The sequence below is a fragment of the Phyllobates terribilis genome, unplaced genomic scaffold, assembly GCF_046119375.1.
Source record: "Phyllobates terribilis strain yellow unplaced genomic scaffold, ASM4611937v1 Scaffold_3__8_contigs__length_932513732, whole genome shotgun sequence".
NCBI lineage: Eukaryota > Metazoa > Chordata > Amphibia > Anura > Dendrobatidae > Phyllobates > Phyllobates terribilis.
This window is the reverse complement of record NW_027362763.1, coordinates 615041848-615111976: the sequence shown is the minus strand read 5'-3', so window position 1 is coordinate 615111976 and position 70129 is coordinate 615041848.

Here is a 70129-nt window from a genome sequence, read left to right as displayed (position 1 = left end):
ACAAGACGGTTTTAATGCCCCTTGGAAAAGTGATGGAGGTCACAGAAGCTTAACAAGATGGTTTTAATTCCCCGTGGAAAAATGGTGGAGGTCGCGGTAGCTTAAAAAGACGGTTTAATGCCCCTTGGAAAAGTGGTGGAGGTCGCAGTGGCTTAACAAGACGGTTTTAATGCAAATTGGAAAAGTGTTGAAGGTCGCAGTAGCTTAACAAGATGGTTTTAATGCCCCTTGGAGAAGTGGTGGAGGTCTCAGTAGCTTAACAAGACAGTTTAATGCCCCTTGGAAGAGATGTGGAGGTCGCAGTGGAATAAAAAGACAATATCAATGTCACTTGAAATTTTTGTGGAGGTCGCAGTAGCTTAACAAGACGGTTTTAATGCCCCTTGGAAAAGTGGTGGAGGTTACAGTAGCTTAACAAAACGGTTTTAATGCCCCTGGGAAAAGTGTTGGAGGACACAGTATCTTAACAAGACGGTTTTAATGCCCCTTGGAAGAGCGGTGAAGGTCGCAGTAGCTTAAAAAAACGGTTTAAATGCCCCTTGGAAAAGTGGTGGAGGTCGCAGTAGCTTAACAAGATGGTTTTAATGCCCCTTGGAAGAGCATTGGAGGTCGAAGTAGCATATAAAGACAGTTTTAATGCCCCTTGGAGAAGTGGTGTAGGTTGCAGTAGCTTAACAAGACGGTTTTAAAGCCCTTTAGAAGAAACGTGGAGGTCGCAGTGGAATAAAAAGACAATACCAATGCCCATTGAAAATGTGGTGAAGGTCACAGTAGCTTAACAAGACAGTTTTAATGCCGCTTTGAAAAGTGGTGGAGGTCGCAGTAGCTTAACAAGATGATTTTAATGCCCCTTGGAGTGGTGGTGGAGGTTGCAGTAGCTTAACAAGACGTTTTTAATGCCCCTTGGAAGAGTGGTGGAGGTCACCGTAGCTTAAAAAGACAGTTTAAATGCCCATTGGAAAAGTGGTGGAGGTCTCAGTAGCTTAACAAGATGGTTTTAATAACCTTGGAGAAGTGGTGGACGTCGCAGTAGCTTAACAAGATGGTGTTTAAGCCACATGGAGAAGTGGTGGATGTCGCAGTTGCTTAACGAGACGTCTTTAATGCTCCTTGGAAAAATGGTGGAGGTTGCAGTAGCTTAACAACACGGTTTTAATGCCCCTTGGAAGAGCGGTGGAGGTCGCAGTAGCTTAAAAAGACGGTTTTAATGCCCGTTGGAGAAGTTGCGGAGGTCGCAGTAGCTTAACAAGATGGTGTTTATACCCCATGGAGAAGTGGTGGAGGTCGCAGTAGCTTAACAAAATGGTTTTAATGCCCCTGGGTTTAGTGGTGGAGGACAAAATAGCTTAACGAGATGGTTTTAATGCCCCTTGGAAGAGTGGTGGAAGTAGCAGTGGAAAAAAAAGACAATATCAATGCCCCTTGAAAATGTGGTGGAGGTCGCTGTAGCTTAACAAGACGGTTTTAATGCCCGTGGAAAAAGTTGTGGAGGTCGCAGTAGCTTAACAAGATGGTTTTAATGCACCTTCGAAGAATGGTGAAGGTCGCAGTAGCTTAACAAGACAGTTTTATTTCCCCTTGGAAGCGCGGTGGAGGTCGCAGTAGCTTAACAAGACGGTTTTAATGCCCCTTTGAGAAAAGGTGGAGGTCGCAGTAGCTTAACAAGTCGGTTTTAATGCCCCTTGGAAGAGACGTGGAGGTCGCAGTGGAATAAAAAGACAATATCAATGCCCCTTGAAAATTTGGTGGAGGTTGCTGTAGCTTAACAAGACGGTTTTAATTCCCCTTGGAAAAGTGGTGGAGGTCGCAGTAGCTTAACAAGACAGTTTTAATGCCCCTTTGAAAAGTGGTGGAGGTCGCAGTAGCTTAACAAGATGATTTTAATGCCCCTTGGAGTGGTGGTGGAGGTTGCAGTAGCTTAACAAGACGTTTTTAATGCCCCTTGGAAGAGTGGTGGAGGTCACCGTAGCTTAAAAAGACAGTTTAAATGCCCATTGGAAAAGTGGTGGAGGTCTCAGTAGCTTAACAAGATGGTTTTAATAACCTTGGAGAAGTGGTGGACGTCGCAGTAGCTTAACAAGATGGTGTTTATACCCCATGGAGAAGTGGTGGAGGTCGCAGTAGCTTAACAAAATGGTTTTAATGCCCCTGGGTTTAGTGGTGGAGGACAAAATAGCTTAACGAGATGGTTTTAATGCCCCTTGGAAGAGTGGTGGAAGTAGCAGTGGAAAAAAAAGACAATATCAATGCCCCTTGAAAATGTGGTGGAGGTCGCTGTAGCTTAACAAGACGGTTTTAATGCCCGTGGAAAAAGTTGTGGAGGTCGCAGTAGCTTAACAAGATGGTTTTAATGCACCTTCGAAGAATGGTGAAGGTCGCAGTAGCTTAACAAGACAGTTTTATTGCCCCTTGGAAGCGCGGTGGAGGTCGCAGTAGCTTAACAAGACGGTTTTAATGCCCCTTTGAGAAAAGGTGGAGGTCGCAGTAGCTTAACAAGTCGGTTTTAATGCCCCTTGGAAGAGACGTGGAGGTCGCAGTGGAATAAAAAGACAATATCAATGCCCCTTGAAAATTTGGTGGAGGTTGCTGTAGCTTAACAAGACGGTTTTAATTCCCCTTGGAAAAGTGGTGGAGGTCGCAGTAGCTTAACAAGACAGTTTTAATGCCCCTTTGAAAAGTGGTGGAGGTCGCAGTAGCTTAACAAGATGATTTTAATGCCCCTTGGAGTGGTGGTGGAGGTTGCAGTAGCTTAACAAGACGTTTTTAATGCCCCTTGGAAGAGTGGTGGAGGTCACCGTAGCTTAAAAAGACAGTTTAAATGCCCATTGGAAAAGTGGTGGAGGTCTCAGTAGCTTAACAAGATGGTTTTAATAACCTTGGAGAAGTGGTGGACGTCGCAGTAGCTTAACAAGATGTTGTTTATACCCCATGGAGAAGTGGTGGAGGTCGGAGTAGCTTAACAAAATGGTTTTAATGCCCCTGGGTTTAGTGGTGGAGGACGAAATAGCTTAACGAGATGGTTTTAATGCCCCTTGGAAGAGTGGTGGAAGTAGCAGTGGAAAAAAAAGACAATATCAATGCCCCTTGAAAATGTGGTGGAGGTCGCTGTAGCTTAACAAGACGGTTTTAATGCCCGTGGAAAAAGTTGTGGAGCTCGCAGTAGCTTAACAAGATGGTTTTAATGCACCTTCGAAGAATGGTGAAGGTCGCAGTAGCTTAACAAGACAGTTTTATTGCCCCTTGGAAGCGCGGTGGAGGTCGCAGTATCTTAACAAGACGGTTTTAATGCCCCTTTGAGAAAAGGTGGAGGTCGCAGTAGCTTAACAAGTCGGTTTTAATGCCCCTTGGAAGAGACTTGGAGGTCGCAGTGGAATAAAAAGACAATATCAATGCCTCTTGAAAATATGGTGGAGGTCGCTGTAGCTTAACAAAACGTTTTTAATGCCCCTTGGAGAAGTGGTGGAGGTCACAGTAGCTTAACAAGTCCATATTATTGCCCTTTGGAGAAGTGGTGGAGGACGCAGTAGATTAACAAGACAGTATTAATGTCCCTTGGAAAAGTGGTGGAGGTCGCAGTAGCTTAACAAGACGGTTTTAATGCCCCTTGGAAATGTGATGGAGGTCGCAATAGCTTAACAAGACGGTTTTACTGCCCCTTGTAGAAGTGGTGGAGGTCGCAGTAGCATAACAAAATAGTTTTAATGCTGCTTGGAGTAGTGGTGGAGGTCGCAGTAGCTTAAGAAGATGGTTTTAATGCCCCTTGGAAGAGCGGTGGAGGTCGCCGTAGCATAACAAGACGGTTTTAATGCTCCTTGAAAGAGTGGTGGAGGTCACAGTAGCTTAAAAAGACGGTTTTAATGCCTCTTGGAGAAGTGGTGGAGGTCGCAGTAGCTTAACAAGACGGTTTTAATGCCCCTGGGAAAAGTGATGGAGGTCGCAGTAGCTTAACAAGACGGTTTTAATGCCCCTTGGAAAAATGTTGGAGGTCGCAGTTGCTTAACAAGACAGTTTTAACGCCCCTTGGAAAAGAAGTGGAGGTCGCAGTAGCTTAACAAGACGGTTTTAGTGCCCCTGGAAAGGTGTTGGATGTCGTAGTAGCTTAACAAGACGGTTTTAATGCCCCTTGGAAAAGTGGTGGAGGTGGCAGTAACTCAACAAGACAGTTTTAATGCCCCTTGGAAGAGACGTGGAGGTCGCAGTGGAATAAAAAGACAATATCAATGTCACTTGAAAATGTGGTGGAGATCGCAGTAGCTTAACAAGATCGCTTTAATGACTCTTGGAAAAGTGGTGAAGGTCGCAGTAGCTTAACAAGACGGTTTTAATGCCGCTTGGAGAAGTGGTGGAGATCGCAGTAGCTTAACAAGACGGCTTTAATGCTCCTTGGAAAAGTGGTGGAGGTTGCAGTAGCTTAACAAAACGGTTTTAATGCCCCTGGGAAAGGTGGTGGAGGTCGCATTAGCTTAACAACACGGTTTTAATGCCCCGTGGAAGAGCGGTGGAGGTCGCAGTAGCTTAAAAAGACGGTTTTAATGCCCGTTGGAGAAGTTGCGGAGGTCGCAGTGGCTTAACAATACGGTTTTAATGCGACTTGGAAGAGACGTGGAGGTCGCAGTGGAATAAAAAGACAATATCAATTACCCTTGAAAATGTGGTGAAGGTCGCAGTAGCTTAACAAGACAGTTCTAATGCACCTCGGAGAAGAGGTGGAGGTCACAGTAGCCTAACAAGACGGTTTTAATGCCCCTTAGAGAAGTGGTGGACGTCCCAGTAGTTTAACTAGACAGTTTAAATGCCCCTGGAAAAAGTGGTGGAGGTCGCAGTTGCTTAACAAGACCGTTTTAATGCCCCTTGGAAAAGATGTGGAGGTCGCAGTGGAATAAAAAGTCCATATCAATGCCGCTTGAAAATGTGGTGGAGGTCGCAGTAGCTTAACAAGACGGCTTTAATGGCCCTGGGAAAAGTGGTGGAGGTCGCATTAGTTTAACAAAATGGTTTTAATGCCATTTGGTAGAGCAGTGAAGGTCGCAGTAGCTTAAAAAGACAGTTTTAATGCCGCTTGAAGAAGTGGTGGAGGTTGCAGTAGCTTAACACGACGGTTTTAATGCCCCCAGCAAGAGAATGGGAGGTCGCAGTGTAATAAAAAGACAATTTTAATGCCCCTTGAAAATGTGGTGGAGGTCGCAGTAGCTTAACAAGATGGATTTAATGCCCCTTGGAAGAGTGGTGGAGGTCGCAATAGCTTAACAAGACAGTTTTAATGCCCCTTGGAGAGGTGGTGGAAGTAGCAGTAGCTTAACAAGATGGTTTTAATGCCCCTTGGAAGAGACGTGGAGGTCGCAGTGGAATAAAAAGACAATATCAATGCCCCTTGAAAATGTGGTGAAGGTCGCAGTAGCTTAACAAGACGGTTCTAATGCACCTCGGAGAAGAGGTGGAGGTCGCAGTAGCTTAACAAGATTGTTTTAATGCCCCTTAGAGAAGTGGTGGAGGTCGCAGTAGCGTAACTAGACAGTTGTAATGCCCCTGGAAAAAGTGGTGGAGGTCGCAGTAGCTTAACAAGACGGTTTTAATGCCCCTTGGAAAAGATGTGGAGGTCGCAGTGGAATAAAAAGTCCATATCAATGCCGCTTGAAAATGTGGTGGAGGTCGCAGTAGCGTAACAAGACGGTTTTAATGCCCCTGGGAAAAGTGGTGGAGGTCGCAGTAGCTTAACAAAATGGTTTTAATGCATTTGGTAGAGCGGTGAAGGTCGCAGTAGCTTAAAAAGACAGTTTTAATGCCCCTTGGATAAGTGGTGGAGGTCGCAGTATCTTAACACGACGGTTTTAATGCCCCCTGGAAGAGAATGGGAGGTCGCAGTGTAATAAAAAGACAATTTTAATGCCCCTTGAAAATGTGGTGGAGGTCGCAGTAGCTTAACAAGACGGATTTAATGCCCCTTGGCATAGTGGTGGAGGTCGCAATAGCTTAACAAGACAGTTTTAATGCCCCTTGGAGAGGTGATGGAAGTCGCAGTAGCTTAAGAAGACGGTTTTAAGCCCCTTGGAAGAGACATGGAGGTCGTAGTGGACTAAAAAGACAATATCATTGCCCATTGAAAATGTGGTGGAGGTCTCAGTAGCTTAACAAGAAAGTTTTAATGCCCCTGGTAAAAGTGGTGGAGGTCGCAGTAGCTTAACAAGACGGTTTTAATGCCCCTTGGAAGTATGGTGGAGGTCGCAGTAGCTTAACTAGACTGTTTTAATGCCCTTTGCAAGAGTGGTGGAGGTTGCAGTAGCTTAACTGGATGGTTTTAAAGCCCCTTGGAGTAGTGGTGGAGGTCGCAGTACCTTAACAAGATGGTTTTAATGCCCCTTGGAAAAGTGATGGAGGTCACAGAAGCTTAACAAGATGGTTTTAATTCCCCGTGGAAAAATGGTGGAGGTCGCGGTAGCTTAAAAAGACGGTTTAATGCCCCTTGGAAAAGTGGTGGAGGTCGCAGTGGCTTAACAAGACGGTTTTAATGCAAATTGGAAAAGTGTTGAAGGTCGCAGTAGCTTAACAAGATGGTTTTAATGCCCCTTGGAGAAGTGGTGGAGGTCTCAGTAGCTTAACAAGACAGTTTAATGCCCCTTGGAAGAGATGTGGAGGTCGCAGTGGAATAAAAAGACAATATCAATGTCACTTGAAATTTTTGTGGAGGTCGCAGTAGCTTAACAAGACGGTTTTAATGCCCCTTGGAAAAGTGGTGGAGGTTACAGTAGCTTAACAAAACGGTTTTAATGCCCCTGGGAAAAGTGTTGGAGGACACAGTATCTTAACAAGACGGTTTTAATGCCCCTTGGAAGAGCGGTGAAGGTCGCAGTAGCTTAAAAAAACGGTTTAAATGCCCCTTGGAAAAGTGGTGGAGGTCGCAGTAGCTTAACAAGATGGTTTTAATGCCCCTTGGAAGAGCATTGGAGGTCGAAGTAGCATATAAAGACAGTTTTAATGCCCCTTGGAGAAGTGGTGTAGGTTGCAGTAGCCTAACAAGACGGTTTTAAAGCCCTTTAGAAGAAACGTGGAGGTCGCAGTGGAATAAAAAGACAATACCAATGCCCATTGAAAATGTGGTGAAGGTCACAGTAGCTTAACAAGACAGTTTTAATGCCGCTTTGAAAAGTGGTGGAGGTCGCAGTAGCTTAACAAGATGATTTTAATGCCCCTTGGAGTGGTGGTGGAGGTTGCAGTAGCTTAACAAGACGTTTTTAATGCCCCTTGGAAGAGTGGTGGAGGTCACCGTAGCTTAAAAAGACAGTTTAAATGCCCATTGGAAAAGTGGTGGAGGTCTCAGTAGCTTAACAAGATGGTTTTAATAACCTTGGAGAAGTGGTGGACGTCGCAGTAGCTTAACAAGATGGTGTTTAAGCCACATGGAGAAGTGGTGGATGTCGCAGTTGCTTAACAAGACGTCTTTAATGCTCCTTGGAAAAATGGTGGAGGTTGCAGTAGCTTAACAACACGGTTTTAATGCCCCTTGGAAGAGCGGTGGAGGTCGCAGTAGCTTAAAAAGACGGTTTTAATGCCCGTTGGAGAAGTTGCGGAGGTCGCAGTGGCTTAACAATACGGTTTTAATGCGACTTGGAAGAGACGTGGAGGTCGCAGTGGAATAAAAAGACAATATCAATTACCCTTGAAAATGTGGTGAAGGTCGCAGTAGCTTAACAAGACGGTTCTAATGCACCTCGGAGAAGAGGTGGAGGTCGCAGTAGCTTAACAAGACGGTTTTAATGCCCCTTAGAGAAGTGGTGGAGGTCCCAGTAGCTTAACTAGACAGTTTAAATGCCCCTGGAAAAAGTGGTGGAGGTCGCAGTTGCTTAACAAGACCGTTTTAATGCCCCTTGGAAAAGATGTGGAGGTTGCAGTGGAATAAAAAGTCCATATCAATGCCGCTTGAAAATGTGGTGGAGGTCCCAGTAGCTTAACAAGACGGTTTTAATGCCCCTGGGAAAAGTGGTGGAGGTTGCAGTAGTTTAACAAAATGGTTTTAATGCCATTTGGTAAAGCAGTGAAGGTCGCATTAGCTTAAAAAGACAGTTTTAATGCCCCTTGAAGAAGTGGTGGAGGTTGCAGTAGCTTAACACGACGGTTTTAATGCCCCCAGCAAGAGAATGGGAGGTCGCAGTGTAATAAAAAGACAATATTAATGCCCCTTGAAAATGTGGTGGAGGTCACAGTAGCTTAACAAGATGGATTTAACGCCCCTTGGAAGAGTGGTGGAGGTCGCAATAGCTTAACAAGACAGTTTTAATGCCCCTTGGAGAGGTGGTGGAAGTCGCAGTAGCTTAACAAGACGGTTTTAATGCCCCTTGGAAGAGACGCGGAGGTCGCAGTGGAATAAAAAGACAATATCAATGCCCCTTGAAAATGTGGTGAAGGTCGCAGTAGCTTAACAAGATGGTTCTAATGCACATCGGAGAAGAGGTGGAGGTCGCAGTAGCTTAACAAGACGGTTTTAATGCCCCTTGGAAAAGATGTGGAGGTCGCAGTGGAATAAAAAGTCCATATCAATGCCGCTTGAAAATGTGGTGGAGGTCGCAGTAGCTTAACAAGACAGTTTTAATGCCCCTGGGAAAAGTGGTGGAGGTCGCAGTAGCTTAACAAAACGGTTTTAATGCATTTGGTAGAGCGGTGAAGGTCGCAGTAGCTTAAAAAGACAGTTTTAATGCCCCTTGGATAAGTGGTGGAGGTCGCAGTATCTTAACACGACGGTTTTAATGCCCCCTGGAAGAGAATGGGAGGTCGCAGTGTAATAAAAAGGCAATTTTAATGCCCCTTGAAAATGTGGTGGAGGTCGCAGTAGCTTAACAAGACGGATTTAATGCCCCTTGGAATAGTGGTGGAGGTCGCAATAGCTTAACAAGACAGTTTTAATGCCCCTTGGAGAGGTGATGGAAGTCGCAGTAGCTTAAGAAGAGGGTTTTAATGCCCCTTGGAAGAGACGTGGAGGTCGTAGTGGACTAAAAAGACAATATCATTGCCCATTGAAAATGTGGTGGAGGTCTCAACAGCTTAACAAGAAAGTTTTAATGCCCCTGGTAAAAGTGGTGGAGGTCGCAGTAGCTTAACAAGACGGTTTTAATGCCCCTTGGAAGTATGGTGGAGGTCGCAGTAGCTTAACTAGACTGTTTTAATGCCCTTTGCAAGAGCGGTGGAGGTTGCAGTAGCTTAACTGGATGGTTTTAATGCCCCTTGGAGTAGTGGTGGAGGTCGCAGTACCTTAACAAGACGGTTTTAATGCCCCTTGGAAAAGTGCTGGAGGTCACAGAAGCTTAACAAGATGGTTTTAATGCCCCGTGGAAAAATGGTGGAGGTCGCAGTAGCTTAACAAGACGGTTTAATGCCCCTTGGAAAAGTGGTGGAGGTCGCAGTGGCTTAACAAGACGGTTTTAATGCAAATTGGAAAAGTGTTGAAGGTCGCAGTAGCTTAACAAGATGGTTTTAATGCCCCGTGGAAAAATGGTGGAGGTCGCAGTAGCTTAACAAGACGGTTTTAATGCCCCTTGGAAAAGTGATGGAGGTCACAGAAGCTTAACAAGATGGTTTTAATTCCCCGTGGAAAAATGGTGGAGGTCGCGGTAGCTTAAAAAGACGGTTTAATGCCCCTTGGAAAAGTGGTGGAGGTCGCAGTGGCTTAACAAGACGGTTTTAATGCAAATTGGAAAAGTGTTGAAGGTCGCAGTAGCTTAACAAGATGGTTTTAATGCCCCTTGGAGAAGTGGTGGAGGTCTCAGTAGCTTAACAAGACAGTTTAATGCCCCTTGGAAGAGATGTGGAGGTCGCAGTGGAATAAAAAGACAATATCAATGTCACTTGAAATTTTTGTGGAGGTCGCAGTAGCTTAACAAGACGGTTTTAATGCCCCTTGGAAAAGTGGTGGAGGTTACAGTAGCTTAACAAAACGGTTTTAATGCCCCTGGGAAAAGTGTTGGAGGACACAGTATCTTAACAAGACGGTTTTAATGCCCCTTGGAAGAGCGGTGAAGGTCGCAGTAGCTTAAAAAAACGGTTTAAATACCCCTTGGAAAAGTGGTGGAGGTCGCAGTAGCTTAACAAGATGGTTTTAATGCCCCTTGGAAGAGCATTGGAGGTCGAAGTAGCATATAAAGACAGTTTTAATGCCCCTTGGAGAAGTGGTGTAGGTTGCAGTAGCTTAACAAGACGGTTTTAAAGCCCTTTAGAAGAAACGTGGAGGTCGCAGTGGAATAAAAAGACAATACCAATGCCCATTGAAAATGTGGTGAAGGTCACAGTAGCTTAACAAGACAGTTTTAATGCCGCTTTGAAAAGTGGTGGAGGTCGCAGTAGCTTAACAAGATGATTTTAATGCCCCTTGGAGTGGTGGTGGAGGTTGCAGTAGCTTAACAAGACGTTTTTAATGCCCCTTGGAAGAGTGGTGGAGGTCACCGTAGCTTAAAAAGACAGTTTAAATGCCCATTGGAAAAGTGGTGGAGGTCTCAGTAGCTTAACAAGATGGTTTTAATAACCTTGGAGAAGTGGTGGACGTCGCAGTAGCTTAACAAGATGGTGTTTAAGCCACATGGAGAAGTGGTGGATGTCGCAGTTGCTTAACAAGACGTCTTTAATGCTCCTTGGAAAAATGGTGGAGGTTGCAGTAGCTTAACAACACGGTTTTAATGCCCCTTGGAAGAGCGGTGGAGGTCGCAGTAGCTTAAAAAGACGGTTTTAATGCCCGTTGGAGAAGTTGCGGAGGTCGCAGTGGCTTAACAATACGGTTTTAATGCGACTTGGAAGAGACGTGGAGGTCGCAGTGGAATAAAAAGACAATATCAATTACCCTTGAAAATGTGGTGAAGGTCGCAGTAGCTTAACAAGACGGTTCTAATGCACCTCGGAGAAGAGGTGGAGGTCGCAGTAGCTTAACAAGACGGTTTTAATTCCCCTTAGAGAAGTGGTGGAGGTCCCAGTAGCTTAACTAGACAGTTTAAATGCCCCTGGAAAAAGTGGTGGAGGTCGCAGTTGCTTAACAAGACCGTTTTAATGCCCCTTGGAAAAGATGTGGAGGTTGCAGTGGAATAAAACGTCCATATCAATGCCGCTTGAAAATGTGGTGGAGGTCCCAGTAGCTTAACAAGACGGTTTTAATGCCCCTGGGAAAAGTGGTGGAGGTTGCAGTAGTTTAACAAAATGGTTTTAATGCCATTTGGTAAAGCAGTGAAGGTCGCATTAGCTTAAAAAGACAGTTTTAATGCCCCTTGAAGAAGTGGTGGTGGTTGCAGTAGCTTAACACGACGGTTTTAATGCCCCCAGCAAGAGAATGGGAGGTCGCAGTGTAATAAAAAGACAATATTAATGCCCCTTGAAAATGTGGTGGAGGTCACAGTAGCTTAACAAGATGGATTTAACGCCCCTTGGAAGAGTGGTGGAGGTCGCAATAGCTTAACAAGACAGTTTTAATGCCCCTTGGAGAGGTGGTGGAAGTCGCAGTAGCTTAACAAGACGGTTTTAATGCCCCTTGGAAGAGACGCGGAGGTCGCAGTGGAATAAAAAGACAATATCAATGCCCCTTGAAAATGTGGTGAAGGTCGCAGTAGCTTAACAAGATGGTTCTAATGCACATCGGAGAAGAGGTGGAGGTCGCAGTAGCTTAACAAGACGGTTTTAATGCCCCTTGGAAAAGATGTGGAGGTCGCAGTGGAATAAAAAGTCCATATCAATGCCGCTTGAAAATGTGGTGGAGGTCGCAGTAGCTTAACAAGACAGTTTTAATGCCCCTGGGAAAAGTGGTGGAGGTCGCAGTAGCTTAACAAAACGGTTTTAATGCATTTGGTAGAGCGGTGAAGGTCGCAGTAGCTTAAAAAGACAGTTTTAATGCCCCTTGGATAAGTGGTGGAGGTCGCAGTATCTTAACACGACGGTTTTAATGCCCCCTGGAAGAGAATGGGAGGTCGCAGTGTAATAAAAAGCAATTTTAATGCCCCTTGAAAATGTGGTGGAGGTCGCAGTAGCTTAACAAGACGGATTTAATGCCCCTTGGAATAGTGGTGGAGGTCGCAATAGCTTAACAAGACAGTTTTAATGCCCCTTGGAGAGGTGATGGAAGTCGCAGTAGCTTAAGAAGAGGGTTTTAATGCCCCTTGGAAGAGACGTGGAGGTCGTAGTGGACTAAAAAGACAATATCATTGCCCATTGAAAATGTGGTGGAGGTCTCAATAGCTTAACAAGAAAGTTTTAATGCCCCTGGTAAAAGTGGTGGAGGTCGCAGTAGCTTAACAAGACGGTTTTAATGCCCCTTGGAAGTATGGTGGAGGTCGCAGTAGCTTAACTAGACTGTTTTAATGCCCTTTGCAAGAGCGGTGGAGGTTGCAGTAGCTTAACTGGATGGTTTTAATGCCCCTTGGAGTAGTGGTGGAGGTCGCAGTACCTTAACAAGACGGTTTTAATGCCCCTTGGAAAAGTGATGGAGGTCACAGAAGCTTAACAAGATGGTTTTAATGCCCCGTGGAAAAATGGTGGATTTCGCAGTAGCTTAACAAGACGGTTTAATGCCCCTTGGAAAAGTGGTGGAGGTCGCAGTGGCTTAACAAGACGGTTTTAATGTAAATTGGAAAAGTGTTGAAGGTCGCAGTAGCTTAACAAGATGGTTTTAATGCCCCGTGGAAAAATGGTGGAGGTCGCAGTAGCTTAACAAGACGGTTTTAATGCCCCTTGGAAAAGTGATGGAGGTCACAGAAGCTTAACAAGATGGTTTTAATTCCCCGTGGAAAAATGGTGGAGGTCGCGGTAGCTTAAAAAGACGGTTTAATGCCCCTTGGAAAAGTGGTGGAGGTCGCAGTGGCTTAACAAGACGGTTTTAATGCAAATTGGAAAAGTGTTGAAGGTCGCAGTAGCTTAACAAGATGGTTTTAATGCCCCTTGGAGAAGTGGTGGAGGTCTCAGTAGCTTAACAAGACAGTTTAATGCCCCTTGGAAGAGATGTGGAGGTCGCAGTGGAATAAAAAGACAATATCAATGTCACTTGAAATTTTTGTGGAGGTCGCAGTAGCTTAACAAGACGGTTTTAATGCCCCTTGGAAAAGTGGTGGAGGTTACAGTAGCTTAACAAAACGGTTTTAATGCCCCTGGGAAAAGTGTTGGAGGACACAGTATCTTAACAAGACGGTTTTAATGCCCCTTGGAAGAGCGGTGAAGGTCGCAGTAGCTTAAAAAAACGGTTTAAATGCCCCTTGGAAAAGTGGTGGAGGTCGCAGTAGCTTAACAAGATGGTTTTAATGCCCCTTGGAAGAGCATTGGAGGTCGAAGTAGCATATAAAGACAGTTTTAATGCCCCTTGGAGAAGTGGTGTAGGTTGCAGTAGCTTAACAAGACGGTTTTAAAGCCCTTTAGAAGAAACGTGGAGGTCGCAGTGGAATAAAAAGACAATACCAATGCCCATTGAAAATGTGGTGAAGGTCACAGTAGCTTAACAAGACAGTTTTAATGCCGCTTTGAAAAGTGGTGGAGGTCGCAGTAGCTTAACAAGATGATTTTAATGCCCCTTGGAGTGGTGGTGGAGGTTGCAGTAGCTTAACAAGACGTTTTTAATGCCCCTTGGAAGAGTGGTGGAGGTCACCGTAGCTTAAAAAGACAGTTTAAATGCCCATTGGAAAAGTGGTGGAGGTCTCAGTAGCTTAACAAGATGGTTTTAATAACCTTGGAGAAGTGGTGGACGTCGCAGTAGCTTAACAAGATGGTGTTTAAGCCACATGGAGAAGTGGTGGATGTCGCAGTTGCTTAACGAGACGTCTTTAATGCTCCTTGGAAAAATGGTGGAGGTTGCAGTAGCTTAACAACACGATTTTAATGCCCCTTGGAAGAGCGGTGGAGGTCGCAGTAGCTTAAAAAGACGGTTTTAATGCCCGTTGGAGAAGTTGCGGAGGTCGCAGTAGCTTAACAAGATGGTGTTTATACCCCATGGAGAAGTGGTGGAGGTCGCAGTAGCTTAACAAAATGGTTTTAATGCCCCTGGGTTTAGTGGTGGAGGACAAAATAGCTTAACGAGATGGTTTTAATGCCCCTTGGAAGAGTGGTGGAAGTAGCAGTGGAAAAAAAAGACAATATCAATGCCCCTTGAAAATGTGGTGGAGGTCGCTGTAGCTTAACAAGACGGTTTTAATGCCCGTGGAAAAAGTTGTGGAGGTCGCAGTAGCTTAACAAGATGGTTTTAATGCACCTTCGAAGAATGGTGAAGGTCGCAGTAGCTTAACAAGACAGTTTTATTTCCCCTTGGAAGCGCGGTGGAGGTCGCAGTAGCTTAACAAGACGGTTTTAATGCCCCTTTGAGAAAAGGTGGAGGTCGCAGTAGCTTAACAAGTCGGTTTTAATGCCCCTTGGAAGAGACGTGGAGGTCGCAGTGGAATAAAAAGACAATATCAATGCCCCTTGAAAATTTGGTGGAGGTTGCTGTAGCTTAACAAGACGGTTTTAATTCCCCTTGGAAAAGTGGTGGAGGTCGCAGTAGCTTAACAAGACAGTTTTAATGCCCCTTTGAAAAGTGGTGGAGGTCGCAGTAGCTTAACAAGATGATTTTAATGCCCCTTGGAGTGGTGGTGGAGGTTGCAGTAGCTTAACAAGACGTTTTTAATGCCCCTTGGAAGAGTGGTGGAGGTCACCGTAGCTTAAAAAGACAGTTTAAATGCCCATTGGAAAAGTGGTGGAGGTCTCAGTAGCTTAACAAGATGGTTTTAATAACCTTGGAGAAGTGGTGGACGTCGCAGTAGCTTAACAAGATGGTGTTTATACCCCATGGAGAAGTGGTGGAGGTCGCAGTAGCTTAACAAAATGGTTTTAATGCCCCTGGGTTTAGTGGTGGAGGACAAAATAGCTTAACGAGATGGTTTTAATGCCCCTTGGAAGAGTGGTGGAAGTAGCAGTGGAAAAAAAAGACAATATCAATGCCCCTTGAAAATGTGGTGGAGGTCGCTGTAGCTTAACAAGACGGTTTTAATGCCCGTGGAAAAAGTTGTGGAGGTCGCAGTAGCTTAACAAGATGGTTTTAATGCACCTTCGAAGAATGGTGAAGGTCGCAGTAGCTTAACAAGACAGTTTTATTGCCCCTTGGAAGCGCGGTGGAGGTCGCAGTAGCTTAACAAGACGGTTTTAATGCCCCTTTGAGAAAAGGTGGAGGTCGCAGTAGCTTAACAAGTCGGTTTTAATGCCCCGTGGAAGAGACGTGGAGGTCGCAGTGGAATAAAAAGACAATATCAATGCCCCTTGAAAATTTGGTGGAGGTTGCTGTAGCTTAACAAGACGGTTTTAATTCCCCTTGGAAAAGTGGTGGAGGTCGCAGTAGCTTAACAAGACAGTTTTAATGCCCCTTTGAAAAGTGGTGGAGGTCGCAGTAGCTTAACAAGATGATTTTAATGCCCCTTGGAGTGGTGGTGGAGGTTGCAGTAGCTTAACAAGACGTTTTTAATGCCCCTTGGAAGAGTGGTGGAGGTCACCGTAGCTTAAAAAGACAGTTTAAATGCCCATTGGAAAAGTGGTGGAGGTCTCAGTAGCTTAACAAGATGGTTTTAATAACCTTGGAGAAGTGGTGGACGTCGCAGTAGCTTAACAAGATGTTGTTTATACCCCATGGAGAAGTGGTGGAGGTCGGAGTAGCTTAACAAAATGGTTTTAATGCCCCTGGGTTTAGTGGTGGAGGACGAAATAGCTTAACGAGATGGTTTTAATGCCCCTTGGAAGAGTGGTGGAAGTAGCAGTGGAAAAAAAAGACAATATCAATGCCCCTTGAAAATGTGGTGGAGGTCGCTGTAGCTTAACAAGACGGTTTTAATGCCCGTGGAAAAAGTTGTGGAGCTCGCAGTAGCTTAACAAGATGGTTTTAATGCACCTTCGAAGAATGGTGAAGGTCGCAGTAGCTTAACAAGACAGTTTTATTGCCCCTTGGAAGCGCGGTGGAGGTCGCAGTAGCTTAACAAGACGGTTTTAATGCCCCTTTGAGAAAAGGTGGAGGTCGCAGTAGCTTAACAAGTCGGTTTTAATGCCCCTTGGAAGAGACGTGGAGGTCGCATTGGAATAAAAAGACAATATCAATGCCCCTTGAAAATTTGGTGGAGGTTGCTGTAGCTTAACAAGACGGTTTTAATTCCTCTTGGAAAAGTGGTGGAGGTCGCAGTAGCTTAACAAACTGTTTTTAATGCCCCTTGGAGAAGTGGTGTAGGTTGCAGTAGCTTAATAAGACGGCTTTAATGCCCCTGGGAAAAGTGGTGGAGGTCGCAGTAGATTATTAAGATGGTTTTAATGCCCCTGGGAAAAGTGGTTGAGGTCACAGTAGCTTAACAAGAAGGTTTTAATGACCCTTAGAGAAGTGTTGGAGGTCGCAGTAGCTTAACTAGATGGTTTAAATGTCCCAGGGAAAATTGGCGGAGGTAGCAGTAGCTTAACAATATGGTTTTAATGCCCCATGGAAAAGATGTGGAGGTCACATTGGAATAAAAAGACAATATCAATGCCCCTTGAAAATGTGGTGGAGGTCGCAGTAGCTTAACAAGACAGTTTTAATGCCCGTGGGAAAAGTGGTGGAGGTCGCAGTAGCTTAACAAAACAGGTTTAATGCCCCTTGGAAGAGCGTTGGAGGTCAAAGTAGCGTAAAAAGACAGTTTTAATGCCCCTTGGAGAAGTGCTGTAGGTCGCAGTAGCTTAACAAGACAGATTTAATGCTCCTTGGAAGAGTGGTGGAGGTCACAGTAGCTTAAAAAGACAGTTTAAATGCCCCTTGTAAAAGTGGTGGAGGTCTCAGTAGCTTAACAAGATGGTTTTAATGGACTTGTAGAAGTGTTGGAAGTCGCAGTAACTTAACAAGATGGTGTTTATGCCCCTTGGAGTAGTGGTGGAGGTCGCAGTAGCTTAACAAGACTGTTTTAATGCCCCTGGGTTAAGTGGTGGAGGACGCAAAAGCTTAGCGAGATGGTTTTAATGCTCCTTGGAAGAGTGGTGGAGGTAGCAGTGGAATAAAAAGACAATATCAATGCCCCTTGAAAATGTGGTGGAGGTCGCAGTAGCTTAACAAGACGGTTTTAATGCCCCTGGGGAAAGTTGTTGAGATCGCAGTAGCTTAACAAGACGGTCTTAATGCCCCTTCGAAGAATGGTGGAAGTCGCAGTAGCTTAAAAAGACGGTTGTTATGCCCCTTGGAAGAGCGGTGGAGGTCGCCGTAGCTTAACAAGATGGTTTAAATGCCGCTTTGAGAAGTGGTGGAGGTTGCAGTAGCTTAACAAGACGGTTTTAATGCCCCTTGGAAGTGACGTGGAGGTCTCAGTGGAATAAAAAGACATTATCACTGCCCCTTGAAAATGTGGTGGAGGTCGCTGTAGCTTAACAAGACGGTTTTAATGCCCCTTGTAAAAGTTCTGGAGGTCCCAGTAGATTAACAAAATGGTTTAAATGCCCCTTGGAGAAGTGGTGGAGGTCGCAGTAGCTTAATAAGATGGTTTTAATGCCCCTGGGAAAAGTGGTGGAGGTCGCAGTAGCTTACGAAGACAGTTTTAATGCCCCTTGGGAGAGTGGTGGAGGTCACAGTAGCTTAAAAAGACGACTTAAATGCCACTCGAAAAAGTGGTGGAGGTAGCAGTAGCTTAACAAGACGGTTTTAATGCCCCTTGGTGAAGTGGTGGAGGTCACAGTAGTTTAACAAGAATGTTTTAATGCCCCTTGGAGAAGTGGTGGAGGTCTCAGGAGCTTAACTAGATGGTTTTAATGCCCCTTGGTAAAAATGGCGGAGGTCGCAGTAGCTTAACAAGACGGTTTTAATGCCCCATGGAAGAGATGTGGAGGTCTCAGTGGAATAAAAGGACAATATCAATGCCTCTTGAAAATGTGGTGGAGGTCGCAGTCGCTTAACAAGACAGGTTTAATGCCCCTGGGAAAAGTGGTGGAGGTCGCAGTACCTTAACAAGACGGTTTTAATTTCCCTTGGAAAAGTGGTGGAGGCCACAGTAGCTTAACAAATGGTTTTAATGTCCCATGGAGAAGTGGTGGAGGTCGCAGTAGCTTAACAAGACTGTTTTAATGCCCCTTGGAAGAGACATGGAGGTTGCAGTGGAATAAAAAGACAATATCAATATTTCTTGAAATTATGGTGGGGGTCGCAGTACCTTAACAAGACGGTTTTAATGCCCCTTGGAGAAGTGGTGAAGGTCGCAGTAGCTTAACTAGACAGTTTTAATGCCACTGGAAAAAGTGGTGGAGGTCTCAGTAGCTTAACAAGACGGTTTTAATGCCCTTTGGAAAAGATGTGGAGGTCGCAGTGGAATAAAAAGGCAATATCAATGCTGCTTGAAAATGTGGTGGAGGTCGCAGAAGCTTAACAAAATGGTTTTAATGCCCCTTGGAAGAGCGGTGGAGGTTGCAGTAGCTTAACAAGACAGTTTTAATGCCCCTTGGAGAAGTGGTGGAGATCGCAGTAGCTTAGCTTGACGGTTTTAATGTCCCTTGGAAGAGAATGGGAGGTCGCAGTGTAATAAAAAGACAATTTTAATGCCCCTTGAAAATGTGGTAGAGGTCGCAGTAGCTTAACAACACGGATTTAATGCCCCTTGGAATAGTGGTAGAGGTCGCAATAGCTTAACAAGACAGTTTTAATGCCCCTTGGAGAGGTGGTGGAAGTCGCAGTAGCTTAACAAGACGGTTTTAATGCCCCTTGGAAGAGACGTGGAGCTTGCACTGGACTAAAAAGACAATATCTTTGCCCCTTGAAAATGTGGTGGAGGTCGCAGTAGTTTAACAAGAAGGTTTTAATGCCCCTGGGAAAAGTGGTGGAGGTCGCAGTAGCTTAACAAGACGGTTTTAATGCCCCTTGGAAGTATGGTGGAGGTCGAAGTAGCTTAACAAGACTGTTTTAATGCCCCTTGGAAGAGCGGTGGAGGTTGCAGTAGCTTAACAAGATGGTTTTAATGCCCCTTGGAAAAGTGGTGGAGGTCGCAGTAGCTTAACAAGACAGTTTTAATGCCCCTTGGAGAAGTGGTGGAGGTCGCAGTAGCTTAAAAAGACGGTTTTAATGACCCTTGGAGAAGTGGTGGAGGTCACAGTAGCTTAACAAGACAGTTTTAATGCCCCTTGGAAAAGTGATGGAGGTCAAAGTAGCTTAACAAGATGGTTTTAATGCCCCGTGGAAAAATGGTGGAGGTCACAGTAGCTTAACAAGACGGTTTTAATGCCCATTGGAAAAGTGGTGGAGGTCGCAGTAGCTTAACAAGACGGTTTTAATACAACTTGGAGTAGTGGTGGAGGTCGCAGTTGCTTAACAAAACAGTTTTAATGCCCCTTGGAAGAGACGTGGAGGTCACAGTTGAATAAAAAGACAATATCAATGTCACTTGAAAATGTGGTGGAGGTCGCAGTAGCTTATTAAGATGGTTTTAATGCCCCTTGGAAAAGTGGTGAAGGTCGCAGTAGCTTAACAAGACGGTTTTAATGCCACTTGGAGAAGTGGTGGAGGTCGCAGTAGCTTAATAAGACGGTTTTAATGCCCCTGGCTTTAGTGGTGGAGGACGCAACAGCTTAATGAGATGGTTTTAATGCCCCTTGGAAGAGTGGTGGAAGTGTCAGTGGAATAAAAATACAATATCAATGTCCCTTGAAAATGTGGTGGAGGTCGCAGTAGCTTAACAAGATGGTTTTAATGCCCCTGGGAAAAGTTGTGGAGGTGGCAGTAGCTTAAGAAGACGGTTTTAATGCCCCTTGGAAGAGAGGTGGAGGTCGCAGTAGCTTAATAAAATTGTTTTAACGCTCCTTTGAGAAGTGGTGGAGGTCGCAGTAGCTTAACAAGACGGTTTTAATGCCCCTTGGAAGAGACGTGGAGGTCGCAGTGGAATAAAAAGACAATATCAATGCCCCTTGAAAATATGGTGGAGGTCGCTGTAGCTTAACAAGACGGTTTTAATGTCCCTTGGAAAAGTGGTGGAGGTCGCAGTAGCTTAACAAAATATTTTTAATGCCCCTTGCAGAAGTGGAGGAGATTGCAGTAGCTTAATAAGACGTTTTTAATGCCCCTTGGAAAAGTGGTGGAGGTCGCAGTAGCTTAACAAGACGGTTTTAATGCCCCTTGGAAGAGATGTGGAGGTCGCAGTGGAATAAAAAGACAATATCAATGCCCCTTGAAAAAGTGGTGAAGGTCGCAGTAGATTAACAAGACGGTTTTAATGCCCCTTGGAAAAGTGGTGGAGGTCGCAGTAGCTTAACAAGGCCGTTTTAATGCCCTTTGGAGAAGTGGTGGAGGTCGCAGTAGCTTAACAAGACAGTTTCAATGTCCCTTGGAAAAGTGGTGGAGGTCACAGTAGCTTAACAAAATGGTTTTAATACCGCTTGGAGTAGTGGTGGAGGTCGCAGTAGCTTAACAAGATGGTTTTAATGCCCCTTGGAAGAGCGGTGGAGGTCGCAGTAGCATAACAAGACGGATTTGATGCCCCTTGGAAGAGGGGAGGAGGTCACAGTAGCTTAAAAAGACGGTTTTAATGCTTCTTGGAGAAGTGGTGGAGGTCGCAGTAGCTTAACAAGACGGTTTTAATGCCCCTTGGAAAAGTGATGGAGGTCGCAGTAGCTTAACAAGATGGTTTTAATGCCCCTTGGAAAAATGTTGGAGGACGCAGTAGCTTTACAAGACGGTTTTAATGCCCCTTGAATAAAATGTGGAGGTTGCAGTAGCTTAACAAGATGGTTTTAATGCCCCTTGGAAAAGTGTTGGATGTCGTAGTAGCTTAACAAGACGGTTTTAATGCCCCTTGGAGAAGTGGTGGAGGTCGCAGTAGCTCAACAATACAGTTTTAATGCCCCTTGGAAGAGACTTGGAGGTCACAGTGGAATAAAAAGACAGTATCAATGTCACTTGAAAATGTGGTGGAGGTCGCAGTAGCTTAACAAGACGGTTTTAATGCCCCTTGGAAAAGTGGAGGAGGTTGCAGTAGCTTAACAAAACGGTTTTCATGCCCCTGGGAAAAGTGGTGGAGGTCGCAATAGATTAACAAGATGGTTTAAATGCCCCTTGGAAGAGCGGTGGAGGTCGCAGTAGCTTTAAAAGACGGTTTAATGCCCCTTGGAGAAGTTGTGGAGGTTGCAGTTGTTTAACAAGATGGTTTTAATGCCCCTTGGAAGAGACGTGGAGGTCGCAGTGGAATAAATTGACAATATCAATACCCCTTGAAAATGTGGTGAAAGTCGCAGTAGCTTAACAAGACGGTTCTAATGCACCTAGGAGAAGAGGTGGAGGTCGCAGTAGCTTAACAAGACAGTTTTAATGCCCCTTGGAAAAGTGGTGGAGGTCACAGTAGCTGAATAAGACAGTTTAAATGCCCCTTGGAAAAGTGGTGGAGGTCTCAGTAGCTTAGCAAGATGGTTTTAATGCACTTGGAGAAGTGTTGGAGGTCGCAGTAGCTTAACAAGATGGTGTTTATGCCCCTTGGAGAAGTGGTGGAAGTCGCAGTAGCTTAACAAGACTGCTTTAATGCCCCTGGGTTTAGTGGTGGAGGGTGCAATAGCTTAACGAGATGTTTTTAATGCCCCTTGGAAGAGTGGTGAAGGTAGCAGTGGAATAAAAATACAGTATCAATGCCCCTTGAAAACGTGGTGGAGGTCGCAGTACCTTAACAAGACGGTTTTAATGCCCCTGGGAAACGTTGTGGAGATCGCAGTAGCTTAACAAGATGGTTTAATGCCCTTCGAAGAATGGTGGAGGTCGCAATAGCTTGTCAAGACGGATTTAATGCCCCTTTGAGAAGTGGTGGAGGTTGCAGTAGCTTAAAAAGACGGTTTTAATGCTCCTTGGAAAAGTGTTGGAGGTCGCAGTAGCTTAACAAAATGGTTTTAATGCCCCTTGGAGAAGTGGTGGAGGTCGCAGTAGCTTAATAAGACGGTTTTAATGCCCCTGGGAAAAGTGGTAGAGGTCGCAGTAGCTTAACAAGACAGTTTTAATGCCACTGGGAAAAGTAGTGGAGGTCGCAGTAGCTTAACAAGACGGTTTTAATGCCCCTGGGAAAGTGGTGGAGGTCGCAGTAGCTTAACAGGATGGTTTTAATGCCCCTTGGGGGAGAGGTGGAGGTCACAGTAGCTTAAAAAGACGGTTTAAATGCCCCTTGAAAAGTAGTGGAGGTAGCAGTAGCTTAACAAGATGGTTTTAATGCCCCTTTGAGAAGTGGTGGAGGTCACAGTAGCTTAACAAGAATGTTTTAATGCCCCCTGGAGAAGTGGTGGAGGTCGCAGTAGCTTAACTAGATGGTTTTAATGCTCCTGGGAAAAGTGACGGAGGTCGCAGTAGCTTAACAAGACGGTTTTAATGCCCCTAGGAAAAGATGTGGAGATCTCAGTGGAATAAAAAGTCAATATCAATGCCGCTTGAAAATGTGGTGCAGGTCGCAGTAGCTTAACAAGACGATTTTAATGCCCCTGGGAAAAGTATTTAGGTCGCAGTAGCTTAACAAAACGGTTTTAGTGCCCTTTGGTAGAGCAGTGGAGGTCGCAGTAGCTTAACAAGACAGTTTTAATGCCCCTTGGAGTTGTGGTGGAGATCGCAGTAGCTCAACAAGACGGTTTTAATGCCACTGAGAGAAGTAATGGAGGTCGCAGTAGCTTAACAAGAAGGTTTTAATGCCCCTGGGAAAAGTGGTGGAGGTCACAGTAGCTTAACAAGACGGTTTTAATAGTCCCTTGGGGGAGTGGTGGAGGTCACAGTAGCTTAAAAAGACGGTTTTATGCCCCTTGAATAGTGGTGGAGGTCGCAGTAGCTTAACAACACGGTTTTAATGCCCCTTGGAGAAGTGGTGGAGGTCACAGTAGCTTAACAAGAATGTTTTAATGACCCTGGGAAAAGTGGTATAGGTTGCAGTAGCTTAACAAAACGGGTTTAATGCTCCTTGGAAGAGCGGTGGAGGTCGCAGTAGCTTAACAAATGGTTTTAATGCCCCCTGGAGAAGTGGTGGAGGTCGCAGTAGCTTAACAAGACTGTTTTAATGCCCCTGGGTTTAGTGGTGGAGGACGCAAAAGCTTAGCGAGATGGTTTTAATGCTCCTTGGAAGAGTGGTGGAGGTAGCAGTGGAATAAAAAGACAATATCAATGCCCCTTGAAAATGTGGTGGAGGTGGCAGTACCTTAACAACACGGTTTTAATGCCCCTGGGAAAAGTTGTGGAGATCCCATTAGTTTAACAAGACGGTTTTTATTGCCCCTTCGAACAATGGTGGAGGTCGCAGTAGCTTAACAAGATGGTTTTAATGCCCTTTGGAAGAGCGGTGGAGGTCGCAGTAGCTTAACAAGACGGTTTTAATGCCCCTGGGAAAAGTGTTGGAGGTCGCAATATCTCAACAAGACAGTTTTAATGTCCCTTGGAAGAGCGGTGGAGGTCACGGTAGCTTAAAAAGATGGTTTAGATGCCCCTTTGAAAAGTGGTGGAGGTCGCAGTAGCTTAACAAGATGGTTTTAATGCCCCTTGGAAGAGCGTTGGAGGTCGAAGTAGCGTAAAAAGACAGTTTTAATGCCCCTTGGAGAAGTGGTGTAGGTCGCAGTAGCTTAACAAGACGGTTGTAATGCCCCTTGGAAGAGTGGTGGAGGTCACAGTAGCTGAAAAAGACAGTTTAAATGCCCCTTGGAAAAGTGGTGGAGATCTCAGTAGCTTAGCAAGATGGTTTTAATGCACTTAGAGAAGTGTTGGAGGTCGCAGTAGCTTAACAAGATGGTGTTTATGCCCCTTGGAGAAGAAGTGGAAGTCGCAGTAGCTTAACAAGACTGCTTTAATGCCCCTGGGTTTAGTGGTGGAGGGTGCAATAGCTTAACGAGATGGTTTTAATGCCCCTTGGAAGAGTGGTGAAGGTAGCAGTGGAATAAAAAGACAGTATCAATACCCCTTGAAAATGTGGTGGAGGTCGCAGTAGCTTAACAAGACGGTTTTAATGCCCCTGGGAAAAGTTGTGGAGATCGCAGTAGCTTAACAAGATGGTTTTAATGCCCCTTGGAAGAGACGTGGAGGTCGCAGTGGAATAAAAAGACAATATCAATGCCCCTTGAAAATGTTGTATAGGTCGCAGTAGCTTAACAAGAAGGTTTTAATACGACTGGAAAAAGTGGTGGAGGTCGCAGTAGTTAAGCAAGTCGGTTTTAAAGCCCCTTGGAAGAGCGAAGGAGGTTGCAGTAGCTTAAGAAGACGGTTTTAATGCCCCTTACAAAAGTGGTGGAGGTTGCAGTAGCTTAACAAGATCGCTTTATTGTCCCTTGGAGTAGTGGTGGAGGTCGCAGTAGCTTAAGAAGCCAGTTTTAGTGCCCCTTTGAGAAGTGGTGTAGGTCGCAGTAGCGTAACAAGAAGGTTTTCATGCCCCTGGAAAAAGTGGTGGAAGTCGCAGCAGTTTAACAAGATGGTTTTAATGCCACTTGGAAGAGTTGTGGATGTCGCAGTGGAATGAAAAGACGATATCAATGCCACTTGAAAATGTGGTGGAGATCGCAGTAGCTTAACAAGTCGGTTTTAATGCCCGTTGGAAGAGACGTGGAGGTCGCATTGGAATAAAAAGACAATATCAATGCCCCTTGAAAATGATGTAAAGGTCGCAGTAGCTTAACAAAAAGGCTTTAATGCCCCTGGAAAAAGTGGTGGAGGTCGCAGTATTTTAACAAGACGGTTTTAATGCCCCTTGGAATAGCGGTGGAGGTCGCAGTAGCTTAAAAAGACGGTTTTAATGCCCCTTGGAAAAGTGGTAGAGGTTGCAGTAGCTTAACAAGATGGCTTTTATGCCCCTTGGAGAAGTGGTGGAGGTCGCAGTAGCTTAAGAAGACAGTTTTATTGCCCCTTGGAGAAGTGCTGGAGGTCGCAGTAGCTTAAAAAGACGGTTTTAATGCCCCTTGGAAGAGGGGTGGAGTTCGCAGTAGCTTAAAAAGATGGTTTAAATGCCCCTTGGAAAAGTGGTGGAGGTTGCAGTAGCTTAACAAGATGGTTTTTATGCCCCTTGGAGAAGTGGTTGAGGTCGCAGTAGCTTAAAAAGACAGTTTTATTGCCCCTTGGAGAAGTGGTGGAGGTCGCAGTAGCTTAAAAAGACAGTTTTAATGCCCCTTGGAATAGGGGTGCAGTTCGCAGTAGCTTAAAAAGACGGTTTAAATGCCCCTTGGAAAAGTGGTGGAGGTCGCACTAGCTTAACAAGATGGTTTTAATGCCCCTTGGAGAAGTGGTGGAAGTCGCAGTAGCTTAACAAGACTGTTTTAATGTCCCTTGGGAGAGCGGTGGAGGTCGAAGTAGCTTAAAAATACGGTTTTAATGCACCTTGGAGAAGTGGTGGAGGTCGCAGTAGCTTAAGAAGATGGTTTCAATGCCTCATGGCAGAGACGTGGAGGTTGCAGTAGCTTAGCAAGACAGTTTAATGCCCCTTGGAAGAGTGGTGGAGGTCACAGTAGCTTAAAAAGATGGTTTAAATGCTCTCTGAAAAGTGGTGGAGGTAGCAGTAGCTTAACAAGACGCTTTTTTATGCCCCTAGGAGAAGTGGTGGAGGTCGCAGTAGCTTAACAAGATTGTTTTAATGCTCCTTGGAAAAGTGGTGGAGGTCGCAGTAGCTTAACTAGATGGTTTTATTGCTCCTGGGAAAAGTGATGGAGGTCGCAGTAGCTTAACAAGACAGTTTTAATGCCCCTTGGAAGATATGTGGAGATCGCAGTGGAATAAAAAGACAATATCAATGCCCATTGAAAATGTGGTGGAGGTCGCCGCAGCTTAACCAAATGGTTTTAATGCCCCTTGGAAGAGCAGTGGAGGTCGCAGTAGCTTAACAAGACGGTTTTAATGCCCCTTGGAGAAGTGATGGAGGTCACAGTAGCTTAAGAAGATGGTTTTAATGCCCCTTGGAGAAGTTGTGGAGGTCCAGGTAGCTTAAAAAGACGGTTTTAATGACCCTTTGCAGAGACGTGGAGGTCGCAGTAGCTTAACAAAACGGTTTTAATGCACCTTGGAAGAGTGGTGGAGGTCACAGTAGCTTAAAAAGACGGTTTAAATGCCCATTGGAGAAGTGGTGGAGGCCACAGTAGCTTAACAAGACTGTTTTAATGCCCCTTGGCAGAGATGTGGAGGTCGAAGTAGCTTAACAAGACGGTTTTAATGTCCCTTGGAAGAGCGGTGGAGGTCGCAGTAGCTTAAAAAGACGGATTTAATGCCCCTTGGAGAAGTGGTGGATGACGCAGTAGCTTAACAAGACGGTTTTAATGCCCTTTTGCATAGACGTACAGTTCGCAGTAGCTTAACAAAACGGTTTTAATGCCCTTTGAAAGAGCGGTGGAGGTCGCAGTAGCTTAACAAGATGGTTTTATTTCCCCTTTGCAGAGACGTGGAGGTCGCAGTAGCTTAACAAGACGGATTTAATGCACCTTGGAGAAGTGGTGGAGGTCGCAGTAGCTTAACAAGATGGTTTTAATGCCACTTGGAAGAGACGTGGAGGTTGCAGTGGAATAAAAAGACAATTTCAATGCCCCTTGAAAATGTGGTGGAGGTCGCAGTAGCTTAACAAGACGGATTTAATGCCCTTGGAAAAGTGGTGGAGGTCGCAGTAGCTTAACAAGTCGGTTTAGATGCCCCTTGGAGAAGTGGTGGAGGTCGCAGTAGCTTAACAAGACGGTTTTAATGGCCTTTGGAAGAGACGTGGAGGTCGCAGTGGAATAAAAAGACAATATCAATGCCCCTTGAAAATGTTGTATAGGTCGCAGTAGCTTAAAAAGAAGGTTTTAATGCACCTCGAAAAAGTGGTGGAGGTCGCAGTAGTTTATTAAAACGGTTTTAATGCCCCTTGGAGAAGTGGGGGAGGTCGCAGCAGCTTAACAAGACGGCTTAAATGCTCTCTGAAAAGTGGTGGAGGTTGCAGTAGCTTAACAAGATGGTTTTAAAGCCCCTTGGAAAATATGTGGAGGTAGCAGTGGAATAAAAAGACAAAATCAATGCCCCTTGGAGAAGTGGTGGAGGTCGCAGTAGCTTAACAAGACCGTTTTAATGCCCCTTGGAAGAGACGTGGAGGTTGCAGTGGAATAAAAAGACAATATCAATGCCCCTTGAAAAAGTGGTGGATGTCGCTTTAGCTTAACAAGACGGTTTTAATGCCCCTTGGAAAAGTGGTGGAGGTCGCAGTAGCTAAACAAAACGGTTCTAATGCCCCATGGAGAAGTGGTGGAGGTCACAGTAGCTTAACAAGACGGTTTTAATGCCCCTTGGAAGAGAGGTGGAGGTCGCAGTAGCTTAAAAAGATGGTTTAAATGCCTTTTGGAAAAGTGGTGGAGGTCGCAGTAGCTTAACAAGACGGTTTTTATGCCCCTTGGCAGAGACGTGGAGGTCGCAGTAGCTTAACAAGATGGTTTTAATGCCCCTTGTAAGAGTGGTGGAGGTCGCAGTAGCTTAAAAAGATGGTTTTAATTCCCCTAGGAGAAGTGGTGGAGGTCGAAGTAGCTTAACAAGATGGTTTTAATGCTCCCTGGAGATGTGGTGGAGGTCGCAGAAGCTTAACTAGATGGTTTTATTGCCCCTGGGAAAAGTGGCTGAGGTCGCAGTAGCTTAACAAGACGGTTTTAATGCCCCTTGGATGAGATGTGGAGGTTGCAGTGGAATAAAAAGACAATATCAATGCCCCTTGAAAATGTGGTGGAGGTCGCAGTAGCTTAACAAGACGGTTTAAATGCCCCTGGGGAAAGTGGTGGAGGTCGCAGTAGCTTAACAAGACTGTTTTAATGCCCCTTGGAAGAGAGGTGGAGGTCACAGTAGCTTAAAAAGACAGTTTAAATGCCCCTTGAAAAGTGGTGGAGGTCAAAGTAGCTTAACAATACGATGTTAATGCACCTAGGAGAAGTGGTGAAGGTCGCAGTAGCTTAACAAGACGGTTTTAATGCTCCTTGGAGAAGTGGTGGAGGTCGCAGTAGCTTAACTAGACAGTTTTAATGCCCCTGGGAAAAGTGGTGGAGGTCGCAGTAGTTTAACAAAACTGTTTTAATGCCCCTTGGAAGAGCGGTGTAGGTCACAGTGGAATAAAAAGACAATGTCAATGCCCCTTGAAAATGTTGTATAGGTCGCAGTAGCTTAACAAGAAGGTTTTAATGCTGCTGGAAAAAGTGGTGGAAGTTGCAGCAGTTTAACAAGACGGTTTTAATGCCACTTGGAAGAGATGTGGAGGTTGCAGTGGAATAAAAAGACATTATCAATGCCCCTTGAATATGTGGTGGAGGTCGCAGTAGCTTAACAAGACGGTTTTAATGCCCTTGGGAAAAGTGGTGGAGGTAGCAGTAACTTAACAAGACAGTTTTAATGCCCCTTGGAGAAGTGGTGGAGGTCGAAGTAGCTTAACAAGACGGTTTTAATGCCCCTTGGAGAAGTGGTGGAGGTTGCATTAGCTTAACAAGATGGTTTTAATGCCACTTGGAAGAGACGTGGAGGTCGCAGTGGAATAAAAAGACAATTTCAATGCCCCTTGAAAATGTGGTGGAGGTCGCAGTAGCTTAGCAAGACGGATTTAATGCCCCTTGGAAAAGTGGTGGAGGTCGCAGTAGCTTAACAAGGCGGTTTTAATGCCTTTTGGAAAAGTGGTGAAGGTCGCAGAAGCTTAACAAGACGGTTTTATTGCCCCTTGGAAGAGACGTGGATGTCGCAGTAGCTTAAAAAGACGGTTTTAACGCCCCTAAGAGAAGTGGGGGAGGTCGCAGGAGCTTAACAAGATGGTTTAAATGCTCTCATAAAAGTGGTGTAGGTCGCACTAGTTTAACAAAACAGTTTTAATGCCCCTTGGAAAAGATGTGGAGGTCGCAGTGGAATAAAAATACAATATCAATGCCCCTTGGAGAAGTGGTGAAGGTCGCAGTAGCTTAACAAGATGGTTTTAATGCCCCTTGGGAGAGACGTGGAGGTCGCAGTAGAATAAAAAGACAATATCAATGCCCCTTGAAAATGTGGTGGAAGTCGCTGTAGCTTAACAAGACGGTTTTAATGCCCCTTGGAAATTTGGTGGAGGTTGCAGTAGTTAAACAAAACGGTTTTAATTCCCCATGGAGAACTGGTGGAGGTCAGAGTAGCTTAACAGGACTGTTTTAATGCCCCTTGGAAGAGCGGTGGAGGTCGCAGTAGCTTAAAAAAATGGTTTAAATGCCCTTTGGAAAAGTGGTTGAGGTCGCAGTAGCTTAACAAGACGGTTTTTAAACCCCTTGGCAGAGACGTGGAGGTCGCAGTAGCTTAACAAGATGGTTTTAATGCCCCTTGGAAGAGTGGTGGAGCTCACTGTAGCTTAAAAAGACGGTTTTAATTCCCCTAGGAGAAGTGGTGGAGGTCGAAGTAGCTTAACAAGACGTCTTTAATGCTCCCTGGAGATGTGATGGAGGTCGCAGTAGCTTAACTAGATGGTTTTAAAGCCCCTGAGAAAAGTGGTGGAGGTCGCAGTAGCTTAACAAGACGGTTTTAATGCCCCTTGGACGAGATGTGGAGGTCACAGTGGAATAAAAAGACAATATCAATGCCCCTTGAAAATGTGGTGGAGGTCGCAGTAGTTTAACAAGACGGATTTAATGCCCCTGGGGAAAGTGGTGGAGGTCGCAGTAGCTTAACAAGACTGTTTTAATGTCCCTTGGAAGAGAGGTGGAGGTCACAGTAGCTTAAAAAGACGGTTTAAATGCCCCTTGAAAAGTGGTGGAGGTCACAGTTGCTTAACAAGATGGTGTTAATGCACCTAGGAGAAGTGGTGGAGGTCGCAGTAGCTTAACAAGATGGTTTTAATGCTCCTTGGAGATGTGGTGGAGGTCGCAGTAGCTTAACTAGATGGTTTTAATGCTCCTGGGAAAAGTGGTGGAGGTCGCAGTAGTTTAACAAAACTGTTTTAATGCCCCTTGGAAGAGCGGTGTAGGTCACAGTGGAATAAAAAGACAATGTCAATGCCCCTTGAAAATGTTGTATAGGTCGCAGTAGCTTAACAAGAAGATTTTAATGCCGCTGGAAAAAGAGGTGGAGGTTGCAGTAGTTTAACAAGACGGTTTTAATGCCCCTTGGAAGAGATGTGGAGGTTGCAGTGGAATAAAAAGACATTATCAATGCCCCTTGAATATTTGGTGGAGGTCGCAGTAGCTTAACAAGACGGTTTTAATCCACCTGGGTAAAGTGGTGGAAGTAGCAGTAACTTAACAAGACAATTTTATTGCCCCTTGGAGAAGTGGTGGATGTCGCAGTAGCTTAACAAGATGGTTTTAATGCCACTTGGAAGAGACGTGGAGGTCGCAGTGGAATAAAAAGACAATTTCAATGCCCCTTGAAAATGTGGTGGAGGTCGCAGTAGCTTAGCAAGACGGATTTAATGCCCCTTGGAAAAGTGGTGGAGGTCGCAGTAGCTTAACAAGGTGTTTTTAATGCCTTTGGGAAAAGTGATGGAGGTCACAGTAGCTTAACAAGACAGGTTTTATTGCCCCTTGAAAGAGACGTGGATGTCGCAGTAGCTTAAAAAGATGGTTTTAATGCCCCTTAGAGAAGTGGGGGAGGTCGCAGGAGCTTAACAAGACGGTTTAAATGCTCTCTGAAAATTGGTGGAGGTCACAGTAGTTTAACAAGACAGTTTTAATACCCCTTGGAAAAGATGTGGAGGTCGCAGTGGAATAAAAAGACAATATCAATGCCCCTTGGAGAAGTGGTGAAGGGCGCAGTAGCTTAACAAGACGGTTTTAATGCGCCTGGGTAAAGTGGTGGAAGTAGCAGTAACTTAACAAGACAGTTTTATTGCCCATTGGAGAAGTGGTGGAGGTAGCAATAGCTTAACAAGATGGTTTTAATGCCACTTGGAAGAGACGTGGAGGTTCGCAGTGGAATAAAAAGACAATTTCAATGCTTCTTGAAAATGTGGTGGAGGTCGCAGTAGCTTAGCAAGACGGATTTAATGCCCCTTGGAAAAGTGGTGGAGGTCGCAGTAGCTTAACAAGGTGGTTTTAATGCCTTTTGGAAAAGTGATGGAGGTCAAAGTAGCTTAACAAGACGGTTTTATTGCCCCTTGAAAGAGACGTGGATGTCGCAGTAGCTTAAAAAGACGGTTTTAATGCCCCTTAGAGAAGTGGGGGAGGTCGCAGGAGCTTAACAAGACGGTTTAAATGCTCTCTGAAAAGTGGTGGAGGTCACAGTAGTTTAACAAGACAGTTTTAATACCCCTTGGAAAAGATGTGGAGGTCGCAGTGGAATAAAAAGACAATATCAATGCCCCTTGGAGAAGTGGTGAAGGGCGCAGTAGCTTAACAAGACGGTTTTAATGCCCCTTGGAAAAGTGGTGGAGGTCGCAGTAGTTAAACAAAATGGTTTTAATGCCCCATGGAGAAGTGGTGGAGGTCATAGTAGATTAACAGGACTGTTTTAATGCCCCTTGGAAGAGCGGTGGAGGTCGCAGTAGCTTAAAAAGATGGTTTAAATGCCCTTTTGAAAAGTGGTGGAGGTCGCAGTAGCTTAGCAAGACGGTTTTTATACCCCTTGGCAGAGACGTGGAGGTCGCAGTTGCTTAACAAGATGGTTTTAATGCCCCTTGGACGAGATGTCGCAGAGGAATAAAAAGACAACATCAATGCCCCTTGAAAATGTGGTGGAGGTCGCAGTAGCTTAACAAGATGGTTTTATTGCCCCTGGGGAAAGTGGTGGAGGTCGCATTAGCTTAACAAGACTGTTTTAATGCCCCTTGGAAGAGAGGTGGAGGTCACAGTAGGTTAAAAAGATGGTTTAAATGCCCGTTGAAAAGTGCTGGAGGTCACAGTAGCTTAACAAGACGGTGTTAATGCCCCTAGGAGAAGTGGTGGAGGTCGCAGTAGCTTAACAAGACGGTTTTAATGCTCCTTGGAGAAGTGGTGGAGGTCGCAGTAGCTTAACAAGACGGTGTTAATGCCCCTAGGAGAAGTGGTGGAGGTCGCAGCAGCTTAAAAAGATGGTTTTAATTCCCCTAGGAGAAGTGGTGGAGGTCGCAGTAGTTTATTAAGACGGTTTTAATGCCCCTTGGAAAAGTGGTGGAGGTCGCAGTAGCTTAACAAGACGGTTTTAACGCCCCTTGGAAAAGTGGTGGAGGACGCAGTAGCTTAACAAGATGGTTTTAATGCCCCCTGGAGAAGTGGTGGAGGTCGCAGTAGCTTAACAAGACGGTTTTAATGCCCCTTGGAAGAGCGGCGGAGGTCGCAGTAGTTTATTAATACGGTTTTAATGCCCCTTGGAAAAGAGGTGGAGGTCGCAGTAGCTTAACAAGAAGGTTTTAAAGCCCCTTGGAAAAGTGGTGGAGGTCGCAGTAGCTTAACAAGATGGTTTTAATGCCCCCTGGAGAAGTGGTGGAGGTCGCAATAGCTTAACAAGACGGTTTTATTGTCCCTTGGAAGAGACGTGGAGGTCGCGGTAGCTTAAAAACACGGTTTTAATGCCCCTTGGAAAAAATGTGGAGGTCGCAGTGAAATAAAAAGACAAAATCAATGCCCCTTGGAGAAGTGGTGGAGGTTGCAGTAGCTTAACAAGATGGTTTTAATGCCCCTTGGAAGAGCGGTGGAGGTCGCAGTAGCTTAACAAGACGGTTTTATTGCCCCTTGGAAGAGACATGGAGGTCGCGGTAGCTTAAAAACACGGTTTTAATGCCCCTTGGAAAAAATGTGGAGGTCGCATTGGAATAAAAAGGCAAAATCAATGCCCCTTGGAGTAGTGGTGGAGGTCGCAGTAGCTTAACAAGACGGTTTTAATAACCCTTGGAAGAAACGTGGAGGTCGCAGTGGAATAAAAAGACAATATCAATGCCCCTTGAAAATGTGTTGTAGGTCGGTGTAGCTTAACAAGACGGTTTTAATGCCCCTTGGAAAAGTGGTGGATGTCGCAGTAGCTTAACAAAATAGTTTTAATGCCCCTTGGAGAAGTGGTGGAGGTCGCAGTAGCTTAACAAGACGGTTTTAATGCCCCTTGGAAGAGCGGTGGAGGTCGCAGTAGCTTAAAAAGATGGTTTAAATGCCTTTTGGAAAAGTGGTGGAGGTCGCAGTAGCTTAACAAGACGGTTCTAATGCCCCCTGGAGAAGTGGTGGAGGTCGCAGTAGCTTAACAAGACGGTTTTAATGCCCGTTGGAAGAGCGGCGGAGGTCGCAGTAGTTTATTAATACGGTTTTAATGCCCCTTGGAAAAGAGGTGGAGGTCGCAGTAGCTTAACAAGAAGGTTTTAAAGCCCCTTGGAAAAGTGGTGGAGGTCGCAGTAGCTTAACAAGATGGTTTTAATGCCCCCTGGAGAAGTGGTGGAGGTCGCAATAGCTTAACAAGACGGTTTTATTGTCCCTTGGAAGAGACGTGGAGGTCGCGGTAGCTTAAAAACACGGTTTTAATGCCCCTTGGAAAAAATGTGCAGGTCGCAGTGAAATAAAAAGACAAAATCAATGCCCCTTGGAGAAGTGGTGGAGGTCGCAGTAGCTTAACAAGATGGTTTTAATGCCCCTTGGAAGAGCGGTGGAGGTCGCAGTAGCTTAACAAGACGGTTTTATTGCCCCTTGGAAGAGACATGGAGGTCGCGGTAGCTTAAAAACACGGTTTTAATGCCCCTTGGAAAAAATGTGGAGGTCGCATTGGAATAAAAAGGCAAAATCAATGCCCCTTGGAGTAGTGGTGGAGGTCGCAGTAGCTTAACAAGACGGTTTTAATAACCCTTGGAAGAAATGTGGAGGTTGCAGTGGAATAAAAAGACAATATCAATGCCCCTTGAAAATGTGTTGTAGGTCGGTGTAGCTTAACAAGACGGTTTTAATGCCCCTTGGAAAAGTGGTGGATGTCGCAGTAGCTTAACAAAATAGTTTTAATGCCCCTTGGAGAAGTGGTGGAGGTCGCAGTAGCTTAACAAGACGGTTTTAATGCCCCTTGGAAGAGCGGTGGAGGTCGCAGTAGCTTAAAAAGATGGTTTAAATGCCCTTTGGAAAAGTGGTGGAGGTCGCAGTAGCTTAACAAGACGGTTCTAATGCCCCTAGGAGAAGTGGTGCAGGTCGCAGTAGCTTAACAAGATGGTTTTAATGCTCCCTGGAGATGTGGTGGAGGTCGCAGTAGCTTAACTAGATGGTTTTATTGCCCCTTGGAAGAGTGGTGGAGGTTACAGTAGCTTAAAAAGATGGTTTAAATGCTCTCTGAAAAGTGATGGAGGTCGCAGTAGCTTAAAAAGATGGTTTTAATTCCCCTTGGAGAAGTGGTGGAGGTCGCAGTAGCTTAACAGACGGTTTTAATGCTTCCTGGAGATGTGGTGGAGGTCGCAGTAGCTTAACTAGATGGTTTTATTGCCCCTTGGAAAAGTGGTGGATGTCGCAGTAGCTTAACAAGACGGTTTTAATTCCCCTTGGACGAGATGTGGAGGTCGCAGTAGAATAAAAAGACAATATCAATGCCCCTTGAAAATGTGGTGGAGGTCGCAGTAGCTTAACAAGACAGTTTTAATGCCCCTGGGGAAATTGGTGGAGGTCGTAGTAGCTTCACAAGACTGTTTTAATGCCCCTTGGAAAAGAGGTGTAGGTCACAGTAGCTTAAAAAGACGGTTTAAATGCCCCTTGAAAAGTGGTGGAGGTCACAGAAGCTTAACAAAATGGTGTTAATGCCCTAGGAGAAGAGGTGGAGGTCGCAGTAGCTTAACAAGACGGTTTTAATGCTCCTTGATGTAGTGGTGGAGGTCGCACAAGCTTAAATGGATGGTTTTAATGCCAATGGGAAAAGTGGTGGAGGTCACAGTGGAATAAAAAGACAATGTCAATGCCCCTTGAAAATGTTGTATAGGTCGCAGTAGCTTAACAAGAAGGTTTTAATGCCCCGGGAAAAAGTGGTGGAGATCGCAGTAGCTTAACAAGACGGTTTTAATGCCACTTGGAGTAGTGGTGGAGGTCACAGTAGCTTAACAAGAATGTTTTAATGCCCCTTGGAGTAATTGTAGAGGTCGCAGTAGCTTAATAAGACGGTTTTAATGCCCTTGGGAAAAGTGGTGGAGGTCGCAGTAGCTTAACAAGACGGTTTTAATGAAACTGGGAAAAGTAGTGGAGGTCGCAGTAGCTTAACAAGATGGTTTTAATGCCCCTTGAAATTGTGGTGGAAGTCGCAGTAGCTTAACAAGACGGTTTTAATGCCCCTTAGAAAAGATGTGGAGGTCGCAGTGGAATAAAAAGACAATATCAATGCCACTTGGAGAAGTGGTGGAGGTCACAGTAGCTTAACAAGACAGTTTTAATGCCCCTTGGAAGAGACGTGGAGGTCGCAGTGAAATAAAAAGACAATATCAATTCCCCTTGAAAGTGTGGTGGAGGTCGCTGTAGCTTAACAAGACGGTTTTAATGCACCTTGGAAAAGTGGTGGAGGTCGCAGTAGCTTTACAATACGGTTTTAATGCCCCTTGGAGAAGTGCTGGAGGTCGCAGTAGCTTAATAAGACGGTTTTAATGCCCTTGGGGATAGTGGTGGAGGTCGCAGTAGCTTAACAAGACGGGTTTACTGCCACTGGGAAAAGTAGTGGAGGTCACAGTAGCTTAACAAGACGGTTTAGTGACCCTAGGAAAAGTGGTGGAGGTCGCAGTAGCTTAACAAGATGGTTTTAATGCCCCTTGGAGTAGTTGTGGAGGTCACAGTAGCTTAAGAACACGGTTTTAATGCCCCTTGGAGAAGTGGTGAAGGTCACAGTAGCTTAACAAGACGGTTTTAATGCCCCTTGGAAGAGCAGTGGAGGTCGCAGTAGCTTAACAAGACGGTTTTATTGCCCCTTGGAAGAGACGTGAAGGTCGCAGTAGCTGAAAAAGACGGTTTTAATGCACCTTGGAGAAGTGGGGGAGGTCGCAGTAGCTTAACAAGACGGTTTAAATGCTCTCTGAAAAGTGATGGAGGTCACAGTGGCTTAACAAGATGGTTTTAATGCCCCTTGGAAAAGATGTGGAGGTCGCAGTGGAATAAAAAGACAAAATCAATGCCCGTTGGAGAAGTGGTGGAGGTCGCAGTAGCTTAACAAGACGGTTTTAATGCCCCTTGGAAGAGACGTGGAGGTCGCAGTGGAATAAAAAGACAATATCAATGCCCCTTGAAAATGTGGTGGAGGTCGCTGTAGCTTAACAAAGCGGTTTTCATGCCCCTTGGAGATATGGTGGAGGTCACAGTAGCTTAACAAGACGGTTTTAATGCCCCTTGGAAGAGCGGTGGGGGTCGCAGTAGCTTAAAAAGATGGTTTTAATGCCCCTTGGAAAAGTGGTGGAGGTCGCAGTAGCTTAACAAGACGGTTTTAATGCCCCTGGGAAAAGTGGTGGAGGACGCAGTAGTTTAACAATACGGTTTTAATGCCCCTTGAAAGAGCGGTGAAGGATGCAGTAGCTTAACAAGACGGTTTTAATGCCCCTTGGAGAAGTGGTGGAGGTCGCAGTTGCTTAACAAGACGGTTTTATTGCCCCTTAGCAGAGACGTGGAGGTCGCAGTAGCTTAACAAGATGGTTTTAATGCCCCTTGGTAGAGTGGTGGAAGTCACAATAGCTTAAAAAGAATGGTTTAAATACTCTCTGAAAACTGGTGGAGGTCGAAGTAGCTTACAAGACGGTATTAATGCCTCTAGGAGAAGTGGTGGCGGTCGCAGTAGCTTAACAATATGGTTTTAATGCTCCTTGCAGAAGTGGTGGAGGTCGCAGTAGCTTAATTAGACGGTTTTAATGCCCCTGAGAAAAGTGATGGAGCACGCAGTAGTTTAACAAGACGGTTTTAATGCCCCTTGAAAGAGCGGTGTAGGATGCAGTAGCTTAACAGACGGTTTTAATGCCCCTTGGAAGACTGGTGGAAGTCACAGTAGCTTAAAAAGAATGGTTTAAATACTCTCTGAAAAGTGGTGGAGGTCGCAGTAGCTAAACAAGACGGTATTAATGCCCCTAGGAGAAGTGGTGGTGGTCGCAATAGCTTAAAAATATGGTTTTAATGCTCCTTGGAGAAGTGGTGGAGGTCACAGTAGCTTAACTAGACCGTTTTAATGCCCCTTGGAGAAGTGGTGGAGGTCGCAGTAGCTTAACAAGATGGTTTTAATGCCCCTTGGAAGAGACGTGGAGGTCGAAGTGGAATAAAAAGACAATATCAATGCCCTTGAAAATGTGTTGGAGGTCGCAGTAGCTTAATGAGACGGTTTCAATGCCCCTGGGAAAAGTGGTGGAGGTCGCAGTAGCTTAACAAGACGGTTTTAATGCCGTTGGAAAAGTGGTGGAGGTCGCAGTAGCTTAACAAGAAGGTTTTAATGCCGTTGGAAAAGTGGTGGAGGTCGCAGTAGCTTAACAAGAAGGTTTTAATGCCCTTGGAGAAGTGGGGGAGGTCGCAGTAGCTTAACAAGAAGGTTTTAATGCCCTTGGAGAAGTGGTGGAGGTCGCACTAGCTTAAAAAGATGGTTTAAATGCCCCTTGGAAAAGTGGTGGAGGTCGTAGTAGCTTAACAAGACGGTTTTAATGTCCCTTGGAGAAGTGGTTGAGTTCGCAGTAGCTAATCTAGTCGGTTTTAATGTCCCTGGGTAGAGCTGTGGAGGTCGCAGTAGCTTAAAAATACGGTTTTAATGCCCCTTGGAGAAGTGGTGGAGGTCGCAGTAGCTTAACATGATGGTTTTAATGCCCCTTGGCAGAGTGGTGGAGGTCACAGTAGCTTAAAAAGACGGTTTATATGCGTTCTGAAAAGTGGTGGAGGTCGCAGTAGCTTAACAAGACGGTTTTAATGCCGCTGGAAGAGCGGTGGAGGTCGCAGTAGCTTAACAAGACGGTTTTAATGCCCCTTAGAAAAGTGGAGGAAGTCGCAGAAGCTTAACAAGATGATTGTAATGCCCCTTGGAGTATTGGTGAATGTCACAGTAGCTTTTGAAGACGGTTTTATTGCCCGTTGGAGTAGTGGTGGAGGTCGCAGTAGCTTAACAAGACGGTTTTAATGCCCCTTGGAAGAGCGGTGGAGGTCACAGTAGCTTAAAATGACGGTTTTAATGCACCTTGGAAAAGTGGTGGAGGTCGCAGTAGCTTAACAAGACGGTTTTAATGCCCCTTGGCAGAGACGTGGAGGTTGCAGTAGCTTAACAAGATGGTTTTAATGCCCCTTGGAAGAGTGGTGGAGGTCACAGTAGCTTAAAAAGAATGGTTTAAATACTCTCTGAAAAGTGGTGGTCGTCGTAGTAGCTTAACAAGACGGTTTTAATGCCCCTAGGAGAAGTGGTGGAGGTCGCAATAGCTTAACAAGATGGTTTTAATGCTCTTTGGAGAAGTGGTGGAGTTGGCATTAGCTTAACTAGATGGTTTTAATGCTCCTGGGAAACGTTGTGCAGGTCGCAGTAGCTTAACAATACGTATTTAATGCCCCTTGGAAGAGATGTGGAGGTCGCAGTGAATAAAAAGACAATATCAATGCCCCTTGAAAATGTGGTGGAGGTCACAGTAGCTTAACAAGATGGTTTTAATGCCCCTTGGAGAAGTGGTGGAGGTCGCAGTAGCTTAACAAGATGGTTTTATTGCCCTTGGAAGAGACGTGGAGGTCGCAGTGGAATAAAAAGACAATTTCAATGCCCCTAGAAAATGAGTTGGAGGTCGCAGTAGCTTAGCAAGACGGATTTAATTCCCCTTAGAAAAGTGGTGGAGGTCGTAGTTGCTTAACAAGACGGTTTTAATGCCCTTTGGAAAAGTGGTGGAGGTCGCAGTAGCTTAACAAGATGGTTTTAATGCCCCTTGGAAGAGATGTGGAGGTCGCAGTGCAATAAAAAGACAATATCAATTCCCCTTGAAAATGTTGTATAGGTCGCAGTAGCTTAACAAGAATATGTTAATGCGCCTGCAAAAAGTGGTGGAGGTCGCAGTAGTTTAACAAGACGGTTTTAAAGCCCCTTAGAAGAGCGGTGGAGGTTGCAGTAGCTTAACAAGACGGTTTTAATGCCCCTGGGAAAAGTGGTGGAGGTCGCAGTAGCTTAACAAGATGGTTTTAATGCCCCTTGGAGAAGTGGTGGAGGTCGCAGTAGCTTAACAAGACGGTTTTATTGCCCTTTGGAGAAGTGGTGGAGGTCGCAGTAGCTTAACAAGATGGTTTTAATGCCCCTTGGAAGAGACGTGGAGGTCGCAGTGGAATAAAAAGACAATTTCAATGCCCCTAGAAAATGAGTTGGAGGTCGCAGTAGCTTAGCAAGACGGTTTTAATGCCCCTTGGAGAAGTGGTGGAGGTCGCAGTAGCTTAACAAGACTGTTTTAATGTCTCTTGGAAGAGAGGTGGAGGTCGCAGTAGCTTAAAAAGATGGTTTTAATGCCCCTTGGAGTAGTGGTGTAGGTCGCAGTAGCTTAACAAGACGGTTTTTATGCCCCATGGCAGAGACGTGGAGGTTGCAGTAGCTTAACAAGATGTTTTAATGACTCTTGGAATAGTGGTGCATGTTACAGTAGCTTAAAAAGATGGTTTAAATGCTCTCTGAAAAGTGGTGGAGGTCGAAGTAGCTTAATTAGACGGTTTTAATACCCCTGGGAAAAGTGGTGGAGGTCGCAGTGGCTTAACAAGATGGTTTTAATGACCCTTGGAAGAGATGTGGAGGTCACAGTGGAATAAAAAGACAATATCAGTGCCCCTTGAAAATGTGGTGGATGTCGCAGTAGCTTAAAAAGTAGGTTTTAATGCCATTTGGAAGAGCGGTGGAGGTCGCAGTATTTTGAAAAGACGGTTTAAATGACCCTTGGAAAAGAGGGGGAGGTGGCAGTAGCTTAAAAAGACGGTTTTAATGCCCCTTGGAGAAGTGGTGGAGGTCGCAGTAGCTTAACGAGAAGGTTTTAATTTTCCTTGGAAGGGCGGTGGAGGAGCAAGTAGCTTAAAAAAACGGTTTTAATGTCCATGGAAAAGTGTTGGAGGTCGCAGTAGCTTAAAAATACGGTTTTAAAGCCCCTTTGCAGAGACGTGGAGGTCGCAGTAGCTTACCAAAATGGTTTTAATCCCCATTGGAAGAGAGGTGTAGGTCGCAGTGGAATACAAAGACAATTTCAATGCCCCTTGAAAATGTGGTTGAGATCGCAGTAGCTTAACAAGATGGTTTTAATGCCCCTTGGACGAGAGGTGTAGGTCGCAGTGGAATAAAAAGACAATTTCAATGCCCCTTGAAAATGTGGTTGAGGTCGCAGTAGCTTAACAAGACGGATTTAATGCACTTTGGAAAAGTGGTGGAGGTAGCAGTAGCTTAACAAGATGGTTTTAATGCCCCTTGGAGAAGTGGTGGAAGTCGCAGTAGCTTAACAAGACGGTTTTAATGCCCATTGGAAGAGACGAGGAGGTCGCACTGGAATGAAAAGACAATATCAATGCCCCTTGAAAATGTTGTATAGGTCACAGTAGGTTAACTAGAAGGTTTTAATGACCCTCAAAAAAGTGGTGGAGGTCGCAGTAGTTTAACAAGACGGTTTTAATGCCCCTTGGAAGAGCGGTGGAGGTCGCAGTAGCTTAACAAGACGGTTTTAATGCCCGTTGGAAAAGTGGTGGAGGTCGCAGTAGCTTAACAAGATGGTTTCAATGCCCTTGGAGAAGTGGTGGAGGTCGCAGTAGCTTAAGAAGATGGTTTTAATGCCCCTTGGAGAAGTGGTGGAGGTCGCAGTTGCTTAACAAGACGATTTTAATGCCAATTGGAAGAGCGATGGAGGTCGCAGTATCTTAAAAAGATGGTTTAAATGGCCTTTGGAAAAGTGCAGGTGGTCGCAGTAGCTTAACAACACTGTTTTAATGTCCGTTGGAGAAGTGGTGGAAGTCGCAGTAGCTAAACAAGTCAGTTTTAATGTCCCGGGGAAGAGCGGTGGATGTTGCAGTAGCTTAAAAATACGGTTTTAATGCCCCTTGGAGAAGTGGTGAAGGTCGCAGAAGCTTAACAAGACGGTTTTAATGCCCCTTGGCAGAGACGTGGAGGTCGCAGTAGCTTAACAAGACGTTTTTAATGCCCCTTGGAAGAGTGGTGGAGGTCACTGTAGCTTAAAAAGACGGTTAAATGCTCTCTGAAAAGTGGTGGAGGTCGCAGTAGCTTAACAAGATGGTTTTAATGCCCCTAGGAAAAGTGGTGGAGGTCGCAGTAGCTTAACAAAACGGTTTTAATGCTCCTTGGAGAAGTGTTGGAGGTTGCAGTAGCTTAACAAGACGGTTTTAATGCCCGTGGGAAAAGTAGTGGAGGTCGCAGTCGCTTAACAAGATGGTTTTAATGCCACTTGGAAGAGATGTGGAGGTCGCAGTGGAATAAAAAGACAATATCAATGCTACTTGAAAATGTGGTGGAGGTCACAGTACCTTAACAAGACGGTTTTAGTGCCCCTGGGAAAAGTGGTGGAGGACACAGTAGCTTAACAAGACGGTTTTAATGCCCCTTGGAAAAGAGGTGGAGGTCACAGTAGCTTAACAAGATGGTTTTAATGCCCCTTGGAAAAGTGCTGGAGGTCGCAGTATCTTAAAAAGACGGTTTAAATGCCCCTTGGAAAAGTGCTGGAGGTCGCAGTAGCTTAACCAGACGGTTTTAATGCCCCCTGCAGAAGGGGTGGAGGTTGCAGTAGCTTAACAAGACGGTTTTAATGTCCCTTGGAACAGCGGTGGAGGTCACAGTAGCTTAAAAAGACGTTTTTTATGCCCCTTGGATAAGTGGTGGAGGTCGCAGTAGCCTAACAAGACGGTTTTAATGCCCCTTGGCAGAGACGTGGAGGTCGCAGTAGCTTAACAAGATGGTTTTAATGCCCCTTGGAAGAGTGGTGGAGGTCACAGTAGCTTAAAAAGAATGGTTTAAATACTCTCTGAAAAGTGGTGGAGGTCGAAGTTGCTTAAAAAGACGGTTTGAATGCCACTTGGAAGAGATGTGGAGGTCGCAGTGGAATAAAAAGACAATATCAATGCTACTTGAAAATGGGGTGTAGGTCGCAGTAGCTTAACAAGACGGTTTTAATGCCCCTGGGAAAAGTGGTGGAGGTCGCAGTAGCTTAACAAAATGGATTTAATGCCCCTTGGAAGAGGTGTGGAGGTCACAGTAGCTCAATAAGACAATTTTAATGCCCCTTGGAGAAGTGGTGGAGGTCGCAGTAGCTTAACAAGATGGTTTTAATGCCCCTTGGAGAAGTGGTGGAGGTCGCAGTAGCTTAACAAAATGGTTTTAATGCCCCTTGGAAGAGCGGTGGAGGTCGCAGTTGAATAAAAAGACAATTTCAATGCCCCTTAAAAATGTGGTGGAGGTCGCAGTAGCTTAGCAAGATGGATTTAATGCCCCTTGTAAAAGTGTCGGAGGTCGCCGTAGCTTAACAAGACTGTTTTAATGCCCCTTGGAAGAGTGGTGGAGGTCGCAGTAGCTTAACGAGATGGTTTTAATGCCCCTTGGAAGAGACGTGGAGGTCGCAGTGGAATAAAAAGACGATATTAATGCCCCTTGAAAATGTTGTATTGGTCGAAGTAGCTTAACAAGAAGGTTTTAATGCCCCTGAAAAAGTGGTGGAGGTCGCAGTAGTTTAACAAGACGGTTTTAATGCCCCTGGAATAGCGGTGGAGGATGCAGTAGCTTAACAAGATGGTTTTAATGCTCCTTAGAAAAGTGGTGGAGGTCGCAGTGGCTGAACAAGATGGTTTTAATGACCCTTGGAGTATTGGTGAATGTTGCAGTAGCTTAAGAAGACGGTTTTATTGCCCGTTGGATTAGTGGTGGAGGTCGCAGTAGCTTAACAAGACAGTTTTAATGCCCCTTAGAAGAGCTGTGGAGGTCGCAGTAGCTTAAAAAGACGGTTCAAATGCCTCTTGGAAAAGTGGTGGAGGTCGCAGTAGCTTAACAACACGGTTTTAATGCCCCTTGGCAGAGACGTGGAGGTCGCAGTAGTTTAACAAGATAGTTTTAATGCCCCTTGGAAGAGTGGTGGAGGTCACAGTAGCTGAAAAAGAATGGTTTAAATACTCTCTGAAAAGTGGTGGTCGTCGTAGTAGCTTAACAAGACGGTATTAATGCCCCTAGGAGAAGTGGTGGAGGTCGCAGTAGCTTAACAAGATGGTTTTATTGCTCCTTGGAGAAATGGTGGAGGTTGCAGTAGCTTAACTAGACGGTTTTAATGCCCCTGGGAAAAGTGGTGGAGGTCGCAGTAGCTTAACAATATGTTTTTAATGCCCCTTGGAAGAGATGTGGAGGTCGCAGTGGAATAAAAAGACAATATCAATGCCCCTTGAAAATATGGTGGAGGTCGCAGTAGCTTAATAAGAAGGTTTTAATACGCCTGGAAAAAGTGGTGGAGGTCGCAGTAGTTAAACAAGTCGGTTTTAATGCCCCTTGGAAGAGCGGTGGAGGTTGCAGTAGCTTAAGAAGACGGTTTTAATGCTCCTTACAAAAGTGGTGGAGGATGCAGTAGCTTAACAAGAACGTTTTATTGTCCCTTGGAGTAGTGGTGGAGGTCGCAGTAGATTAAGAAGACAGTTTAATTGCCCCTTTGAGAAGTGGTGTAGGTCGCAGTAGCTTAACAAGACGGTTTTAATGCCCCCTGGAAGAGCGGTGGAGGTCGCAGTAGCTTAAAAAGACGTTTTAAATGCCCCTTGGAAAAGTGGTGGAGGTCGTATTAGCTTAACAAGACAGTTTTAATGCCCCTTGGAGAAGTGGTGGAGGTCGCAGTAGCTTAACAAGATGGTTTTAATGTCCCTTGGAAGAGCGGTGGAGGTCACAGTAGCTTAAAAAGACGGTTTTAATGCCCCTTGGAGTAGTGGTGGAGGTCGCAGTAGCTTAACAAGAAGGTTATAATGCCACATGGCAGAGACGTGGAGGTTGCAGTAGCTTAACAAGATGGTTTAATGCCTCTTGGAAGAGTGGTGGAGGTCACAGTAGCTTAAAAATACGGTTTAAATGCTCTCTGAAAAGTGGTGGAGGTCGCAGTAGCTTAACTAGATGGTTTTAATGCCCCTGGGAAAAAAAGTGGAGGTCGCAGTAGCTTAACAAGACTGTTTTAATGCCCCTTGGCAGAGACGTGGAGGTCGCACTAGCTTAACAAAACAGTTTTAATGCCCCTTGGAAGAGTGGTGGAGGTCACAGTAGCTTAACAAGACGGTTTTAATGCCCCTTGGCAGAGACGTGGAGGTCGCAGTAGCTTAACAAGAATGTTTTAATGTCCCTTGGAAGAGCAGTGGAGGTCGCAGTAGCTTAAAAAGACGGTTTTAATGCCCTTTGGAGAAGTGGTGGAAGTCGCAGTAGCTTAACAAGATGCTTTTAATGCCCCTTTGCAGAGACGTGGAGGTTGCAGTAGCTTAAAAAAATGGTTTTAATGCCCCTTGGAAGAGCGGTGGAGGTTGCAGTAGCTTAACAATATGGTTTTAATGCCCCTTTGTAGAGACGTGGTGTCATGCTGTCTCAGCGTACAGGAGGTCAGGGGCCTGAGCTGACCCTAAGCGGGGACCCTGACTAATCCCTCAACCTTGAGGTACTGTTAATGGTATAGAGGTCCAGGCCGCCAGCGTAACCCTAAACTCCTGAATATCCCTGAACCTCAGTAATCTAGTCCTTAGAAAGACCCCGATCACAACAATGGGGAACAGGATAGAAAATGCCCAAAACACAGTACTAGACAAACGAGACAGTACAAGGGGAAACCAAAAACCACCTTGCATACAAAAACTCACACTACAATTACAGAGGGAACAACAACAGGTTAGGAGATAAATGATAATGGGAGGAAGGGAAGAAACCACACCGTATACTCTTCGCTCCGAACTCCACCAAACAACGATCCGCTCTGAAGGTCTGCAAGAATTGCTTTCACCGACAACTTCACAAACAGACGAGCAGGTATTTGAAGGAATCCCAATACTGCAGCATTAACTGCAGCTGGGGTAGGCTGAGCCTCGTCAAGCACAGAGAGAGAATTAACTCCCTCACTACCAAAAAACACAACGCACCAAAAACTCAGCTGCGAGAAGTCAGGCTGTGTAGTCGCGACGATCTTCGTGGCGACACACCCATGACAGTACCCCCCCTTCTACGAGGGGCCTCCGGACTTTCAGGGCCAGGTTTATCCGGGTGAGTCGTGTGGAAGGCCCGAATTAACCGGTCTGTGTTAATATCTGACGCAGGAACCTACATTCTCTCCTCAGGACCATACCCCTTCCAATGAACCAGGTACTGAAGGGACCGGCGACTAAAACGTGAATCGATGACTTTCGATACCTGAAACTCCAAATTTCCATTGACCACCACTGGAGGAGGAGGTAAAGGTGATGGTATCATTGGCGCCACATACCTCTTAAGCAAAGTTCTGTGGAACACGTTATGAATTTTAAACGTAGGGGGGAGGTCAAGTCGGAATGCCACCGGATTAATTATAGAACTGATCCTGTACGGCCCAATGAACCTGGGACCCAGTTTCCAGGAGGGAACCTTGAGTTTTATATTCTTGGTAGACAACCATACCCGATCGTTCACACTTAGGTCCGGACCAGACACTCTCCTCCTATCAGCCATACGTTTGTATCGGTTCCCCATAGTACTCAGATTATTCAGTACCCCTCTCCATACTGAAGCGAGTGATGATGAAAATCGTTCCTCCTCAGGAACCCCTGAAGATCCCCCTCTACTGAAAGAACAAAACTGGGGGTGAAAACCATATGCTCCAAAATATGGGGATTTACCAGTGGATTCGCTCCGCCTATTATTAAGAGCAAACTCCGCCAGAGGTAAGAAAGAAGCCCAGTCCTCCTGGTTCTCTGACACAAAACACCGGAGATATGTCTCCAAACTCTGGTTCAGAGGTTACATCTGACCATTGGTCTGAGGATGAAAAGCCGATGAGAACGATAAATGCATTCCCCGCCGAGTACAAAAAGCCTTCCAGAATTTGGACACAAACTGAGACCCCCGATCCGACACCACATCGGATGGTACCCCGTGAAGCCTCACAATCTCTCCAATGAAAGACCCCGATCACAACAATGGGGAACAGGATAGAAATGCCCAAAACACAGTACTAGACAAACGAGACAGTACAAGGAGAAAACCAAAAACCACCTTGCATACAAAAACTCACACGACAATTACAGAGGGAACAAAAAAAGGTTAGGAGATAAATGATAAAGGGAGGAAGGGAAGAAACCACACCGCATACTATTCGCTCCGAACTCCACCAAACAACGATCCGCTCTGAAGGTCTGCAAGAAATGCTTTCACCGACAACTTCCCTATCAGACCAGCAAGTATTTGAAGGAATCCCAAAACTGCAGCATTAACTGCAGCTGGGCGATGCTGAGTCTCGTCAAGCACAGAGAGAGAGAATTAATTCCCTCACTACCAAAAAACACAAAGCACCAAAAACTCAGCTGCGAGAAGTCAGGCTGTGTAGTCACGACGATCTTCGTGGCGACACACCCATGACACGTGGAGGTCGCAGTAGCTTAACAAATTGGTTTTAATGCCCCTTGGAAGAGATGTGGAGGTCGCAGTGGAATAAAAAGACAATATCAATGCCCCTTGAACATGTGGTGGAGGTCGCAGTAGCTTAACAAAACGGTTTAATGCCCCTTGGAAGAGCGGAGGAGGTCGTAGTAGCTTAACAAGACGGTTTTAATGCCCCTTGGAAAAGTGGTGGAGGTCGCAGTAGCTTAAAAAGATGGTTTTAATGCCCCTTGGAGAAGAGGTGGAGGTCGCAGAAGCATAACAAGACGGTTCTAATGCCCCTTGGAAGAGCGGTGGAGGTCGCAGTAGCTTAAAAAAGACGGTTTAAATGCCCTTTGGAAAAGTGGTGGAGGTCGCATAAGCTTAACAAAATGGTTTTAATGCCCCTGGAAAAAGTGGTGGAGGTCGCAGTAGTTTAACAAGATGGTTTTAATGCCACTTGGAAGAGATGTAGATGTCGCAGTGGAATGTAAAGACAATATCAATGCCCCTTGAAAATGTGGTGGAGATCGCAGTAGCTTAACAAGACGGTTTTAATGCCCCTGGGAAAAGTGGTGGAGGTCGCAGTACCTTAACAAGATGGTTTAAATGCCCCTTGGAAGAGACGTGGAGGTCGTAGTGGAATAAAAAGACAATATCAATGCCCCTTGAAAATATTGTATAGGTCGCAGGAGCTTAACAAGAAGGCTTTAATGCCCCTGGAAAATGTGGTGGAGGTCGCAGTATTTTAACAAGACGATTTTAATGCCCCTTGGAAGAGCGGTAGAGGTCGCAGTAGCTTAACAAGACGGTTTTAATGCCCCTTGGAGAAGTGGTGGAGGTAGCAGTAGCTTAACAAGATGGTTTTAATGCCCCATGGAAGAGCGGTGGAGGTCGCAGTAGCTTAAAAAGACGTTTTAAATGCCCATTGGAAAAGTGGTGGAGGTCGCAGTAGCTTAACAGGACGGTTTTAATGCCCCTTGGAGAAGTGGTGGAGGTCGTAGTAGCTTAACAAGATGGTTTTAATGCCCCTTGGCAGAGACGTGGAGGTCACAGTAGCTTAACAAGACGGTTTTAATGCCCCTTGGAAGAGTGGTGGAGGTCACAGTAGCTTAAAAAGACGGTTTAAATGCTCTCTAAAAAGTGGTGGAGGTCGCAGTAGCTTAACAAGACGGTTTTAATGCCACTTGGAAGAGATGTGGAGGTCGCAGTGGAATAAAAAGACAATATCAATGCTACTTGAATATGTGGTGGAGGTCGCAGTAGCTAAACAAGACGTTTTTAATGCCCCTGGGAAAAGTGGTGGAGGTCGCAGTAGCTTAAAAAAACGGTACTAATGCCCCTTGAAAGAGCGGTGGAGATCTCAGTAGCTTAACAAGACGGTTTTAATGCCCCATGGAGAAGTGGTGGAGGTCGCAGTAGCTTAACCAGATGGTTTTAATGCCCCTTGGAAGAGTGGTGGAGGTCGCAGTTGAATAAAAGGACAATTTCAATGCCCCTTAAAAATGTGGTGGAGGTCGCAGTAGCTTAACAAGACGTTTTTAATGCCCCTGGGAAAAGTGGTGGAGGTCGCAGTAGCTTAACAAAACGGTACTAATGCCCCTTGGAAGAGCGGTGGAGATCTCAGTAGCTTAACAAGACTGTTTTATTGCCCCTTGGAAAAGTGGTGGAGGTCGCCGAAGCTTAACAAGACGGTTTTAATGCCCCTTGGAAGATACGTGGAGGTCGCAGTGGAATAAAAAGACAATATTAATGCCCCTCGAAAATGTTGTATTGGTCAAAGTAGCTTAACAAGAAGGTTTTAATGCCCCTGAAAAAGTGGTGGCGGTCGCAGTAGTTTAACAAGACGGTATTAATGCCCCTGGAAGAGCGGTGGAGGATGCAGTAGCTTAAGAAGATGGTTTTAATGCCCATTATAAAAGTGGTGGAGGTCGCAGTAGCTTATCAAGATGGTTTTAATGCCCCTTGGAGTATTTGTGAATGTCGCAGTAGCTTAAGAAGACGGTTTTACTGCCCGTTGGAGGAGTCGTGGAGGTCGCAGTAGCTTAACAAGATGGTTTTAATGCCCCTTAGAAGAGTGGTGGAGGTCACAGTAGCTTAAAAAGACGGTTCAAATGCCTCTTGGAAAAGGGGTGGAGGTCGCAGTAGCTTAACAAGATGGTTTTAATGCCCCTTGGAAGAGTGGTGGAGGTCACAGTAGCTTAAAAAGACGGTTTTAATGCCCCTTGGAGTAGTGGTGGAGGTCGCAGTAGCTTATCAAGACTGTTTTAATGCCCCTTGGCACAGACGTTTAGGTCGCAGTAGCTTAACAAGATGGTTTTAATGCCCCTTGAAAGAGTGGTGGAGGTCACAGTAGCTTAAAAAGAATGGTTTAAATACTCTCTGAAAAGTGGTGGTCGTCGTAGTAGCTTAACAAGATTGTTTTAGTGCACCTTCGAAGAGATGTGTAGGTAGCAGTGGAATAAAAAGACAATATCAATGCCCCTTGAAAATGCGGTGGAGGTCGCAGTAGCTTAACAAAATGGTTTTAATGCCCCTTGGAAGAGCTTTGGAGGTCGCAGTAGCTTAACAAGATTGTTTTAGTGCCCCTTGGAAAAGTGGTGGAGGTCGCAGTAGCTCAACAAGATGGTTTTAATGCCCCCTGGAGAAGTGGTGGAGGTTGCAGTAGCTTAACAAGACGGTTTTAATGTCCCTTGGAACAGCGGTGGAGGTCACAGTAGCTTAAAAAGACGTTTTTTATGCCCCTTGGAGAAGTGGTGGAGGTCGCAGTAGCCTAACAAGACGGTTTTAATGCCCCTTGGAAGAGTGGTGGAGGTCACAGTAGCTTAACAAGACGGTTTTAATGCCCCTTGGCAGAGATGTGGAGGTCGCAGTAGCTTAACAAGAATGTTTTAATGTCCCTTGGAAGAGCAGTGGAGGTCGCAGTAGCTTAAAAAGACGGTTTTAATGCCCTTTGGAGAAGTGGTGGAAGTCGCAGTAGCTTAACAAGATGCTTTTAATGCCCCTTTGCAGAGACGTGGAGGTTGCAGTAGCTTAAAAAAATGGTTTTAATGCCCCTTGGAAGAGCGGTGGAGGTTGCAGTAGCTTAACAATATGGTTTTAATGCCCCTTTGTAGAGACGTGGTGTCACGCTGTCTCAGCGTACAGGAGGTCAGGGGCCTGAGCTGACCCTAAGCGGGGACCCTGACTAATCCCTCAACCTTGAGGTACTGTTAATGGTATAGAGGTCCAGGCCGCCAGCGTAACCCTAAACTCCTGAATATCCCTGAACCTCAGTAATCTAGTCCTTAGAAAGACCCCGATCACAACAATGGGGAACAGGATAGAAAATGCCCAAAACACAGTACTAGACAAACGAGACAGTACAAGGGGAAACCAAAAACCACCTTGCATACAAAAACTCACACTACAATTACAGAGGGAACAACAACAGGTTAGGAGATAAATGATAATGGGAGGAAGGGAAGAAACCACACCGTATACTCTTCGCTCCGAACTCCACCAAACAACGATCCTCTCTGAAGGTCTGCAAGAATTGCTTTCACCGACAACTTCACAAACAGACGAGCAGGTATTTGAAGGAATCCCAATACTGCAGCATTAACTGCAGCTGGGGTAGGCTGAGCCTCGTCAAGCACAGAGAGAGAATTAACTCCCTCACTACCAAAAAACACAAAGCACCAAAAACTCAGCTGCGAGAAGTCAGGCTGTGTAGTCGCGACGATCTTCGTGGCGACACACCCATGACAGTACCCCCCCTTCTACGAGGGGCCTCCGGACTTTCAGGGCCAGGTTTATCCGGGTGAGTCGTGTGGAAGGCCCGAATTAACCGGTCTGTGTTAATATCTGACGCAGGAACCCACATTCTCTCCTCAGGACCATACCCCTTCCAATGAACCAGGTACTGAAGGGACCGACGACTAAAACGTGAATCGATGACTTTCGATACCTGAAACTCCAAATTTCCATTGACCACCACTGGAGGAGGAGGTAAAGGTGATGGTATCATTGGCGCCACATACCTCTTAAGCAAAGTTCTGTGGAACACGTTATGAATTTTAAACGTAGGGGGGAGGTCAAGTCGGAATGCCACCGGATTAATTATAGAACTGATCCTGTACGGCCCAATGAACCTGGGACCCAGTTTCCAGGAGGGAACCTTGAGTTTTATATTCTTGGTAGACAACCATACCCGATCGTTCACACTTAGGTCCGGACCAGACACTCTCCTCCTATCAGCCATACGTTTGTATCGGTTCCCCATAGTACTCAGATTATTCAGTACCCCTCTCCATACTGAAGCGAGTGATGATGAAAATCGTTCCTCCTCAGGAACCCCTGAAGAGCCCCCTCTACTGAAAGAACAAAACTGGGGGTGAAAACCATATGCTCCAAAATATGGGGATTTACCAGTGGATTCGCTCCGCCTATTATTAAGAGCAAACTCCGCCAGAGGTAAGAAAGAAGCCCAGTCCTCCTGGTTCTCTGACACAAAACACCGGAGATATGTCTCCAAACTCTGGTTCAGAGGTTACATCTGACCATTGGTCTGAGGATGAAAAGCCGATGAGAACGATAAATGCATTCCCCGCCGAGTACAAAAAGCCTTCCAGAATTTGGACACAAACTGAGACCCCCGATCCGACACCACATCGGATGGTACCCCGTGAAGCCTCACAATCTCTCCAATGAAAGACCCCGATCACAACAATGGGGAACAGGATAGAAATGCCCAAAACACAGTACTAGACAAACGAGACAGTACAAGGAGAAAACCAAAAACCACCTTGCATACAAAAACTCACACGACAATTACAGAGGGAACAAAAAAAGGTTAGGAGATAAATGATAAAGGGAGGAAGGGAAGAAACCACACCGCATACTCTTCGCTCCGAACTCCACCAAACAACGATCCGCTCTGAAGGTCTGCAAGAAATGCTTTCACCGACAACTTCCCTATCAGACCAGCAAGTATTTGAAGGAATCCCAAAACTGCAGCATTAACTGCAGCTGGGCGATGCTGAGTCTCGTCAAGCACAGAGAGAGAGAATTAATTCCCTCACTACCAAAAAACACAAAGCACCAAAAACTCAGCTGCGAGAAGTCAGGCTGTGTAGTCACGACGATCTTCGTGGCGACACACCCATGACACGTGGAGGTCGCAGTAGCTTAACAAATCGGTTTTAATGCCCCTTGGAAGAGATGTGGAGGTCGCAGTGGAATAAAAAGACAATATCAATGCCCCTTGAACATGTGGTGGAGGTCGCAGTAGCTTAACAAAACGGTTTAATGCCCCTTGGAAGAGCGGAGGAGGTCGTAGTAGCTTAACAAGACGGTTTTAATGCCCCTTGGAAAAGTGGTGGAGGTCGCAGTAGCTTAAAAAGATGGTTTTAATGCCCCTTGGAGAAGAGGTGGAGGTCGCAGAAGCATAACAAGACGGTTCTAATGCCCCTTGGAAGAGCGGTGGAGGTCGCAGTAGCTTAAAAAAGACGGTTTAAATGCCCTTTGGAAAAGTGGTGGAGGTCGCATAAGCTTAACAAAATGGTTTTAATGCCCCTGGAAAAAGTGGTGGAGGTCGCAGTAGTTTAACAAGATGGTTTTAATGCCACTTGGAAGAGATGTAGATGTCGCAGTGGAATGTAAAGACAATATCAATGCCCCTTGAAAATGTGGTGGAGATCGCAGTAGCTTAACAAGACGGTTTTAATGCCCCTGGGAAAAGTGGTGGAGGTCGCAGTACCTTAACAAGATGGTTTAAATGCCCCTTGGAAGAGACGTGGAGGTCGTAGTGGAATAAAAAGACAATATCAATGCCCCTTGAAAATATTGTATAGGTCGCAGTAGCTTAACAAGAAGGCTTTAATGCCCCTGGAAAATGTGGTGGAGGTCGCAGTATTTTAACAAGACGATTTTAATGCCCCTTGGAAGAGCGGTAGAGGTCGCAGTAGCTTAACAAGACGGTTTTAATGCCCCTTGGAGAAGTGGTGGAGGTAGCAGTAGCTTAACAAGATGGTTTTAATGCCCCATGGAAGAGCGGTGGAGGTCGCAGTAGCTTAAAAAGACGTTTTAAATGCCCATTGGAAAAGTGGTGGAGGTCGCAGTAGCTTAACAGGACGGTTTTAATGCCCCTTGGAGAAGTGGTGGAGGTCGTAGTAGCTTAACAAGATGGTTTTAATGCCCCTTGGCAGAGACGTGGAGGTCACAGTAGCTTAACAAGACGGTTTTAATGCCCCTTGGAAGAGTGGTGGAGGTCACAGTAGCTTAAAAAGACGGTTTAAATGCTCTCTAAAAAGTGGTGGAGGTCGCAGTAGCTTAACAAGACGGTTTTAATGCCACTTGGAAGAGATGTGGAGGTCGCAGTGGAATAAAAAGACAATATCAATGCTACTTGAATATGTGGTGGAGGTCGCAGTAGCTAAACAAGACGTTTTTAATGCCCCTGGGAAAAGTGGTGGAGGTCGCAGTAGCTTAAAAAAACGGTACTAATGCCCCTTGAAAGAGCGGTGGAGATCTCAGTAGCTTAACAAGACGGTTTTAATGCCCCATGGAGAAGTGGTGGAGGTCGCAGTAGCTTAACCAGATGGTTTTAATGCCCCTTGGAAGAGTGGTGGAGGTCGCAGTTGAATAAAAAGACAATTTCAATGCCCCTTAAAAATGTGGTGGAGGTCGCAGTAGCTTAACAAGACGTTTTTAATGCCCCTGGGAAAAGTGGTGGAGGTCGCAGTAGCTTAACAAAACGGTACTAATGCCCCTTGGAAGAGCGGTGGAGATCTCAGTAGCTTAACAAGACTGTTTTATTGCCCCTTGGAAAAGTGGTGGAGGTCGCAGAAGCTTAACAAGACGGTTTTAATGCCCCTTGGAAGATACGTGGAGGTCGCAGTGGAATAAAAAGACAATATTAATGCCCCTCGAAAATGTTGTATTGGTCAAAGTAGCTTAACAAGAAGGTTTTAATGCCCCTGAAAAAGTGGTGGCGGTCGCAGTAGTTTAACAAGACGGTATTAATGCCCCTGGAAGAGCGGTGGAGGATGCAGTAGCTTAAGAAGATGGTTTTAATGCCCATTATAAAAGTGGTGGAGGTCGCAGTAGCTTATCAAGATGGTTTTAATGCCCCTTGGAGTATTTGTGAATGTCGCAGTAGCTTAAGAAGACGGTTTTACTGCCCGTTGGAGGAGTCGTGGAGGTCGCAGTAGCTTAACAAGATGGTTTTAATGCCCCTTAGAAGAGTGGTGGAGGTCACAGTAGCTTAAAAAGACGGTTCAAATGCCTCTTGGAAAAGGGGTGGAGGTCGCAGTAGCTTAACAAGATGGTTTTAATGCCCCTTGGAAGAGTGGTGGAGGTCACAGTAGCTTAAAAAGACGGTTTTAATGCCTCTTGGAGTAGTGGTGGAGGTCGCAGTAGCTTATCAAGACTGTTTTAATGCCCCTTGGCACAGACGTTTAGGTCGCAGTAGCTTAACAAGATGGTTTTAATGCCCCTTGAAAGAGTGGTGGAGGTCACAGTAGCTTAAAAAGAATGGTTTAAATACTCTCTGAAAAGTGGTGGTCGTCGTAGTAGCTTAACAAGATTGTTTTAGTGCACCTTCGAAGAGATGTGTAGGTAGCAGTGGAATAAAAAGACAATATCAATGCCCCTTGAAAATGCGGTGGAGGTCGCAGTAGCTTAACAAAATGGTTTTAATGCCCCTTGGAAGAGCTTTGGAGGTCGCAGTAGCTTAACAAGATTGTTTTAGTGCCCCTTGGAAAAGTGGTGGAGGTCGCAGTAGCTCAACAAGATGGTTTTAATGCCCCCTGGAGAAGTGGTGGAGGTTGCAGTAGCTTAACAAGACGGTTTTAATGTCCCTTGGAACAGCGGTGGAGGTCACAGTAGCTTAAAAAGACGGTTTTTATGCCCCTTGGAGAAGTGGTGGAGGTCGCAGTAGCCTAACAAGACGGTTTTAATGCCCCTTGGCAGAGACGTGGAGGTCGCAGTAGCTTAACAAGATGGTTTTAATGTCCCTTGGAAGAGTGGTGGAGGTCACAGTAGCTTAAAAAGAATGGTTTAAATACTCTCTGAAAAGTGGTGGAGGTCGCAGTAGCTTAACAAGACGGTATTAATGCCCCTAGGAGAAGTGGTGGCGGTTGCAGTAGCTTAACAATATGATTTTAATGCTCCTTGGAGAAGTGGTGGAGGTAGCAGTAGCTTAACTAGACGGTTTTTATGCCCCTGGGAAAAGTGGTGGAGGTCGCAGTAGCTTAACAAGATGGTTTTATTGCCCTTGGAGAAGTGGTGGAGGTCGCAGTAGCTTTAGAAGACGGTTTTAATGCCCCTTGGAGAAGGGGTGGAGGTCGCAGTAGCTTAAGAAAACGGTTTTAATGCCCCTTGGAAGAGCGATGGAGGTCGCAGTAGCTTAAAAAGATGGTTTTAATGCCCCTTGGAAAAGTGGTGGAAGTCGTAGTAGCTTAACAAGAAGGTTTTAATGTCCCTTGGAGAAGTGGTGGAGGTCGCAGTAGCTAAACTAGTCGGTTTTAATGTCCCTGGGAATAGCTGTGGAGGTCGCAGTAGCTAAACTAGTCGGTTTTAATGTCCCTGGGAATAGCTGTGGAGGTCTCAGTAGCTTAAAAATAGTAGCTTAACGAACCGTTTTTAATGCACCTTGGAAGAGCGCTGGAGGTCGCAGTAGCTTAAAAAGACGGTTTTAATGCCCCTTGGAGAAGGGGTGGAGGTCGCAGTAGCTTATCAAGACGGTTTTAATGCCCCTTTGCAGAGACGTGGAGGTCGCAGTAGCTTAACAGGACGGTTTTAATGTCCCTTGGAAGAGGGGTGGAGGTCGCAGTAGCTTAACAAGACGGATTTAATGCCCCTTGGAGAAGTGGTGGAGGTCGCAGTAGCTTAACAAGATGGTTTTAATGCCCCGTGGCAGAGACGTGGAGGTCGCAGTAGCTTAACAAGACGGTTTTAATGTCCCTTGGAAGAGGGGTGGAGGTCGCAGTAGCTTAAAAAAATAGTTTAAATGCCCCTTGGAGAAGTCGTGGAGGTCGCAGTAGTTTATTTAGACGGTATTAATGCCCCTTGGAACAGCGGTGGAGGTCACAGTAGCTTAACAAGATGGTTTAATGCCCATTGGAAGAGTGGTGGAGGTCGCAGCAGCTTAAAAAACCGGTTTTAATGCCCCTTGGAGAAGTGGTGGAGGTCGCAGTAGCTTAACAAGATGGTTTTAATGCCCCTTGGCAGAGACGTGGAGGTTGCAGTAGCTTAACAAGATGGTTTTAATGCCCATTGGAAGAGTGGTGGAGGTCACAGTAGCTTAATAAGACGGTTTAAATGCTCTCTGAAAAGTGGTGGAGGTCGAAGTTGCTTAAAAAGACGGTTTGAATGCCACTTGGAAGAGATGTGGAGGTCGCAGTGGAATAAAAAGACAATATCAATGCTACTTGAAAATGGGGTGTAGGTCGCAGTAGCTTAACAAGACGGTTTTAATGCCCCTGGGAAAAGTGGTGGAGGTCGCAGTAGCTTAACAAAATGGATTTAATGCCCCTTGGAAGAGGTGTGGAGGTCACAGTAGCTCAATAAGACAGTTTTAATGCCCCTTGGAGAAGTGGTGGAGGTCGCAGTAGCTTAACAAGATGGTTTTAATGCCCCTTGGAGAAGTGGTGGAGGTCGCAGTAGCTTAACAAAATGGTTTTAATGCCCCTTGGAAGAGCGGTGGAGGTCGCAGTTGAATAAAAAGACAATTTCAATGCCCCTTAAAAATGTGGTGGAGGTCGCAGTAGCTTAGCAAGATGGATTTAATGCCCCTTGTAAAAGTGTCGGAGGTCGCCGTAGCTTAACAAGACTGTTTTAATGCCCCTTGGAAGAGTGGTGGAGGTCGCAGTAGCTTAACGAGATGGTTTTAATGCCCCTTGGTAGAGACGTGGAGGTCGCAGTGGAATAAAAAGACGATATTAATGCCCCTTGAAAATGTTGTATTGGTCGAAGTAGCTTAACAAGAAGGTTTTAATGCCCCCGAAAAAGTGGTGGAGGTCGCAGTAGTTTAACAAGACGGTTTTAATGCCCCTGGAATAGCGGTGGAGGATGCAGTAGCTTAACAAGATGGTTTTAATGCCCCTTAGAAAAGTGGTGGAGGTCGCAGTGGCTGAACAAGATGGTTTTAATGACCCTTGGAGTATTGGTGAATGTTGCAGTAGCTTAAGAAGACGGTTTTATTGCCCGTTGGATTAGTGGTGGAGGTCGCAGTAGCTTAACAAGACAGTTTTAATGCCCCTTAGAAGAGCTGTGGAGGTCGCAGTAGCTTAAAAAGACGGTTCAAATGCCTCTTGGAAAAGTGGTGGAGGTCGCAGTAGCTTAACAACACGGTTTTAATGCCCCTTGGCAGAGACGTGGAGGTCGCAGTAGTTTAACAAGATAGTTTTAATGCCCCTTGGAAGAGTGGTGGAGGTCACAGTAGCTGAAAAAGAATGGTTTAAATACTCTCTGAAAAGTGGTGGTCGTCGTAGTAGCTTAACAAGACGGTATTAATGCCCCTAGGAGAAGTGGTGGAGGTCGCAGTAGCTTAACAAGATGGTTTTATTGCTCCTTGGAGAAATGGTGGAGGTTGCAGTAGCTTAACTAGACGGTTTTAATGCCCCTGGGAAAAGTGGTGGAGGTCGCAGTAGCTTAACAATATGTTTTTAATGCCCCTTGGAAGAGATGTGGAGGTCGCAGTGGAATAAAAAGACAATATCAATGCCCCTTGAAAGTATGGTGGAGGTCGCAGTAGCTTAATAAGAAGGTTTTAATACGCCTGGAAAAAGTGGTGGAGGTCGCAGTAGTTAAACAAGTCGGTTTTAATGCCCCTTGGAAGAGCGGTGGAGGTTGCAGTAGCTTAAGAAGACGGTTTTAATGCTCCTTACAAAAGTGTTGGAGGATGCAGTAGCTTAACAAGAACGTTTTATTGTCCCTTGGAGTAGTGGTGGAGGTCGCAGTAGATTAATAAGACAGTTTAATTGCCCCTTTGAGAAGTGGTGTAGGTCGCAGTAGCTTAACAAGACGGTTTTAATGCCCCCTGGAAGAGCGGTGGAGGTCGCAGTAGCTTAAAAAGACGTTTTAAATGCCCCTTGGAAAAGTGGTGGAGGTCGTATTAGCTTAACAAGACAGTTTTAATGCCCCTTGGAGAAGTGGTGGAGGTCGCAGTAGCTTAACAAGATGGTTTTAATGTCCCTTGGAAGAGCGGTGGAGGTCACAGTAGCTTAAAAAGACGGTTTTAATGCCCCTTGGAGTAGTGGTGGAGGTCGCAGTAGCTTAACAAGAAGGTTATAATGCCGCATGGCAGAGACGTGGAGGTTGCAGTAGCTTAACAAGATGGTTTAATGCCTCTTGGAAGAGTGGTGGAGGTCACAGTAGCTTAAAAATACGGTTTAAATGCTCTCTGAAAAGTGGTGGAGGTCGCAGTAGCTTAACTAGATGGTTTTAATGCCCCTGGGAAAAGTGGTGGAGGTCGCAGTAGCTTAACAAGACTGTTTTAATGCCCCTTGGCAGAGACGTGGAGGTCGCACTAGCTTAACAAAACGGTTTTAATGCCCCTTGGAAGAGTGGTGGAGGTCACAGTAGCTTAACAAGACGGTTTTAATGCCCCTTGGCAGAGACGTGGAGGTCGCAGTAGCTTAACAAGAATGTTTTAATGTCCCTTGGAAGAGCGGTGGAGGTCGCAGTAGCTTAAAAAGACGGTTTTAATGCCCTTTGGAGAAGTGGTGGAAGTCGCAGTAGCTTAACAAGATGCTTTTAATGCCCCTTTGCAGAGACGTGGAGGTTGCAGTAGCTTAAAAAAATGGTTTTAATGCCCCTTGGAAGAGCGGTGGAGGTTGCAGTAGCTTAACAATATGGTTTTAATGCCCCTTTGTAGAGACGTGGTGTCACGCTGTCTCAGCGTACAGGAGGTCAGGGGCCTGAGCTGACCCTAAGCGGGGACCCTGACTAATCCCTCAACCTTGAGGTACTGTTAATGGTATAGAGGTCCAGGCCGCCAGCGTAACCCTAAACTCCTGAATATCCCTGAACCTCAGTAATCTAGTCCTTAGAAAGACCCCGATCACAACAATGGGGAACAGGATAGAAAATGCCCAAAACACAGTACTAGACAAACGAGACAGTACAAGGGGAAACCAAAAACCACCTTGCATACAAAAACTCACACTACAATTACAGAGGGAACAACAACAGGTTAGGAGATAAATAATAATGGGAGGAAGGGAAGAAACCACACCGTATACTCTTCGCTCCGAACTCCACCAAACAACGATCCGCTCTGAAGGTCTGCAAGAATTGCTTTCACCGCCAACTTCACAAACAGACGAGCAGGTATTTGAAGGAATCCCAATACTGCAGCATTAACTGCAGCTGGGGGAGGCTGAGCCTCGTCAAGCACAGAGAGAGAATTAACTCCCTCACTACCAAAAAACACAAAGCACCAAAAACTCAGCTGCGAGAAGTCAGGCTGTGTAGTCGCGACGATCTTCGTGGCGACACACCCATGACAGTACCCCCCCTTCTACGAGGGGCCTCCGGACTTTCAGGGCCAGGTTTATCCGGGTGAGTCATGTGGAAGGCCCGAATTAACCGGTCTGTGTTAATATCTGACGCAGGAACCCACATTCTCTCCTCAGGACCATACCCCTTCCAATGAACCAGGTACTGAAGGGACCGGCGACTAAAACGTGAATCGATGACTTTCGATACCTGAAACTCCAAATTTCCATTGACCACCACTGGAGGAGGAGGTAAAGGTGATGGTATCATTGGCGCCACATACCTCTTAAGCAAAGTTCTGTGGAACACGTTATGAATTTTAAACGTAGGGGGGAGGTCAAGTCGGAATGCCACCGGATTAATTATAGAACTGATCCTGTACGGCCCAATGAACCTGGGACCCAGTTTTCAGGAGGGAACCTTGAGTTTTATATTCTTGGTAGACAACCATACCCGATCGTTCACACTTAGGTCCGGACCAGACACTCTATTCCTATCAGCCATACGTTTGTATCGGTTCCCCATAGTACTCAGATTATTCAGTACCCCTCTCCATACTGAAGCGAGTGATGACGAAAATCGTTCCTCCTCAGGAACCCCTGAAGAGCCCCCTCTACTGAAAGAACAAAACTGGGGGTGAAAACCATATGCTCCAAAAAACGGGGACTTACCAGTGGATTCGCTCCGCCTATTATTAAGAGCAAACTCCGCCAGAGGTAAGAAAGAAGCCCAGTCCTCCTGGTTCTCTGACACAAAACACCGGAGATATGTCTCCAAACTCTGGTTCAGAGGTTCCGTCTGACCATTGGTCTGAGGATGAAAAGCCGATGAGAACGATAAATGCATTCCCCGCCGAGTACAAAAAGCCTTCCAGAATTTGGACACAAACTGAGACCCCCGATCCGACACCACATCGGATGGTACCCCGTGAAGCCTCACAATCTCTCCAATGAAAGACCCCGATCACAACAATGGGGAACAGGATAGAAATGCCCAAAACACAGTACTAGACAAACGAGACAGTACAAGGAGAAAACCAAAAACCACCTTGCATACAAAAACTCACACGACAATTACAGAGGGAACAAAAAAAGGTTAGGAGATAAATGATAAAGGGAGGAAGGGAAGAAACCACACCGCATACTCTTCGCTCCGAACTCCACCAAACAACGATCCGCTCTGAAGGTCTGCAAGAAATGCTTTCACCGACAACTTCCCTATCAGACCAGCAGGTATTTGAAGGAATCCCAAAACTGCAGCATTAACTGCAGCTGGGCGATGCTGAGTCTCGTCAAGCACAGAGAGAGAGAATTAATTCCCTCACTACCAAAAAACACAAAGCACCAAAAACTCAGCTGCGAGAAGTCAGGCTGTGTAGTCACGACGATCTTCGTGGCGACACACCCATGACACGTGGAGGTCGCAGTAGCTTAACAAATCGGTTTTAATGCCCCTTGGAAGAGATGTGGAGGTCGCAGTGGAATAAAAAGACAATATCAATGCCCCTTGAACATGTGGTGGAGGTCGCAGTAGCTTAACAAAACGGTTTAATGCCCCTTGGAAGAGCGGAGGAGGTCGTAGTAGCTTAACAAGACGGTTTTAATGCCCCTTGGAAAAGTGGTGGAGGTCGCAGTAGCTTAAAAAGATGGTTTTAATGCCCCTTGGAGAAGAGGTGGAGGTCGCAGAAGCATAACAAGACGGTTCTAATGCCCCTTGGAAGAGCGGTGGAGGTCGCATTAGCTTAAAAAAGACGGTTTAAATGCCCTTTGGAAAAGTGGTGGAGGTCGCATAAGCTTAACAAAATGGTTTTAATGCCCCTGGAAAAAGTGGTGGAGGTCGCAGTAGTTTAACAAGATGGTTTTAATGCCACTTGGAAGAGATGTAGATGTCGCAGTGGAATGTAAAGACAATATCAATGCCCCTTGAAAATGTGGTGGAGATCACAGTAGCTTAACAAGACGGTTTTAATGCCCCTGGGAAAAGTGGTGGAGGTCGCAGTACCTTAACAAGATGGTTTAAATGCCCCTTGGAAGAGACGTGGAGGTCGCAGTGGAATAAAAAGACAATATCAATGCCCCTTGAAAAATTTGTATAGGTCGCAGTAGCTTAACAAGAAGGCTTTAATGCCCCTGGAAAATGTGGTGGAGGTCGCAGTATTTTAACAAGACGGTTTTAATGCCCCTTGGAAGAGCGGTAGAGGTCGCAGTAGCTTAACAAGACGGTTTTAATGCCCCTTGGAAAAGTGGTGGAGGTTGCAGTAGCTTAACAAGATGGTTTAATGCCCCTTGGAGAAGTGGTGGAGGTCGCAGCAGTTTAAGAAGACGGTTTTATTGCCCCTTGGAGAAGTGGTGGAGGTAGCAGTAGCTTAACAAGATGGTTTTAATGCCCCATGGAAGAGCGGTGGAGGTCGCAGTAGCTTAAAAAGACGTTTTAAATGCCCATTGGAAAAGTGGTGGAGGTCGCAGTAGCTTAACAGGACGGTTTTAATGCCCCTTGGAGAAGTGGTGGAGGTCGTAGTAGCTTAACAAGATGGTTTTAATGCCCCTTGGCAGAGACGTGGAGGTCACAGTAGTTTAACAAGACGGTTTTAATGCCCCTTGGAAGAGTGGAGGAGGTCACAGTAGCTAAAAAAGACGGTTTAAATGCTCTCTAAAAAGTGGTGGAGGTCGCAGTAGCTTAACAAGACGGTTTTAATGCCACTTGGAAGAGATGTGGAGGTCGCAGTGGAATAAAAAGACAATATCAATGCTACTTGAAAATGTGGTGGAGGTCGCAGTAGCTAAACAAGACGTTTTTAATGCCCCTGGGAGAAGTGGTGGAGGTCGCAGTAGCTTAAAAAAATGGTACTAATGCCCCTTGAAAGAGCGGTGGAGATCTCAGTAGCTTAACAAGACGGTTTTAATGCCCCATGGAGAAGTGGTGGAGGTCGCAGTAGCTTAACCAGATGGTTTTAATGCCCCTTGGAAGAGTGGTGGAGGTCGCAGTTGAATAAAAAGACAATTTCAATGCCCCTTAAAAATGTGGTGGAGGTCGCAGTAGCTTAACAAGACGTTTTTAATGCCCCTGGGAAAAGTGGTGGAGGTCGCAGTAGCTTAACAAAACGGTACTAATGCCCCTTGGAAGAGCGGTGGAGATCTCAGTAGCTTAACAAGACTGTTTTATTACCCCTTGGAAAAGTGGTGGAGGTCGCAGAAGCTTAACAAGACAGTTTTAATGCCCCTTGGAAGATACGTGGAGGTCGCAGTGGAATAAAAAGACAATATTAATGCCCCTCGAAAATGTTGTATTGGTCAAAGTAGCTTAACAAGAAGGTTTTAATGCCCCTGAAAAAGTGGTGGCGGTCGCAGTAGTTTAACAAGACGGTATTAATGCCACTGGAAGAGCAGTGGAGGATGCAGTAGCTTAAGAAGATGGTTTTAATGCCCATTAGAAAAGTGGTGGAGGTCGCAGTAGCTTATCAAGATGGTTTTAATGCCCTTTGGAGTATTGGTGAATGTCGCAGTAGCTTAAGAAGACGGTTTTACTGCCCGTTGGAGGAGTCGTGGAGGTCGCAGTAGCTTAACAAGACGGTTTTAATGCCCCTTGGAAGAGTGGTGGAGGTCACAGTAGCTTAAAAAGACGGTTTTAATGCCCCTTGGAGTAGTGGTGGAGGTCGCAGTAGCTTATCAAGACTGTTTTAATGCCCCTTGGCACAGACGTTTAGGTCGCAGTAGCTTAACAAGATGGTTTTAATGCCCCTTGGAAAAGTGGTGGAGGTCACAGTAGCTTAAGAAGAGGGTTTTATTGCCCCTTGGAGAAGTTGTGGAGGTCGCAGTAGCTTAACGAGACGGTTTTAATGCACCTAGGAGAAGTAGTGGAGGTCGCAGTAGCTTAACTAGACGGTATTAATGCCCCTGGGAAAAGTGGTGGAGGTCGCAGTGGCTTAACAAGATTGTTTTAATGCACCTTGGAAGAGATGTGGAGGTAGCAGTGGAATAAAATGACAATATCAATGCCCCTTGAAAATGTGGTGGAGGTCGCAGTAGCTTAACAAGACGGTTTTAATGCCCCTTGGAGGAGACGTGGAGGTCGCAGTGGTATAAAAAGACAATATCAATGCCCCTTGGAGAAGTGGTGGAGGTCGCAGTAGCTTAATAAGAAATTGTTGCATAGGTCGCAGTAGCTTAACAAAAAGGTTTTAATGCCCTCGAAAAAGTGGTGGAGGTCGCAGTAGTTTATTAAGACGGTATTAATGCCCCTTGGAACAGCGGTGGAGGTTGCAGTAGCTTAACAAGATGGTTTTAATGCCCCTTGGAGAAGTGGTGGAGGTCGCAGTAGCTTAAGAAGACAGTTCTAATGCCCCTTGGAGAAGTGGTGGAGGTCGCAGTAGCTTAACAAGATGGTTTTAATGCCCCTTGGATGAGTGGTGGAGGTCACAGTAGCTTAAAAAGAATGGTTTAAATACTCTCTGAAAAGTGGTGGTCGTCGTAGTAGCTTAACAAGATGGTTTTAATGCCCCTTGGAGAAGTGGTGGTCGTCGTAGTAGCTTAACAAGACGGTATTAATGCCCCTAGGAGAAGTGGTGGTCGTCGTAGTAGCTTAACAAGATGGTTTTAATGCCCCTTGGAGAAGTGGTGGTCGTCGTAGTAGCTTAACTAGACGGTTTTAATGCCCCTGGGAAAAGTGGTGGAGGTCGCAGTTGCTTAACAAGATGGTTTTAATGCCCCTTGGAAGAGACGTGGAGGTCGCAGTGGAATAAAGAGACAATTTCAATGCCCCTAGAAAATGAGTTGGAGGTCGCAGTAGCTTAGTAAGACGGATTTAATACCCCTTGGAAAAGTGGTCGAGGTCGCAGTAGCTTAACAAGACGGTTTTAGTGCCCCTTGGAAGAGACGTGGAGGTCGCAGTTGAATAAAAAGACAATATCAATGCCCCTTGAAAATGTTGTATAGGTCGCAGTAGCTTAACAAGAAGGTTTTAATACGCCTGGAAAAAGTGGTGGAGGTCGCAGTAGTTAAACAAGTCGGTTTTAATGCCCCTTGGAAGAGCGGTGGAGGTTGCAGTAGCTTAAGAAAACGGTTTTAATGACCCTTACAAAAGTGGTGGAGGTTGCAGTAGCTTAACAAGATCGTTTCATTGTCCCTTGGAGAAGTGGTGGAGGTCGCAATAGCTTAAAAAGACGGTTTTAATGCCCCCTTGAAGAGCGGTGAAGGTCGCAGTAGCTTAAAAAGACGGTTTAAATGCCCCTTGGAGAACTGGTGGAGGTCGCAGTAGCTTAACAAGACGGTTTTAATGCCGCATGGCAGAGACGTGGAGGTCGCAGTAGCGTAAGAAGACAGTTTAAATGCCCCTTGGAGAAGTGGTGGAGGTCGCAGTAGCTTAACAAGATGGTTTTATTGCCCCTTGGATGAGCGGTGGAGGTTGCAGTAGCTTAAAAAGACGGTTTAAATGCCCCTTGAAGAAGTGGTGGAGGTCGCAGTAGCTTAACAAGACGGTTTTAATGCCCCTTGGCAGAGACGTGGAGGTCGCAGTAGCTTAACAAGACGGTTTTAATGTCCCTTGGAAGAGCGGTGGAGGTCGCAGTAGCTTAAAAAGACGGATTTAATGCCCCTTGGAGAAGTGGTGGAGGTCGCACTAGCTTAGCAAGACGGTTTTAATGCCGCTTTGTAGAGACGTGGAGGTCGCAGTAGCTTAACAAAACGGTTTAATGCCCCTTGGAAGAGCGGTGGAGGTCGCAGTAGCTTAACAAGATGGTTTTAATGCCCCTTTGCAGAGATGTGGAGGTCGCAGTAGCTTAACAAAATGGTTTTAATGCCCCTTGGAAGAGCAGTGGAGGTCGCAGTAGCTTAACAAGATGTTTTTAATGCCACTTGGAAGAGACGTGGAGGTTGCAGTGGAATAAAAAGACAATTTCAATGCCCCTTGAAAATGTGGTGGAAGTCGCAGTAGCTTAACAAGACGGATTTAATGCCCTTTGGAAAAGTGGTTTAGGTCGCCGTAGCTTAACAAAACAGTTTAAATGCCCCTTGGAGAAGTGGTGGAGGTCGCAGTAGCTTAACAAGATGGTTTTAATGCCACTTGGAAGAGACGTGGAGATTGCAGTGGAATAAAAAGACAATTTCAATGCCCCTTGAAAATGTGATGGAAGTCGCAGTAGCTTAACAACACGGATTTAATGCCCTTTGGAAAAGTGGTTTAGGTCGCCGTAGCTTAACAAAACGGTTTAAATGCCCCTTGGAGAAGTGTTGGAGGTCGCAGTAGCTTAACAAGACGGTTTTAATGCCCCTTGGAAGAGACGTGGAGGTCGCAGTGGAATAAAAAGACAATATCAATGCCCCTTGAAATTGTTGCATAAGTCGCCGTAGCTTAACAAGAAGGTTTTAATGCCCCTCGAAAAAGTGGTGGAGGTCGCAGTAGTTTATTAAGACGGTATTAATGCCCCTTGCAAGAGCGGTGGAGGTCGCAGTAGCTTATCAAGATGGTTTTAATGCCCCTTGGAAAAGTGGTGGAGGTCGCAGTAGCTTAACAAGATGGTTTTAATGCCCCTTGGATGAGCGGTGGAGGTTGCAGTAGCTTAAAAAGACGGTTTAAATGCCCCTTGGAGAAGTGGTGGAGTTCGCAGTAGCTTAAAAAGACGGTTTTAATGCCCCTTGGCAGAGACGTGGAGGTCGCAGTAGCTTAACAAGACGGTTTTAATGTCCCTTGGAAGAGCGGTGGAGGTCGCAGTAGCTTAAAAAGACAGATTTAATGCCCCTTGGAGAAGTGGTGGAGGTCGCACTAGCTTAGTAAGACGGTTTTAATGCCGCTTTGCAGAGACGTGGAGGTTGCAGTAGCTTAACAAAACGGTTTAATGCCCCTTGGAAGAGCGGTGGAGGTCGCAGTAGCTTAACAAGATGGTTTTAATGCCCCTTTGCAGAGACATGGAGGTCGCAGTAGCTTAATAAAATGGTTTTAATGCCCCTTGGAAGAGCGGTGGAGGTCGCAGTAGCTTAACAAGATGGTTTTAATGCCACTTGGAAGAGACGTGGAGGTTGCAGTGGAATAAAAAGACAATTTCAATGCCCCTTGAAAATGTGGTGGAAGTCGCAGTAGCTTAACAAGACGGATTTAATGCCCTTTGGAAACGTGGTTTAGGTCGCCGTAGCTTAACAAAATGGTTTAAATGCCCCTTGGAGAAGTGGTGGAGGTCGCAGTAGCTTAACAAGATGGTTTTAATGCCACTTGGAAGAGACATGGAGGTTGCAGTGGAATAAAAAGACAATTTCAATGCCCCTTGAAAATGTGGTGGAAGTCGCAGTAGCTTAACAAGACGGATTTAATGCCCTTTGGAAAAGTGGTTTAGGTCGCCGTAGCTTAACAAAACGGTTTAAATGCCCCTTGGAGAAGTGTTGGAGGTCGCAGTAGTTTAACAAGACGGTTTTAATGCCCCTTGGAAGAGACGTGGAGGTCGCAGTGGAATAAAAAGACAATATCAATGCCCCTTGAAATTTTTGCATAAGTCGCAGTAGCATAACAAGAAGGTTTTAATGCCCCTCGAAAAAGTGGTGGAGGTCGTAGTAGTTTATTAAGACGGTATTAATGCCCCTTGGAAGAGCGGTGAAGGTCGCAGTAGCTTATCAAGATGGTTTTAATGCCCCTTGGAAAAGTGGTGGAGGTCGCAGTAGCTTAACAAGATGGTTTTAATACCCCTAGGAGAAGTGGTGGAGGTCGCAGTAGCTTAAGAAGACAGTTTTAATGCCCCTTGGAGAAGTGGTGGAGGTGGCAGTAGCTTAACAAGACGGTTTTATTGCCCCTTGGATGAGCGGTGGAGGTCGCAGTAGCTTAAAATGACGGTTTAAATGCCCTTTGGAAAAGTGGTGGAGGTTGCAGTAGCTTAACAGGACGGTTTTAATGCACCTTGGCAGAGACGTGGAGGTCGCAGTAGCTTAACAAGATGGTTTTAATGCCCCTTGGAAGAGTGGTTGAGGTAGCAGTAGCTTAAAAAGACGGTTTTAATGCCCCTAGGAGAAGTGGTGGAGGTCGCAGTAGCTTAACAAGACGGTTTTAATGCTCCTTGGAGATGTGGTGGAGGTCGCAGTAGCTTAACTAGATGGTTTTATTGCCCTTGGAAAAGTGGTGGAGTTCGCAGTAGCTTAACAAGACGGTTTTATTGCCCCTGGGAAAAGTGGTGGAGGTCACAGTAGCTTAACGAGACTATTTTAATGCCCCTTCGAAGTGAGGTGGAGGTCACAGTAGCTTAAATAGATGGTTTAAATGCCCCTTGAAAAGTGGTGGAGGTCACAGTAGCTCAAAAAGACGGTGTTAATGCCCCTTTGAGAAGTGGTGGAGGTCGCAGTACCTTAACAAGACGGTTTTAATGCTCCTTGGAGTAGTAGTGGAGGTTGCAGTAGCTTAACTAAACGGTTTTAATGCCCTTGGGAAAAGTGGTGGGGGTCGCAGTAGTTTAACAAAACTGTTTTAATGCCCCTTGGAAGAGCGGTGGAGGTCGCAGAGGAATAAAAAGACAATATCAATGACCCTTGAATTTGTTGTATAGGTCGCAGTAGCTTAACAAGAAGGTTTTAATGCCCCTGGAAAAAGTGGTGGAGGTCGCAGTAGTTTAACAAGACAGTTTTAATGCCACTTGGAAGAGATGTGGAGGTCGCAGTGGAATAAAAAGACATTATCAATTCTCCTTGAAAATGTGGTGGAGGTCGCAGTAGCTTAACAAAACGGTTTTAATGCCCTTTAGAAGAGCGGTGGAGGTCGCAGTAACTTAACAAGATGGTTTTAATGCCCCTTGGAGAAGTGGTGGAGGTCGCAGTATCTTAACAAGACGGTTTTAATTCTCCTTGGAGTAGTGGTGGAGGTCGCAGTAGCTTAACTAAACGGTTTTATAGCCCTTGGGAAAAGTGGTGGAGGTCGCAGTAGTTTAACAAAACTTTTTTAATGCCCCTTGGAAGAGCGGTGGAGGTCGCAGAGGAATAAAACGACAATATCAATGACCCTTGAATTTGTTGTATAGGTCGCAGTAGCTTAACAAGAAGGTTTTAATGCCCCTGAAAAAAGTGGTGGAGGTCGCAGTAGTTTAACAAGACAGTTTTAATGCTCCTTGGAGATGTGGTGGAGGTCGCAGTAGCTTAACTAAACAGTTTTAGTGCCCTTGGGAAAACTGGTGGAGGTCGCAGTAGTTTAACAAAACTGTTTTAATGCCCCTTGGAAGAGCGGTGGAGGTCGCAGTGGAATAAAAAGACAATATCAATGACCCTTGAATTTGTTGTATGGGTCGCAGTAGCTTAACAAGAAGGTTTTAATGCCCCTGGAAAAAGTGGTGGAGGTCGCAGTGGTTTAACAAGACAGTTTTAATGCCACTTGGAAGAGATGTGGAGGTCGCAGTGGAATAAAAAGACAATTTCAATGCCCCTTGAAGAAGATGGTGGAGTTCGCAGTAGCTTAACCAGACGGTTTTAATGCCCCTAGGAGAAGTGGAGGAGGTCGCAGTAGCTTAACAAGACGGTTTTAATGCTCCTTGGAGATGTGGTGGAGGTCGCAGTAGCTTAACTAGATGGTTTTATTGCCCCTGGGAAAAGTGGTGGAGTTCGCAGTAGCTTAACAAGACGGTTTTGTTGCCCCTGGGAAAAGTGGTGGTGGTCACAGTAGCTTAACGAGACTGTTTTAATGCCCCTTGGAAGAGAGGTGGAGGTCACAGTAGCTTAAATAGATGGTTTAAATGCCCCTTGAAAAGTGGTGGAGGTCACAGTAGCTTAAAAAGACGGTGTTAATGCCCCTTGGAGAAGTGGTGGAGGTCACAGTAGCTTAAAAAGACGGTGTTAATGCTCCTTGGAGTAGTGGTGGAGGTCGCAGTACCTTAACAAGACGGTTTCAATGCCCCTGGGAAAAGTGGTGGAGGTCGCAGTAGCTTAACAAGACGGTTTAAATGCGCCTTGGAAGAGACGTGGAGGTCGCAGTGGAATAAAAAGACAATATCAATGCCCCTTGAAAATGTTGTATAGGTCGCAGTAGCTTAACAAGAAGGTTTTAATGCCCCTGGAAAAAGTGGTGGAGGTCGCAGTATTCTAACAAGACGGTTTTAATGACCGTTGGAAGAGCGGTGGAGGTCGCATTAGCTTAACAAGACGGATTTAATGCCCCTTGGAAAAGCGTTGGAGGTTGCAGTAGCTTAACAAGATGGTTTTAATGCCCCTTGGAGAAGTGGTGTAGGTCGCAGCAGCTTAAGAAGACGGTTTTAATGCCCTTTGGAAGAGATGTGGAGGTAGCAGTGGAATAAAAAGACAATTTCAATGCCCCTTGAAAATGTGGTGGAAGTCGCAGTAGCTTAACAAGACGGATTTAATGCCCTTTGGAAAAGTGGTTTAGGTCGCCGTAGCTTAACAAAACGGTTTAAATGCCCCTTGGAGAAGTGTTGGAGGTCGCAGTAGTTTAACAAGACGGTTTTAATGCCCCTTGGAAGAGACGTGGAGGTCGCAGTGGAATAAAAAGACAATATCAATGCCCCTTGAAATTTTTGCATAAGTCGCAGTAGCATAACAAGAAGGTTTTAATGCCCCTCGAAAAAGTGGTGGAGGTCGTAGTAGTTTATTAAGACGGTATTAATGCCCCTTGGAAGAGCGGTGAAGGTCGCAGTAGCTTATCAAGATGGTTTTAATGCCCCTTGGAAAAGTGGTGGAGGTCGCAGTAGCTTAACAAGATGGTTTTAATACCCCTAGGAGAAGTGGTGGAGGTCGCAGTAGCTTAAGAAGACAGTTTTAATGCCCCTTGGAGAAGTGGTGGAGGTGGCAGTAGCTTAACAAGACGGTTTTATTGCCCCTTGGATGAGCGGTGGAGGTCGCAGTAGCTTAAAATGACGGTTTAAATGCCCTTTTGAAAAGTGGTGGAGGTTGCAGTAGCTTAACAGGACGGTTTTAATGCACCTTGGCAGAGACGTGGAGGTCGCAGTAGCTTAACAAGATGGTTTTAATGCCCCTTGGACGAGTGGTGGAGGTAGCAGTAGCTTAAAAAGACGGTTTTAATGCCCCTAGGAGAAGTGGTGGAGGTCGCAGTAGCTTAACAAGACGGTTTTAATGCTCCTTGGAGATGTGGTGGAGGTCGCAGTAGCTTAACTAGATGGTTTTATTGCCCTTGGAAAAGTGGTGTAGTTCGCAGTAGCTTAACAAGACGGTTTTATTGCCCCTGGGAAAAGTGGTGGAGGTCACAGTAGCTTAACGAGACTATTTTAATGCCCCTTCGAAGTGAGGTGGAGGTCACAGTAGCTTAAATAGATGGTTTAAATGCCCCTTGAAAAGTGGTGGAGGTCACAGTAGCTCAAAAAGACGGTGTTAATGCCCCTTTGAGAAGTGGTGGAGGTCGCAGTACCTTAACAAGGCGGTTTTAATGCTC